This window comes from Chenopodium album, chromosome 4 (assembly GCF_948465745.1).
Source record: "Chenopodium album chromosome 4, dcCheAlbu1.1, whole genome shotgun sequence".
NCBI classification, from domain to species: Eukaryota; Viridiplantae; Streptophyta; class Magnoliopsida; order Caryophyllales; family Amaranthaceae; genus Chenopodium; species Chenopodium album.
Window position 1 is genome coordinate 80,050,410 of NC_137837.1, and position 64,462 is coordinate 80,114,871.

The 64,462-nt window shown below is 34.6% G+C and overlaps 6 protein-coding genes across 6 annotated transcripts; 4 read left to right on the plus strand and 2 right to left on the minus strand.

The window, feature by feature from the left end:
- Positions 1 to 11,549: 11,549 nt before the first annotated feature.
- Positions 11,550 to 13,192, minus strand: LOC145628334 (protein FAR1-RELATED SEQUENCE 5-like). The gene is made up of 2 exons (XM_081680615.1): positions 12,889 to 13,192; positions 11,550 to 12,178 (listed from the first exon to the last, which is right to left on the minus strand). The coding sequence occupies exons 1-2, from the start codon at positions 13,190 to 13,192 to the stop codon at positions 11,550 to 11,552; spliced, it is 933 nt and encodes a 310-aa protein (XP_081536741.1).
- Positions 13,193 to 17,538: 4,346 nt separating this feature from the next.
- On the plus strand, positions 17,539 to 21,548 carry LOC145627491 (putative galactinol--sucrose galactosyltransferase 1). Its single transcript, XM_081679882.1, has 13 exons — positions 17,539 to 17,791; positions 17,875 to 18,110; positions 18,222 to 18,312; positions 18,463 to 18,511; positions 18,637 to 18,728; positions 18,834 to 18,941; positions 19,073 to 19,198; positions 19,297 to 19,719; positions 19,812 to 19,953; positions 20,048 to 20,115; positions 20,221 to 20,355; positions 20,476 to 20,693; positions 20,801 to 21,548. The coding sequence occupies exons 1-13, from the start codon at positions 17,592 to 17,594 to the stop codon at positions 21,175 to 21,177; spliced, it is 2,265 nt and encodes a 754-aa protein (XP_081536008.1). The 5' UTR covers positions 17,539 to 17,591; the 3' UTR covers positions 21,178 to 21,548.
- A 2,074-nt stretch (positions 21,549 to 23,622) lies between these two features.
- LOC145629513 (putative amino acid permease 7) lies at positions 23,623 to 26,355 on the plus strand. The gene is made up of 7 exons (XM_081682133.1): positions 23,623 to 23,777; positions 23,871 to 24,104; positions 24,194 to 24,287; positions 24,577 to 24,791; positions 24,910 to 25,043; positions 25,142 to 25,369; positions 25,765 to 26,355. The coding sequence occupies exons 1-7, from the start codon at positions 23,687 to 23,689 to the stop codon at positions 26,167 to 26,169; spliced, it is 1,401 nt and encodes a 466-aa protein (XP_081538259.1). The 5' UTR covers positions 23,623 to 23,686; the 3' UTR covers positions 26,170 to 26,355.
- Positions 26,356 to 26,620: 265 nt separating this feature from the next.
- LOC145629514 (putative amino acid permease 7) lies at positions 26,621 to 29,368 on the plus strand. Its single transcript, XM_081682134.1, has 6 exons — positions 26,621 to 27,061; positions 27,223 to 27,553; positions 27,640 to 27,854; positions 27,967 to 28,100; positions 28,224 to 28,445; positions 28,528 to 29,368. The coding sequence occupies exons 1-6, from the start codon at positions 26,980 to 26,982 to the stop codon at positions 28,927 to 28,929; spliced, it is 1,386 nt and encodes a 461-aa protein (XP_081538260.1). The 5' UTR covers positions 26,621 to 26,979; the 3' UTR covers positions 28,930 to 29,368.
- Positions 29,369 to 30,411: 1,043 nt separating this feature from the next.
- LOC145629516 (transcription factor MYB80-like) lies at positions 30,412 to 31,731 on the plus strand. Its single transcript, XM_081682136.1, has 3 exons — positions 30,412 to 30,544; positions 30,672 to 30,801; positions 30,882 to 31,731. Exons 1-3 carry the CDS (start codon positions 30,412 to 30,414, stop codon positions 31,567 to 31,569), a joined length of 951 nt encoding a protein of 316 aa, XP_081538262.1. The 3' UTR covers positions 31,570 to 31,731.
- Positions 31,639 to 53,817, minus strand: LOC145629515 (proteasome activator subunit 4-like). Its single transcript, XM_081682135.1, has 35 exons — positions 53,401 to 53,817; positions 53,224 to 53,326; positions 53,032 to 53,144; positions 52,841 to 52,963; positions 52,611 to 52,712; positions 52,343 to 52,508; positions 50,480 to 50,596; positions 50,306 to 50,373; positions 50,115 to 50,216; positions 49,812 to 50,028; positions 49,471 to 49,704; positions 49,239 to 49,366; positions 47,309 to 47,426; positions 47,003 to 47,218; positions 46,763 to 46,918; positions 46,571 to 46,647; positions 46,252 to 46,457; positions 45,441 to 45,654; positions 45,007 to 45,086; positions 43,990 to 44,107; positions 43,726 to 43,896; positions 42,738 to 42,906; positions 42,548 to 42,591; positions 42,402 to 42,444; positions 42,159 to 42,304; positions 41,775 to 41,869; positions 39,169 to 40,058; positions 37,836 to 38,114; positions 37,562 to 37,657; positions 36,889 to 37,067; positions 36,723 to 36,804; positions 35,285 to 35,409; positions 34,641 to 34,730; positions 31,943 to 32,096; positions 31,639 to 31,798 (listed from the first exon to the last, which is right to left on the minus strand). Exons 1-35 carry the CDS (start codon positions 53,559 to 53,561, stop codon positions 31,757 to 31,759), a joined length of 5,424 nt encoding a protein of 1,807 aa, XP_081538261.1. The 5' UTR covers positions 53,562 to 53,817; the 3' UTR covers positions 31,639 to 31,756.
- Between the last annotated feature and the right edge of the window lie 10,645 nt (positions 53,818 to 64,462).

Consider the following 64,462-nt stretch of genomic DNA (forward strand, 5'->3'; position numbering starts at 1 on the left):
TGTACAGATTTTAGATAACGCTATATCCATCGCGAAACGACAGGAGGATGGGGCCTGTCGCGCAGCGATTGACCCTATCGCGCCGCGATGGAAGCAGTTTTACTCCAAACCAAATTCGATCCTTTTCTGATCATTTCAGAACTTTTTTCTCTATAAATAGGGTTGTATTTCCTCGTTTTCAATAATCAACAATCATCTAATTTTAATTCTCTTCTATCTCATAAGCGATAGCTTGTTCTTTCTCCCTCTTTTTAGCCTAGCCTTTATACAAACACAATACCGCATTCACTTTTATGCATGCCATCATTAGATTCATATAACAAAATATACTTTTATGACATCATTATTTTCAAGTCGCATCACTTCAATATACTTTTATGATATCATTATATTCAAATGACATCATTATTGTCAAGTAATATCACTTCAATATACTTTTGTGACATCATTCTATTCCAAAATTACAAAATAGAAACATAACTCATTCTTGGTACTTTATAGACATCTTTATAGGTAAGTTATGGTTTCAAATCACCTTATATGACCCCGGGAGTCACTCACGTGTTCAGTTCAATTTTTTGAAAAAGTCAAAACAATGACCTTAATTCGTTAATTATAGCCTTCAATTTTGGACAATTTTTCATTTTTTATACCCGCAATTGCCGAGATGCTTCCCATGGACCCTAATACACCCCAGGAGTCCATTTGGGTGGGTAAAACCATCCAATATACCTTCAAACAGTCAATTTACCCGTTTACAAATTGCACCGATGTAATACCCGAGTATATTGTTATTTCATAAAACATAAAAATTAGAATTTTTATATATTTTAATTATATCTTTTTTTTTAATTTATTTTATCTATATATTAAACCTCATATTATCTTGATCTGACTCTCTTATGAGCTATTAGATATTTATTTTCATAAACCCTACATGATATTTATAATCTATATACTAAGAGCCGTAGACTTTTCCAATAGCTAATGCGTTATACTCCGTATTTGATAATCAAACCCAATTTGTTTCTTTCTTGTCAGCTTTTATTTCATTCTCTACTATCCGTCACCTTAATTATTGATTTTAATGATGATTTGTATCGTGTGATCAATAGAGAAGCTGCAGACGAATTGTAACTCGATCTATTTCTTGCCTTGACTACATGTAGTTCGATTGTAATAAGTTGTAGGTAATCACACTAAATTTTAGATATGTTTGTATTATTATGTGTGATATGATTTATTAATGGTACTCCTTGTATATATGATTAATTATTATGATATTGTATGATTTGATTTGATTTGAATATCATATTACTTTTGTTGTATATAATTGATTGTACAATTATTTTTCTAGGGTTTTTAATGTTGTTGTTATAGGGAGTATTGTTTTATCGGGGTTTTAGGGTTGTTAATGCAGAGTATTATTTTTGGGTTGTGAGTTAATTATTTTTGGGTACTAGTTTTATTTCCCTAAGAGTTGAGATGTTTTTTAATTGAATTGTTAAATTATTTGGGAACTCATGCCATTGTGGAGTTACTATTATTAATTTGTGAATGGTTATTTGATCGATGTGTGAGATCAAAAGGTTGAGAATTATATTTTATTCTTGGTCTGAGGCTCACCGTTGTATACCTTAGCACTTGGCATGTTGGTAAGCGGATGATAATCATGAGTTAAGAATGAGGTACAATCTTTATTATTTATTTTTATATGGTCCCCTACAGTGGGAATTGACCCGTATGTGGTCCACGTTTGAGGTGTTTTTCTGGTTATTGAGAGTATTCAAGTTTTTATACTTGTTGGTTTGTTATTTAAATACCCATGTCCAAGGTTAGGTATAAAACAAAGAGCGTAGCACACTTTTGGTTATGAGTTAATTGAGTGAAGGTTTGTATTATTATTCGAGGTTGAGTTGATAAAGGTTATGTTCAGAGTACAATGTGTAATGTAGTTTTGAACTACATTGTTTAGTTGAGCTAGTAATATTAATTATTCAATTATACTTTATATTTTGATAAGTGGTGATTACTCAGTTTTTTGCTGACGTGTGTGTGTTACTTTGTTGTGTTATTTGTGTTTGCGGTCATGTCTTTTTCCTATGGTGGCCCTGCGACGAATTCCAAAATAGAGAATGTGCCTAAGTGCGAGAAGTTTTAGTGCCTCAGTCACAGTAGCCAATTGGTTCTTAAGATCATTGACTTCTTCTTGAGTTGCCATTATCTTCTTAGCCTTCCTCTTTTGACGAATCGGTTTATCAAAAAGCGAGATTTCAATAAAGAGGTTGTCCTTGATTAATCGCCCTTCTCTCCTCGACCAAGTACTGTGGGAAAGGAATTTGGGGATATTCGTTATTAATTATTTGACTCAAACTTTATTCAACATGCGATTGATGGAGGAAGTGAAGAAAGATGGAAGAATGTGAAGAAAGATTTAGATGGAGGGATATGAAGAATTAGAAATAGAATGTACCCCCCAACTCAAATGACGGAAAAACCGACCCATGCATGGACCTACGACATGGTCATGATGATGTATACTCAAAGTGTGTGCTAAGACTAGTGAGTGTAGGTGACATGTTAAGACTCGTGTCATGACCATGTGGCTAGACTATGCGACCAAGACTCGATTAATGACTCAACAAGGTGTCATTAACAGCGGGAATTAACCGAATTAAATAGAAAACTGATTAATTAGACATTAGGTGATGACTCGACAAATAATCCGAACTGTCGGCCAAGCGACAGGACTGGCGTCACAATATGGTGATCAAAGAAATCTTTAAATGTGCCATTAACATACTCCGTACCATTATCACATTGAAAAGTCTTGATACTACGATTAAATTGTGTGTGGACAAGACTATGAAAGGTTTTGAACAAGTGTTTTACTTGAGATTTCTTTGCAATTGGAAAAGTCCACAAGAATTTACTGTAATCATCAAGAAATAATACGTAATAACAATGGCCAGAAGAACTCAAAATTGGCGAAGTCCAAAGATCACTATGAATTATATCAAAAGGGGAAGCAGTGTGTGACATAGAATCATAAAACGGTAATTTAGAATGTTTCCCAAGGGGACATGAGGAACAAAAACTCTTACAAGCCTTATTACAATCAATAAAATTTTTGCTACTAAGAGACCTAAGAACTACATCACCGGGATGGCCTAGGCGATTATGCCAAAGGTCGGAAGAAATAGCAGAAAAAGCAGAATTATTGACTGGAGGAGTGGCTTGAATATTGGAGAAGAGAGGATAAAGGTCACCGGTACTGTCACATCTCACTATTCTGGCTCCCGTCTGTAAATCATTAACAGAAAAACCATCGGGATCAAATTCAATGGAAACTTTATTATCTTTAGTGAATTTACGGACATATATTAAATTCTTGATTAATTTAGGAGCATGTAAAACATCATTTAGGTGAAAAGGGGGATAAGGGTAAGGTAAAATAGTACTACCGTGACCAACAATCGGAATTAGATGTCCACTACCCACAATGATGTTATTATTTTTAATGCTCGAATTGAAATAAGAAGAGAAAATACCTCGGTCCGCAGTCATGTGAGAAGTAGCACCAGTGTCTAGATAGTAATTCCCATTCGACTGAGAAGATGAAAGAGAATGCATCGCTGCTTCTATGTCAGTAGGTGTGTAGGTACTGTATGGAGAGGTTGCACCGTACGGAACTACTGCACTGTATGCCTGTGGTCTCGAACCCAGAATACCCGGCCCAGTTGGGCGAGGACCATGTTGAGATGCAGCTGCATTTTTCGGAGCTCAAGATGAGGATGGATAGGGGCATGGTGGAGGATTGGGCCACTGAGCCATCCATGGAGCCCAGGCGGCCCAAGGTTGCTGCTCCCAATTAAATGGCACAAGCCCACCTTGTTGTTGTTGGGCCCTTTGTCCATTGTAATTGCGGCTCTTCCCAGAGGATTTGGAATTGGACTTCTTTGTCTTTTTTCCCTTGGAGTTTGAACGAGAAGAAGCAGAGGGGCCAGAGTCCGAGCCATGGTGGCTGCCGGAGCTCGCAACGAGAGCAGATTGGGAGGCAGAGTTGCTCTCTTTTGCTAAGTGATTTTTGATAGTTCGCTCCGCAAGTTTGAGTCGCGATCGACAACTCTCAAATGAAGGCAATGGTTCTTGATTGTGAATAATGTCCACCGTACCGGCATAGGCCTCAGGTAGGCCGGCCGTGAGCTTCAGAACCAGTCTGCTATTGGAGATAGGAGCATCAACATCGGTAAGATGATCGGCCAATGTTTTGATGTGATTGCAATAACTATCAATAGACGAGAAATTCCCGAAATCGAGTTCAGCAAGTTCTTCTTCAAGATAGGTAGCCCGAGAGGCCTTGTCATCCTGAAACATGGATTCGAGACGAGCCCATGCGCCTTGAGCCGTGTCGTCTTTGAGCAGTATAGCAGTACGGTTATTCAGTTTTTCTTTTGTTTAAAAATGGTTAAGAAAAATATATATTAATGATCTTTAAATACTATAATGGAAAAAAAAAAGTTAATACATGCATTTCTTAATTGTAGATAGTAATGATTATAGTATTTCTTATTTCCAGCCAAAAAAACAAAATACACGGAGTATGCATTAGTGAGTACATGTATATCTTGATTTTTTTATGCCAATTTTTTTTAATAACAAACTATTAGTACTTGAAAATTCTTGATGACCATAAATTGTTGATCCGAGGGTCACAATTCCTTATCATAAGACACCTTTTCACGCACACATGATCTTAAGTGTACATTTAGTTCATTAGTTAATAAACTTAAACTAAGTGATTTGTTTTTACCATGTTCAAACAATATAGTAACGGTGTATGTATTTTTTTTTTTTTTTTTTTTTTGAAACGAGGCTCGAAGGCACTTAGCTTTCATTCATAGGGAGATCGTTCTCCAAAATAGGAACAATACAACTCGGAAAATCCGAAAACCAAACACGACTACTAGTATGTATTTGGTTTGTCTTAATCCATTTTATTTTATAAAAAATAAGTTCATATTCAATAATATAATAAAATATTTCAAACGACATAATTTCTAAATCTTATGCAATTAAGGCAAGTATATTGATAGTTTATTAAAAAAGTAAGGGTTGTGAGAGAGTTTAAGGTTTAGGGTTTAGGGTTTGGGTTTAGGGTTTAGGGTTAGAGTTTAGGGTATATGGTTGTTAGGGTTAGAGTTTACTCCATTTTATTTTAGAAACAATAAGTTCGTATACAATAATATAAATTAATAGTTCAAACGACTTAAGTTTTGACTATTATGCAATTAAGACTCCACAAGTAAATTGATAGTTTATTCAAAAAGTACAGGTTGTGAGAGAGTTTAGAGTTTAGGGTTAAGGTTTAAGGTTTATGGTTGTGAGGGTTAAAGTTAAGGGTTTATGGTTTAGAGTTGTTAAGAGGTGTAGGGTTTAGGGTTAGAGTGTCAGGTTTACGGTTTAGGGTTGTTAAGAGGTGTATGGTTTAGGGTTAGAGTTTCATGTTTACGGTTTAGGGTTGTTAAGAGGGTTTAGGCCCTTTGTCAACTTCATTAATTAAAACATGACATCAATGACTCGCGGACTCTCTTGTTTATTTGTATAGACGATAACCTTGCAAGAATTATTCATTTGTTGTAACTAATAAGAAATATTAGTGCATAGCTTATTATATTATTGAGTATATGTCATTGTGATGATGTTGAATTTCTCTCTACATAGCTAGTTATAAATTATACGTAATTGAACGGATGGACTAAGGCCCTGTTCATATTTACTGAATTGAGCAGAAATGAACTGATTGGAGCTGAACTGAACTGAGCTGAAATGAATATTTTATGAGAGAAGGAAATTAGGAGCTGAACTAAGATGAAATGAATATTTTATGAGAGAAGGGAATTAGGAGCTGAGTTGAACTGATTGGAGCTGAAGTGAAATGAACTGAATTGAGCTGAAATGATATTTTATGAGAGGAGGAAATTAGGAGCTCAACTGAACCGAAGTGAATGGAGCTGAACTGAATTGAACTGAACTGAAATTAAGCTGAAGTGAACAGGCCCTTATTTAGCTTTTGAATAAGTGAATTAACGTATATGTTATGTGTAATTGTAAAGTACATAAACGTTTTTTTTTAATTTCTTTTTTTTATTTTTTTTGTAAAATTTTATACTTGTTAACTATTTTTTTATGTTGATAATCCTGTATTAGTTGAAAAATAAACTTTTTAATAATTTTAGATATTAAATCATCATCAAATACGTAAAAAAACAACAATCACAATAATTAAAATGGATAATGACCATTTTATATATTAAAAAAAATATTCAGTGATTGATTTATGTTGTTTATTAATTTCATTCTTTATATGTGCACCCAAAAAATAGTTATATTTTTATTCATTATTCAATTTTAGATATTTTGCAAAAAAATCCTTTACCTTAATTATGGTTTATCTTCATTCAAAAAAAAATATTATGGTTTATCAATTGTAATATTTTTATTGACAGTATGGTTTATCAGTTACGTTTAAAAAAGTTATGGAGTTAAAAAAAAAAAAACTGAGCATTTAAGATATTTTTTCATTTTATTATACTGTAATCTTTTCATTATTTAGTTTTAGATATTTTGAAAAGAAAAAGAAATCCATTACTTTAAAAGTTACAGCTAGGTACAGATGTTTTTTTACATTTAAGAATATGGGAAAAAATGAAAACTCTTAGTATTCTCCTCCATTGGTAACCAACAAAGATCAATTCCAAGACAATTCATAAATAATGAAAATAATTTAAGAGCAACTTTTGAACTGGACACCCCCGTCTAACAAAAAATCTAAGTGTAAGGTTGTTGCTTCCGGGGGAAAGGTGGGTATCTTTGAAGAGAAGGTTATCTTTGGAGAGAAGGTGGGTACTTCCAAGGGAAAGGATGGTGAACGCACTATTGTCCGCGAGATCGTCAACATAGACTAAGTGTATTTAGATAATATAATGAAGTCTTTGGTTATTTTGTTTTTTAAATATCATCCTAAGTTTTGGTGTTAGTAGTTTAAGTAATTCGTATGTAGTACTTGAAAGGATGTCGGCTGAGTATCTTATTATCTTTGGAATGTAATCAAATGGTTTCTAATATATGCTTATTATCAATTATATTATGGTTATTATTTTTACCAGAAAGTAATCACGTTTAAAAAATAAAGAATTGAATTTTATTTATTTTTTGGTCAAAGTACAAAGGTTGGAAATCAAGCAAATTATGATATCTAATCGCTTGATCTCATTCCATAAAATATGTCATATATTTATATGATATATATCATGCCCATCTTAGCTAGAATAATTATCTTAGCTAGAATAATAGTATGCAAAACATATTACTTTAAGTAATTTAACGTTAATCTTATATATTTATGATACTTAACATAAGTTAAATTAACCAAATATTAAGTCGTAGATCTTGCTCCTATCAAGACCACAAAGTAGACTATGATTTTTGACTTGATATTTCCTAAATTATTAGATTTATATGACGAAAAGTCTCTTTAATTATGTTAACTTATTATTTATTATTATTTTTTTCAAACAAACTAACTGTTAGAACATTACTTTATAAGTGTATATATTTTCAAGCTTTGTATTCTTATCTTAGGATTTGCGATTAGTTAGGTAGGCTTTAGTGAAAGAATTATATTCCGTGAGTATTGTATTCCATGCTTAGCCAATATATACAATGTACATCCTTAACATAAGGCACTAATTAAGCTACTAAATAGGAAATATCTAAGTACAAAAGATCCTAGGCTATAAACAAGGAAACTAATATATTTACAAGGATAAAGATATATTCAAAATAATATAGCTTAACATTTAGCTTAGTCAATGTTTATCCCACTGATCAAGGGATACAATTAGGAGGTACTTTGCCTAACTACCTACAATAATGCTTTGTGTATAGATTCTTGTTTTGAGAATACAATCCTTACGAAATTGATTTCCTTCACTAACTAGCTAATTATCAATTGTATTTTAGTTTTGCCTAAATAAATAAAGCAAAAAAAAAAAAAAAAAAAAAAAAAAAAAAAAAAAACCCATATTAATCATGTTGGTATCTGTAGGGAATAATTTCAACCCTTTAAAATCCCACTAGCTTGAACCCCACTGTGATCATACACTAAAGTACGGTGGCGTCCAAAAGGGAAGAAGATAGAGCAAAAGAGTCGCCAACAAGTTTTTAAGGAACTTGTAAATCGTTCACGAGGTGAAGGTTACACCCCTTAACGATCCAAGAGATCGTCAACTCCATAAGGTCATGAACCAAAATAGGGTTCGGGGATGATGGTACAAATCCAACCTAAAAGAGATTGAACCTGCCCTAATAATAGGCCTCTACTTTATTCTGCTCGTATTCATGTGCGCTTTCTGACTAACATGCAATCATTAGGATTAACCCTAAACATGTTTAATCTATGTTGGTTGAATTTAATGCACAAATAAACTATTATTGGCGATCACTTGAAATATAATCATAATTAACCTAACAAGATTATTAAATATCTTATTAAGCGTGGTTGCAAATATCAATTCCCTTTAACATGCAATAAAGGTGATCAAGCAATAAATAATAAGCATCAAGCAACATAATAATGAATAATCATGAAGAATAATAATAATCATATCATAATAATAATCATAATCATCATAAATAAAATAACCATCATCAAAATAATAATAAATTATAACAATTATAATCATAATCATGTTCATGTTAATATTAAAGCATAATAAAAATAGCAAGATCCTAGGCATGATACTAACAAGATTAATAACAAACCCTAGCATGTCACTAAGCAATAAAAATCAAATCTTTAGCCCTAACATGATACTAACATGAATTAATATTAGAAAGAACATAGGAAGCATCGCAACAATCATATTTAATATATTTGATATTATAATCTTTTCCCTAAACATGATACTAGGAATATCATAATAACAATATAAACATGATTTCTACATCATAATATCAATTAATCAATTAAAGTACTTACTTTGATGTCTCGTATCTCTTTCTAATAACAAAATACACACGTTAGTAACTTCAAGGAAAATAATAAACAAACAATTAAATTAAATAATTGAAAAAGAGATTTGGGACCAAACCCTCATAAATTAAACCTTTCACGTCTAAGGCGAAGACAACTTAGAATATGGCTAGGTGTTTCTAGATCTTGCGAATGCGGAATTTTGTATGTGAAAACAAAGTTTAGAAAAGAGAGAGAATAATCAAGAAAATCTTGATGAGATTTGGTGAATGAAGAGAGTTGATGAAAGCTAATTAAAACTAATTGTTGATGAGAATTCGTGAATGAAAACGGAGTTTTTGATACGATATTTATAGAGAAAATCATCCAAAAAAGATAATTTAACAAAACAGAGTCTGAAGATCGAAAATCAACCTTGGCGCCAGCCCTGGCTAATTGGCGCCAGGACCAGTGGCTAGCGCCAGGCGCCAATGGTTAGCGTCTGGCGCCAAGCCTAGTTCCAGGCGCCAAGGCCTGGGGTTGGACGCCAAACTGATTTTTAACGCGTTTTCGAAAATCCGATAAATTTCCCGTACTGGAAGATAAAATAATATAATTTCAGTCGAAAATGCTATTTGATCTCGATTAAAACTCTGAAGAGTCCTAATTGAATTAGGAATGAAAAGAACCTTTTAGAATGTTCTAGAAGACTAAAACCATTCCTAATTGCATTAGGAATGATAAATTATATTAGGCCCTCCCCTAGATCATTGGGCCGTACTTAAAACTCAAACCGGGCCCAGTTTAGTAAATTGGCCATAACTTCCTCAATATTCATCGGAATTGGGCTTATAATATATCGTTGGAAAGGTCTTTGGAAGCCCCATCCAACTACACCACTATTGGACCCATATCATGGACCAACCAAACTGGATTGACTGTTTTCTTAAAATAAAGTTTTCAAAAACAGGGAGAAGAGAAAAGAAATAAAACTTTCCGCAACACTAGACCTTTCCACACTTTCGTTTCATTCGATTATGATTCGACGTGAAAGGCACTCATCACCGGGTTTGGTTTTGGGGAGACACAAATGGGTGTCTACAGTATCTTAATTATGACTCTCTGTTTTTTTTTTTTTTTTTTTTGAAAAAATATTTAAATTAGAATTCTCTTAGTATTCTAGGAAATTACTTTACATTAATCACCTTGGTATCTTTTGACTCTTTGATATGTTTAAATTGGAAATCTTTTAATATTCTAAGAAATTACCAAAGTTCCTTCAATGTATTTGTTCCAATGTTCATTACAAAAAAAAAAAAAAAAAAAAAAAAAAAAAAAAAAAAAAACCTAATTATAATAAAAATAAAAATTAATCACGTTCAATTCAATGTACACAATTAAAATACTTTGTGCCAATCTTCAAGAAATTACCAAGGTTCAATGTATAACACTTTAATAGTTACAACTTTCAATAATCCCATAATAATTTTTTTTTAAAAAAAACAACAACTATCAACATTCAATACTAGCATCTACCAATACATCAACCGTCCAAATACTTTGTACTCCCAAAATTTTTTTTAATAATTGAAGGGATTGTAGGTACTCCCAGTACTTCATATGTAACAAAATAATATGAAAGGAAAATAAGTTAGAAATATAATAAAAAATTATTTTTAAAAATTGAATTACAATTTCATTGTCAATGTATTGTTTGATTAACCTTTGGAAATTATAGGGATTAAATGTGCTAGAACTTGGTGGTTGAAATGGCAACCTTTGACCATGCATCTACAAAAGAATAAATTAAGGCAAATTAATATCAATAAATCATTACTCATTACCAAAAGTTTATTATATTGTAAAGATACTTACTGAAATAACCGGAAATGGGGGATATGGGGGATTATACATGGCATTATGAAACATCCCAAAAGGTTGACTAAACTGCATTATATAAAAAAAAATCCATCAAAACTTTGTATAATATAAGAGAAAATTCTTAGGGTTTATAGATAAAAACTATAGTAGATAGAAAAGCATACCGGGGTGTAACCTTGAAAACCATGAGGAGCATCAGAAACATTTGTTGAATTCTTTGTTCTTTTTGTATTACGATCTTGGTCATTAGCATAGCCTTTCCGCTTTGTTGGTTTTCTACCCTTACCCCTTTTATCAATTGGATCGGTCACAGGGTCAATATCTTCATTGTTCTCAACCATTTCAACATCTTGAGTTTGAGTAACGACAACACTCTTAGGGACTCGTCTACCATATACTTTGCCAATATTGGTCAAATTTTGGGACATGAGTCCATGCTCATCCTCCGTGATGGATTGTGACTTCACACTTAATTCTGAAAGATCCCCTAACACCTCATTATAAAACATGTCATTTACCATTGCAACCGTTGAAATGGGTTCAAATGTGTTTTGCAATTTTTCATACCTCTTCATCTCCTCTGGTTTTTCTTCAACAAAGAATAATATGGAACCGGAATCTTGAGATGCTCCCTAGGAAAGTCTTTTCTCCATCAATCCAAAATGTATCGTTCGGGTACATAATCACATTCCTCTTCATGAAATACACGTAGTGAGTGACTACACATAATCCCTTTAAATTCAAAATTCTTGCAATCACATCTTACTTCTAATGTTTCCTTATCCATAGTGACTTGAAAAACAGTGCGTTTTGTTCGACCATACCACTTCCTCCTCACTATGATATCATATACACATTGTTTCTCATCATCAAAGATTTTAGTAGCATTGTTGTAAGTCATGTCTTTCACTCCTTGTTGAAATTCAAAGAATTTTTTTGATGTGTATAGTTTTTGAAACACATGTTCAAATGTACGGTCGGCTAAACAATGTAGTGGTGAATCACTAGAGATAAATGTCTCTTTATCCTCTTCTTTTACTCTTTTAGCTAGTGCAAATCCAAATTGCTCAACAAATTGCTTAAGAGTAGTGTTGATGTTGAGAAATCCCTTGAAAAAGAAGTTCATTCCCTCACTCCTTTGAGTACTAGACATGCCAACCCAAAATGTATCCTTGAAGTATATTGGTACCCATCGATGTCTTAAATCATACATGTCCTTACACCAATTATATTTCTCAAGCTTAAATATTTTGACCCAATCTTGCCACGCTTCTTCAAACTCTGTAATGGTAAGTGAATCATGAAGAGCATTTTTTAACCCTTTACAAACTTCATCTCATTTGGGATGATTATTGAGATGTTTCTTTGCATTCCTCATTACATGCCATAAACACCATCTATGTCGAGTATTTGGGAAAACCTCGGCCACGACATTACCTACAAAATTAACACAATTAATTTTAAAAAAAATACGCGGGTATAATATTTACCTACAAAGTTAACGTTGTAATATAATACGTTAAGTAAAAAAAAAAAAAATTACGCTGCTATAAATATCTTATGTCTCATACTATGACTATACACAACATAACAAATTATAATATGATACGTAACAGCAAAAAATTGACATTCATTATCTATTTAACTCAAAAAGATACGCAAAAGCAAAAATTTGACACTCATTATCTATTTTTTATTTAATTTTTTTTATATATATGATATGTCTTGAATTTTTTTTCTTAATACGTAAAACAATACTTGATACAGATATGTTCAACTTGTGGTTAGTACTTGTAGTTATCTTCTTCTTCCTTTTTTTTTTTAATTTTTTTAATGAAGCATTTATATAATTTCTAAAATAAGTTAATATGATTAAGCTTTTATCCTACATTCATACAATTTTAATAATGATGCTTAACAATCCAAAAAAAAAAAAAAAGCCAAAGAACTTACAAATTATTATGGAAGTATAATTTTATAGAAATACTAACCCATTGCTTGACATTGATCTGTTAGGATGCCCTTAGGAGCTTTTCCGGACATGCATGTCATCCATGCATTAAACAACCACACAAAGTTATCAGTCGCTTCTCCGGCCAACAATGCACAACCAAAAAGGATAGATTGACCATGATTATTGACTCCAATGAATGGAGCAAATGACATCTTATACCTATTTGAGACATAAGTAGTATCAAATGATACAACATCTCCAAAATCTTTGTATGCCGCTCTACTCCTACCATCCGCCCAAAAGACATTTCTCAACGAGCCACTGTCATCGGTGTCATACATGTAAAAAAAATTTGAATTACTTGATATCATTTTGGAGAAATGTCTCCTCATCGCAATAAAGTCTCCATGTTGTAAACTTAGTCTTCTTGTCTTACTTATCAAATTACGACAACTCTCTCATCAAAAGGAACATTGTTATGACCACCATACTTCACAACAAATGAATTATAGTTCTTGGCAATAGGAACACCCGCCGTATCATTTTCCAAAATCGTTCTCTTATTTTGCTCACTAATAAATTTATAATTTCTCATAAATTTGGAATTATTTGGATTACATGGATGATTATGCTCCAAAAGAACTTTAGTTAACTTCCATAAACCATCGGAACAAAGTGATGCATTTACCTTGAATTGACATCCCGTAGCAGTAGATTTAGTTGCTCGTTGAGGACTGTTTGCCTTTGATTTAAACTTGCCCTCTTTTGAACAAACTAACCTTAATCTCTTACAATCACTATAGTCTTGTATATGTCGATTTCATTCAATGACACAATCAAGAGTCACAATATCCGAATTTTCTATTTTCTCAGAGCTTCTAATTCTTATTTGAAATCCAACAAAATGCCCATATTCATGACAATGATTAATAATTTTATCGGCAGATTCAAACACCATCCCAACATATGGAGGAATGATATCTTTTTCTTCATCACACAAATCTTCATGCATCACATTGTCCAAATTATCACCATTTTGTTCTCTTTCATCGTCATCAAAATTAGAATGTATGTCTTCTCCATTGTCAAAGTTTAGATCAAACTCATCATTGGAATCATCACATTCATCTTCTACATTAAACACGATTTCATTTTCATCTTGTCTATTTGAGTATTCAATATTTAAGTCAAAGTCTTTTGGAGGTTCCATCTACATTAAAAAAAAGAAAAACTATTAGCTTCATTCATTGTATTAACAAACATACTTTTGTTTTGAAGCATTATAAAAGACAGACTACTAATATATAATTTGTCTATTTCATTTTAAAAAAAAAAAATTGTTTTGAAGCATTATAAAACACAGACTACTCCGTACTACGAGTGAAATATAATTCATCTACTTCATTAAAAATAAAAAAATTGAGACCTTCATTTAAAAAAAACGAATACTTAAAAAAAAAAAAAAAAAAAAAAAAAAAAAAAAAAAAAAAAAAACTATCAAACTAATTAATGAAAAAAACAAATTCTCATAAAAAACCACAAAAGTAAAATTTTTATCCTGACAAAGTAATCTAGACACACATAGTAATGTGAGATAACGCTATTGAGGAAATATAATGCTATTTTTTTTTTCTTTTTTTTTGAATAGCTAATGGTAATATAAATCATATCATTCACAATCCAACTAATTAACAACTTAAATATTTCAAAATAAAAACTACTCAATTTAAATATAAAAAAATAAATACAACAAACTACTAATCAAATTATAAATGGACACATACCTTTTTATGATAGTTCCCAATTAATCCCACTTGAGAAATGTCAGACATAAATTTATTTTAATTTGTAACTTAAGCAAAAAAGAAAAAAAAAAGGAATGTTGCAGGTGAAAAATGTAAAAGAAGAGTAACTAATATGGAGTATTTGTGTTTATTCAAATTTGAAATGTTTAATAGAAAAGGGTGGGAAGGAATCTATTGTGTTTTCTAGATTAAGGTGTATGGGAAATTGTTAACTGATTATTAATTAGCATAGGGCTTAACACTTCATATAATCTTAAAATTAAAAAAAAAATAAAAATCCAACAAAGCAAAATTATGGTGACAACTAAGCTTCCACATCACAAGGTTGCTAACCCTTAGGGTCACTCTATCATTGTCCGTTATTTTATTACTTTCTCTCTCTATTTTTTTACAAACCCCATGTAAATTTATCTTTCTAATATACTTTTACTTCTTTTTACTTAACTTCCTTAATACCCGCGTAATCAACCTAAATGGGTCGTTATTTTTGGGAGGGAGGGAGTAAATTTTGTGTAAAAAAATGTTGTATGGCAGACAACATTATTGCTCTTTAGTCTTTACTCATTCCCACGGTCCCATTAAGCTGGTCCGTAAATTTCTTATGTCGAATTTTTATACATTAAAAATTATAAACAAGCTTTATTTTAATTAATTTTATTGAAAATTATAATACTCTCACGTCTGAGTATACAAATAATAATTAAATAGAAATGAATCTGATTGATAGTTTTGATTCTCGAGTCCCCCGTACTATCAGATTCTTTTTTGGTCAAACTTAGTGCAACTAGGAGTATTTTTTTAATACTCACTACTCATAACCGTGAATTGTTTTAAAATATTCTTAAACCTAAAGATATGCCATGTTTGGTAATTGACTTTTTAATGGGTTTTTGGTTAACTTTTGGCTGTTTTAGATGGTCAAACAGCTAAAAAATGTGTTTGGTAATTGGCTTTTTAGTCAGCGAAAAAGCTGACTTTTAAGCCAAAATGAAAAAGCTGCTTTGAGTAGTTTTTTTGTTGGATTTTGGCTTGTTGGCCCATAAATTATCTAATAAACAGCCAACAACCAACAATTAATTTACCAAACACTTTTATAAACAGCCAGCTTAAACCAATTTCAAAAGCCATTATAAACAGCCAAACATTCCAGCTGGTCAAACAAACCAAGTGAACCAGCCAACAGCCAACAACCATTTGCCAAACAAGGCCATTACTAAACCTAAAGATGTATATTGTACTTGAAACAAAGTGACCAAAATTTATTGACTGGATCTAGATTGAAGCAACCAAAAATGGATGTAAAAAGGAAAAATAATATGGGTGAGAGTTGCTCTTATGAGGACTATTAATTAAGCTTTAATCAACTACCCTGGTTAAACACTACACTAACTAATTGAATAGGGTTATGCAAATTAGTTTGGATGAACGCGTGGTGTTGAAAAGGGTAACAACCAAAATGAAGATGAGATGCACAAGGTAGAGTAAAGATATAGTTTTAAGTAAAAACAATGAATTGACAAATAAGGTAGTAGAAGACAGTGAGCGTGTACAAATGGTTGATGGCAAGTAAAGATAATATGATCCCCCAAGATAATGATTTATGCTTAGAAAAGACAAAAGGGATTGAGAGGTAGATATTTTCTTGGTATTTAACATATGATGTTTTCTTAATTTTATTTGCCTATTTTGGCTTCTGGCCTCTTGTTGTGGCTTAATTTCTTAAATTATTTGGCTTCTTGCCTCTTATGGTGGCTTAATTTCTTAAATGTTTTGGCTTCTTGCCTCTTATTTTTGCTTAATTTGTTAAATATTGTTGGAACTCAATGTATATCACTTGTGAGTGTCTCACATTGGAGAAAGAGGAGAGGTGGTTCCACTTTATAAGGTAGAGGAGTAACTCCTACTGTTGCCAATTGGTTTTAGTATGGAAGCTCCAAAGCCTTGTTTGTGGACCAAACTCTCCTCTTTATTTTGGTTGCCCAGACCCATTTCATATTATTTTGAAATTTAACATGGTATCAGAGCCCAGGTTCATTCCCAAAGAAGATTTATATTGTACCTTCTGGTGTGCTCTAATTCTAAGAACACTCACAAGTGAGGGGGAGTGTTGGAACCCAATGTGTATCACTTGTGAGTGTCCCACATTGAAGAAAGAGAAGAGGTGGTTCCACTTTATAAGGTAGAGGAGTAACTCCTACTATTGCCAATTGGTTTTAGTATGAAAGCTCCAAAGCCTTGTTTGTGGACCAAACTCTCCTCCTCTTTATTTGGATTGCCCAGACCCATTTCATATTGTTTTGAAATTTAACATGGTATCAGAGCCCAGGTTCATTCCCAAAGAAGTTTTATATTGTACCTTCTGGTGTGCTCTAATTCTAAGGAGAGTGTTGGAACCCAATGTGTATTACTTCTGGTGTGCTCTAATTCTAAGGAGAGTGTTGGAACCCAATGTGTATTACTTGTGAGTGTCCCACATTGAAGAAAGAGGAGAGGTAGTTCCACTTTATAAGGCTCCAAAGCCTTGTTTGTGGACCAAACTCTCCTCCTCTTTATTTGAGTTGTCCAGGCCCATTTCATATTGTCTCGAAATTTAACAAATATTTTATTAGAATGAAAATTCAATTTTATTTATAGTTTTAATTCCACAATCTAGCATTTTTTCTACTTTTGGCTTTTGATTTTCTCTAATAAAAAAGCTACACTAGCTAGCTATAAAAACCATTTCTCCATTAGCACTTTAGAAGTAGTGTACTTTTCTTCCAAAAAAGAAAAAAAGAGTTTGGATTGGAGTTGAATTCCCGCCATATTGTTTTTTATTAAAAAAAAAAAAATCTGAATTGTGTATTTGTAGAATTATGATGATATATGGAATCCCTTGGTTAAAGTGAGTATAAAAAGAGAGGAAGTGGTCTCGAAAACATAATCAAGATCGAAGATGACGATTGGAGCTGGTATCAATGTTACGGCTGATAATAAGCTGGTGGTGTTCGGGAACGAGGTGCTCTCCAATCTTGATCACAACATATTTTTAACACATCATCACTCTGCCGGAGATTCTTCTTCTGCCGGAGCTTTCATCGGCGTTGCTTCCAATTCTCCAGGAAGCCGTCATGTCTTCCCCGTCGGCAACCTCCGGTTTGTTTTCTCCATCTCTATTTATAATTATTGATGAAAAGTTTGTTGATTTCGTAATCTAATTGGAGATTTTATTTTCCCAGGGGGTTGCGGTTTATGTGCGTATTCAGATTCAAATTGTGGTGGATGACTCAGAGAATGGGTAATTGTGGAAGAAACATTCCTTTTGAAACTCAATTCTTGATGCTCGAAGCCAACAACAACTCTGCTCCAAATGCTGCCACAACCTACGTTGTGTTTTTGCCCATCATTGAACATAATTTTAGAGCTGTGCTCCAAGAGAACGCCCAAGACGAGCTCCAAATATGCCTTGAAAGTGGTATACTAGTATATATATATATGTCAAACTTAAATATTACTCCTTTGTGTCCAAAAAGTATTAGTTTTACATATCATGATCATAATTCATAACTAACTGTTGGCATTCCAGGATGCCCTCAAGTTCAAAATTTTGATGGGACTCATTTGCTCTATGTGGCTGCTGGTTCCGACCCTTTTGATGTCGTCTCCAATGCCGTCAAGTAAGCTTCAAACATCCTTCTCATTAGCTTTCTACTAATAATTTAGGAAATTCTACACTTCTGGTTTGTTTTCATCTTCCTTTGGTGTTATTTTGATTGATCATGTATGTTGCTGTCATATGCTTTATGTAAATACTCATTCTTCTGCAGGAGTGTAGAGAAGCATCTTCAGACATTCTGTCATCGCGAAAGAAAAAAGGTACTTGTGAGAGGTTCTACTAAGAAACCATTACCTGATTTAATTATAAACTTGTGTATTTAAGTATAAACTTGTGTACATCTTGTTGTTGTTCTAATTAACTTCTTTGATGTAAAATGGTTCAGATGCCAGATATTCTCAACTGGTTTGGCTGGTGTACTTGGGATGCATTTTATACCAATGTTACCTCACAAGGAGTCAAGGAAGGATTACAAAGGTATTAACTATTTTACACTCCCTAGCTAAGTGCCTATGACATGATTTGCTTGACTGGAATTGTAGATCTGTCAACTGATTGTATTCCTCAATTCTTTATATTTAGTTTTGAAAAGGGTGGAGTTTCTCCAAAGTTTATTATTATTGATGATGGATGGCAATCGGTAGCCATGGATTCCGATAGTGTTCCATGTGAAGAAGATAATTGTGCCAAGTGAGTGTTCATTCTTTCTTTTATTCTTATTTTTGTACCTATTGTATTGTGTCCTTGCTTGTCAGTTGGGCACTTTGGTCTGACTGCAACTTGTTGCTTTTTAACATGTACATTTTCCTTCTTCTTTGCAGTTTTGCTAATAGGCTGACTAACATAAAGGAGAATCACAAATTTCAGAAGAGTGGTAAAGAAGGATCTAGAGTGGAGGATGGCTTCCTTGACATTATAACTGAAATTAAAGAAGATCATGAGATTAAGTATGTACAATTTCTATTTCACATCCTATCTACTCTGTATTTTTTATAAGAATCCCTTATTCAGTTCTAAAATTCATTGAGTTTGTGCTGCTTTATAGGTATGTTTATGTGTGGCATGCAATAACAGGGTACTGGGGAGGTGTTAAACCCGATGTTGCTGATATGGAACATTACGAATCCAAGTTAGTCTACCCAAAAACATCCCCGGGTGTTCAATCTAATGAGCATGTGGATTATCGGGATAATTCCTTGGTAACCATGATGAAAAATGGACTTGGGCTTATGAATCCTGAAAAGGTTTTCAGCTTCTATGATGAGCTTCACTCATACCTTGCCTCAGCTGGTATTGATGGGGTGAAGGTTGACGTCCAAAGTGTCCTTGAAACACTTGGTGCTGGGCATGGTGGAAGAGTCAGTCTATCTAGAAAATATCACAGGGCCTTAGAGACTTCAATTACCAAGAATTTCCCCGATAATGGAATAATATCTTGCATGAGCCACAACACTGATGGCTTATACAGGTACTCATCGTAGTCTTTACTTTCATCTTCTTTAAGGTCCTTTCGTCTTTCTTCTTTAGGATTCATTTTTATTTAGTTCATTGCTGTTTCAGTGCCAAGCGGGCCGCAATTATTAGAGCATCTGATGATTTCTGGCCTAGAGATCCAGCGTCACATACCATCCACATTGCTTCAGTTGCATACAATACAGTTTTCCTTGGGGAGTTTATGCAGCCAGACTGGGATATGTTTCATGTAAGTTCATGCAGTGTGATTCTTTTTCCCCTATTCTTTCTGTTATCCTCAATTTTTGTTGGATTGAACTTGAAATTGCAATTTTCCATGGCAGAGCTTGCACCCTATGGCTGAATACCATGGAGCAGCTCGTGCAGTCGGTGGTTGTGCAATCTATGTTAGGTATGTTATTGCTTTTTGAATTAATTGAATAGCAATCACTCTTTTTTATCAGTCTAGATTTTTTCCATATGACTATATTTATAATTTCCTGGTTGATTTATCCAGTGACAAACCTGGACACCATGATTTTGATTTACTGAGAAAGCTTGTACTTCCTGATGGCTCTATATTGAGGGCCAAACTGCCTGGGAGACCCACCAGGGATAGCTTGTTCACTGATCCTACTAGAGACGGTAAAAGGTACTCCGTAATATTTATTTGCTGCCACCTTGAGGCAAATCCTAACATATTAAATGTATGTGATCCTGTTTTCTTCTCATTGTTCTGTTGTCTGTATTTTAATGACTTTTTCCTGTGAAGTCTTTTGAAAATATGGAACATGAATGATTACACTGGGGTGATTGGGGCTTTCAACTGCCAAGGAGCTGGTTGGTGTAAGGATGGAAAGACAAATGTAATCCATGACGAACAACCTGATGCAGTTACTGATGTCATTAGAGCTCGTGATGTAAATTATCTTAATAAGATTGTTGATGCTGGATGGAATGGAGATTGTGTTGTATATAGTCATCTTAGAGGTATGCTTTTTATAGAAATCAGTTTCATGGTTTACCTTGAGAGTTGTACAAGTCAATTAATTGGTGAGATGGCTTATGCAATTCTACTTGAAATAATTTTATTGCAGGAGAGGTTGTATATCTTCCTGAAAATGCATCACTTCCTGTCACATTGAAGGCCAAAGAATATGAAGTTTTCACAGTGGTTCCTGCAAAGCAGTTGTCAAATGGTGTCATTTTTGCCCCAATTGGTCTGACTAAAATGTTTAACTCTGGAGGTGCAGTTAAGGCCTTACAATATGAGGCAGAAGGCAGCGCTGTTATTAGCCTGAAAGCTCGCGGTTGTGGTACATTTGGGGCATATTCCTCAGTCCCACCAAAAAAGCTTTGCGTAGATGATGAAGAAATAGATTTTAATTACGAGAAGGCCTCTGGGTTACTGACCTTAACATTAAGAACTCCAGAAAAGGAATTGTACCCCTGGAATATCAGCATTGAATTGTAAACAAAAAAATTTAATAATTGTTGTACTCAGCATTACATACATGACGGGAGATCTTTATGTTGCTCCTGGGAAATCAGTTTTCCATGAAAAAAGATTGAATGACTAGATCTCAGCTAAAAATTTGTTAAGGATGCTGCTAGATTTATGCAATGGACGATGAAAATCTTCAAGGACAGCATCAGATTAGTTTGTAATGTCAGGTTCGATAAGTTGCAACATCTGCTAGTTAGGAAATTGGTATGAAGCAAACCCTATAGATCAAAGGGTCAATTCAAGAAATCATTGTACATGGAATTTGGCTGAGTTATTATATGAGTAACTTGTTCTTAATCTTTCCAATTCTGACATGTCTATCTAAACCTTGCATTAAAAAAGTGTGTGTTGCATCTTAATAGCTAGAAGGATATTTTGCAGTCTGTTCCCTGGAATTGAATACAAATACTAAACTGAGGGTATGTTTCCGTTAATACTTGGTATAAATAAGAATAAACATATTGTGTTATTACTGTCACTCACTCATAGTTAAATTGTTGTTAACGTATACTGGTGTACACAAAGTTTGAAATTATTATAAAAATAAACTAGAATTTTCCCCTCTTATATTACTCAAATAAGTTGTCAAAATAAATTTAGCCAAATTAGGAGCAACACACCGTATATGCAGAGAAGATTAAATAAAAAGCACTGGAAAGTAAAAGACAAGGGAGCATGCATAAAAGGGGTGCGTTAGATGCCACGTATTCAGGGTTAAATGACACGGAGACCTGCGATATGCATGTTTGTATATACCACTTGTCAGTTGTCACTTACAAAAGGCTGCCTATTATATACGAAGTATTCATTATATCATAAAATAAATAAATAAATAAATATATATTCAAGGGTTGCTGCATTAGCTTTTAGCTGTAACTTACATGCATCAAGCCACCAATTCACAACACAATTATAACTTGGTAGTATTTAGTTACCTGTGAGAGTTTGTTTGTTACAACTTACAAGAAAGAAAGCAAAAGTAGAATGGAAATGGCAGCAAGTGATGAACAAAGGATGATACCAATTAGTAGTTATGATGAAGACAAGACTGAATCATTTGGGTGGTTAAGAAGAGTGGTTGGTGCGACGGCAGCAGCGGTGGTGGTAGGAGGTCCACTGTTGGTGGTAATGGGGATAACAATGGCAGTAACACTGAGTCTGACAGCGATTGGGTTCCCAATCATGGTTATATGTAGTCCTCTATTGATAATACCAACTTTCATTTTGGTCACTTGTATTGCAGGCTTTTCTCTTGCAGCTGTCATGGCTTTGGCTGGCATATCTACCTTAAATTGGGTGTTTCGCTCCATCCGCCATCGCCTTTACATACATGGTAACGGTGCTGGGAAAGCAGAAGATACTATGATGACAGAGGAGGACGACGACGCGGCTGTTGCAGCTGCACAGTATCTGCAGCAAAAACAGCAGCGGAAGGACGACGAGGAGGATGAAGAGGAGGAAACAGTTGGCAACAAGGATGGAGATAAAGATAGTGAAGAAGGTATTTTGGAGAAACCGAAAGAGGATGTCACCCCTGACGAATACGATGCAACTCCTCCTACGGCTGCTACTGATGCTGATGCTACAGAAAAGAAACAACAAGCGCAAAAGGTTAAGAAGACGAAAACCCCTAAAAAGAAGTAAGGGGAATCAAGGGATAGATTATATGTCACTTACATTTTGGTAATATGGTTAATTGGAATATCGAGTTTTTGTTTTCTTCAATTGGATTATCAGTTTTTGTTTTCTTTCTTGTCAATAGTTTATTTACTTTAATCAACAATCTTCACTTATGTTTTGCTTTCAAGTTTTGATAATGCAAATAAATAACTGGTTGAATTTTTTTCTAATTTTGTTTAGGTGAATGAAGTCACTAATTTTGTAGTGTATTTTGATGCTTATGTTATGCGGAAAGTCCAAAATAACAATTTATACGTGTGCATTCCTATTCCAACAATTAGCAAAATGTCATTCAAATAATGAAACAAGACAATTTGTGGACTCTGTCACAGTACCCTTGCTCCTTTATGTTTAAATTTTAATCTATAACCAAGTATTTAAACAGAATAATGTAGTAAAAATATTCCCTTGTACAGCCAAGTATAATTATGATATTGCATGTTGTTAGAGTATGTAAATTTATAAACTCCGTTTGGCTTATATTTGGTAGGTTGAGCAGCTGAGAACCCATTTCAGTGAATTTTCAACACTATTCTGTATATATGCTTTAACGTTTTAAAATTGGAGGCCAAGGCAGACAGCAGTAAAAGTTGAGTAATACGTACGTAGTATATGTACGCAGACAGGACCAATAATTGTTAATTGTTACGAGTACATGCTCAAATATGGACCTTACGTGCAGTGGGATCGGAGATTGAGACTTATCACCAACCACACTCCCAAGTTGCAATCCCATTCCCCATACTAGTTGTTATATTTGTATGATTAATAATAATAAGAATAACTCATTCATCAGATGGCAAAAAGCACTTCTCTAGAGATATCTTCCACTTCCACCTTCATCACTTCCTCTTTTGATTGTGATGATGATGCTCCAAAGAGAGCCGGTAATAATCTTACAATCCCATCCCACTCTTATTTCTATCTCTTCCTTCAGTAATGTCTATCTCTTAAGTCTGCAATTATCCCCAACTTAACAGGAACTCTGTGGACGAGCATTGCTCATATAATAACGGCTGTTATCGGATCTGGTGTTCTTTCCTTGGCATGGAGTACCTCCCAACTAGGATGGATTGTTGGCCCGCTTTCTTTGCTCTGCTTCGCATTCGTTACTTACGTATCTGCATCACTCCTATCTGACTGTTACAGGTCTCCCAACCCTGTTACTGGTGTCCGCAACTCATCCTACATGGATGCTGTTTCAATCATACTTGGTATCCAAATATTATACCCTACCTCATCCAAACCTTTTTTACCAAAAAAATAAAATAGATGCATTGATCGTCTTAAAGTGACTGTACAGGAAGGAAACAGCTATGGTTCTGTGGTTTTCTACAGTATCTAAGCTTGTATGGTGCCGCTGTTGCGTACGTAATCACTACTTCAATCAGCATCAGGTATACAAATCAACACTCCTTAATTACTTTCCTAATTTTAACATATAATCTTTTCATGCTTAGGGACGACCTTTTCTTTTTTACTCTTAGATCAATTTCCTTGGTCAGAAGCAAGGGGAATAGAGCTATGAATCATTGAAAAAGGATGTTTTACATTTATTAGCTTAATTAATTTTTAGTTCATATTTTTTCTTGAATGAGTCTAATTAAGCAAGCTAGTCTATCCTCTTTTTATATTTATACTACACTCTGAGTCTCTAATCCACTTGAATTAAATCCAATGATACAGAGCAATTCAAAAATCAAACTGCTACCACAAACAAGGACACCAAGCATCTTGCTCTTATGGAGATGGCATTTACATGCTGCTGTTTGGATGTGTTCAGACCATAATGTCTCAGATACCTGATTTCCACAACATGAAATGGCTTTCTATTTTGGCTGCCATCATGTCATTTGCCTACTCAACCATTGGATTAGCCCTCGGCTTTGCTACCGTGATTGGTAATCGATCCCATATATTTCATTCATTTTTTAATTCAGCAGTGCATGGCTGGCTTTCCTACCCAGAGTCTCAGAGACATTGCAAAATTTTTCTCATATTAATTCATGGAAAGTGCAGGAAATAGAGAAATTAAGGGAAGTATTAGTGGAGTTCCAGCTAGTTCTACTCTGAAGAAATTGAGCTTATCATTTCAAGCAATTGGAGACATTGCTTTTGCCTACCCCTATGCAATCATTGTTCTAGAAATTCAGGTTGATTTGTACCTGATAAGTGACTACAAAATACAAATGAAGGAATATATGTTTTTTTACTAATTAATGAGATGTACTACTGTGGGTTGGGAGTGTAGGACACATTGAAGTCCCCTCCACCGGAAAATCAAACAATGAAGAAGGCCTCAATGGCAGCTGTCTTGATCACCACCTTCTTTTACCTCTCTTGTGGATGCTTTGGTTATGCAGCCTTCGGGAATGATACACCTGGGAATATATTGACAGGGTTTGGATTCTACGAACCTTATTGGCTCATTGACTTTGCCAACGCCTGTATAGTTGTTCATCTTGTCGGAGGATATCAGGTACTTTTTATTGAAATTCTGTATATCAGCTATACATATGACATAACACTAACACTTTGTTTGGATAGGAAGAAATGGAAGGAAAAGAAGAGAAGAGAAATGGAGGGGGACAAAATCTCTTGTTTGGGTAAAAGATTGGGGGAAGGAAAGGGAAGGAGAGAGAGGGATCCATTTTCCCTCTCTCTATAATAACCATAATCTCTCCAAAATTGGAGAGATTTGGAGGAAAAATGGAGCTCACCTCCCCCTCCCTTTCTTTTCCCTTCCCTTCCTCCATTTTCCCTCCCCTTCTTTTCCTTCTTTCTTTGCTATCCAAACAAAGCGTAAATGTGATAGAATTATGGCAATGATCAAGAACTCTAAAGAGAGATTCAGTTGTCTGTGGTATGTTGTAGGTTTATAGTCAACCAGTATTTGCATTTGTGGAGAGAGGGCTTGCTAAAAAGTTTCCCAATAGCGGGTTTGTGAATGATTTCCATTCAGTGAAGCTGCCGCTGTTGGCCACTGATCTTCAAGTGAGCCTACTCAGACTGTGTTTCAGAACAGCTTATGTTGCATCGACAGTAGGGATAGCAATGATATTCCCGTTCTTCAACCAGGTTTTGGGGTTGCTGGGGGCCATAGGTTTTTGGCCCTTGGCCATATATTTCCCAGTAGAAATGTACATTGTCCAGAAAAAGATGAATGTTTGGACAACAAAGGGTATCTTGCTCCGAACATTTAGTGTTATTTGCTTACTGGTTAGTGTAGTTGCATTAGTTGGATCAGTGGAAGGGCTTGTGAGTGCCAAATTAGAATGAAGACAATGGTTCTATTCTCATCTATCTATCTATCCGTTAACCCGATCTCCATAATTTAAACACTATTAACACAAAGAATAGATTGTTGTTCATTTGATTATCATAGGGATGTACTAACTTGTTCATCTTTTCTTTTCCCTTATTTATCATTGTGATAACTTTGAGCGAGTATACTTCATAGACGATGTCATTAATTTAATCTGTATTTATGTATCATTAATGGTATAGATCGCAACTTGTATTAACTAAATGTCATTGATTTACATGTTTCATTTTTGTCGCGATTTGTAAAAGACAAAAGGTTTACGGAGTACCAAAAAAAATACGAAATACTCTGTATAAAGGCAACAGAGAATATTCTTAAAGTGTGTATGGTGGAAGAAAGGTTAATTAGCAGTCTTAAACGACAGACATTTGTGGTCTAATGAATGGCTGGAATCATAATGGACAAGTAATATATTCCCAAAAAAACTGGAATACTTGACTTGCTTTCTACAAGTGTTGTGAGTACTAAATAATAAGATTAAGTTATAAAATAGCTAACGTAACTCATTGAAACAAAAATAATACACGTAACTAAAATCTAATTTCTATCATTGGAGAGAGGCATTTTTTGATACAAGTTTATGAGTTGTTGCGTTTCCTGCTTTCACTAGAATTCTCCGAAAAAAAAAAAAAAAAAGGGTAATACGGAGTACTATATTTTGTTTCAAATTTTCATCACTCTAAACACAAGTAATAGCAATTGATCCGAAGGCCTATTCTATAATTCATTTACATTCAATTGTATTCCCAACAAAATCTGATCGAATGGGAGAAGATGGAGATAGTAAAAACACCCCTTTATTACTCCAACCATCATCGGAAACACGACATCCCCACAAGAGGACTGGTAATTACTTTACGTTGAACAATTTGCATATATATATATATCAATTTTTATTATCGTTGAACAATTTGCATATATATATCAATTTTTATTATCGTTGAACAATTTGCATATATATATATTTCATCAAGTGATCATTTAAAAAAAAAATAATAAAATTGCAGGGACTTTATGGTCTGCAGTAGCACACATAATAACAGGAGTGATCGGGTCAGGAGTACTATCTTTGGCATGGAGTATGAGTCAGTTGGGTTGGATAGCAGGTCCCATTGCAATGCTGGTCTTCGCTTTCATTACACTCCTTTCTGCATTTCTCCTGTGTAACTGTTACAGGTCTCCTGACCCTGAACACGGCCCTGTCCGAAACCCGTCTTACCTTGAAGCTGTTTACTCTAATTTGGGAGAAACCAGGGCCTGGCTATGCGGCTTCTTTGTTCATATTAACTTATATGGGATTGGAATTGCTTATACTATCAGTTCTGCTATCAGCATCAGGTACTTGTTACCATTAGCATACATACTGTTTCAGCTTTTCTGTTTCTCAAGTATCATCTTACACCTGTCTTCATCTTAATTGGCAGAGCAATACAGGAATCAAACTGTTATCACAAGCATGGGCATCAGGCACCCTGCAATTTTGGGGATGCCTACTACATGTTAATCTTTGGCTTTCTACAGATTTTTATGTCCCAGATACCAAATATGCATGACATTAAATGGCTTTCATTAGTTTCTGCTATCATGTCTTTCTTCTATTCCCTCATTGTACTCGGACTTGGAACCGCTCGTGTTATTGGTACGTACATTATCAGACTACCACACAACTTTGTACATGCTAGCTTAGTTTTCTTGAAATACTGTGAAGAGTTCTTCGTACTTTAGTAATTTGGAACTGTTAATTGCTCCAGAAAATGGTGTGATTAAGGGGAGCATACAAGGAATACCCACTGCAACTGTCATGGAAAAAGTATGGCTGGTTGCACAAGGAGTAGGTGATATAGCATTTGCCTACCCATACTCCTTGATTCTTATTGAGATTCAGGTGTGCTACTTTGCCTTTTTTTTTTTTTCTTTTCCTGAAATCTGTTTGATATGTGAGGTATAAGAAGTATAATCCAAGGCTTGAACAAAAGTTTAACTCTTTTGGATCTGATTTAAACTGAAGGATACTCTGAAGTCTCCCCCATCAGAAAATGAGACCATGAAGAAGGCTTCTACAATATCTGTTGCATTGACCACCTTCTTTTATCTCCTTTGTGGAGGATTTGGTTATGCTGCTTTCGGAGTTGGTACTCCCGGAAATCTTATGACAGGATTCTATGAGCCATACTGGCTGATTGACATTGCTAATGCTTGCATTGTTCTTCACCTTGTTGGAGGATATCAGGTATATTACATTCCAAGTTTTTAAATTACCTAATTAAATTTATCAGATATTGATCATACAATTGCATTTTCTGCCTACGTAGGTATTCAGCCAGCCACTCTTTGCAGCTGTTGATAGATGGTTTACTCGGAAGTTCCCTGACAATGCATTTGTCCACCATTCACACAGATTGAAGCTTCCACTTTTGCCATCTCTAAGAGTGAACCTTTACAGGCTGTGTATTCGAACAGCTTATGTTGCATCCACTACCATCTTAGCAATAGCATTCCCTTATTTCAACCAAGTCTTGGGGATCCTTGGAGCTCTCATCTTTTGGCCTCTGTCAATATATTTCCCTGTCGAAATGTACTTGAAGCAGAGAAATATTGAAGCATGGACAGGATGGTGGATTGCTCTAAGAACTTTCTCATATGTTTGCTTAGTGGTTACAATATTTGCTCTATCGGGATCTATTGGTGGTCTTGTAAATGCAAAATTAAGTTAAGAGTTACCTTAGTAGTGATCAGTGAAAGGAAACACTAGAAGATTTGCTTTAAGATCTTATGAAGGTGATTCTTACAGGTAGTGAATTGAAGTGGTAAAATAAGCTCTATTTATTTTGGAGTAAAGAGTTTTACAGGAAATCTCATATCCAAACTTTTCTCTATTTGGATTGTACGGGATGAAAAAAAAGGAAAACTCAGGGAGATATATTTACTTTCCAATTAGGGGAAACCATTTTCCTCCAAATTAGAAGGGATGCTGTCAAAAAAGATAGCAGAGGAAGACGGAGAGTAGCAGCTAGGTACATTCCTTCTGGCACACCAACTAGACAGAGCTGTTGATATGGCGGTAGTCCAGAAGACTCCAGAGTTTTCCATACCAAATAAAGGATTATCAATTTTTAATCGCATTTTCTATAGGAAAATAATTTTTAGGTGAAAGTATATTCTGTCCAAACAAACGGAGGCTTAGTTTTTCATCTACGGCTTTAAGTAAGAATGTAATGAGCATTTGTTATGCAAAAGGTAGGACTGCTATTCACTTCAGACCATGAAACACTTGTACTCCTAAGCAACAAGTAATAGGGCATTCTGTTTGTAAGACAAATAAACCTCTAATAGACATTAGGTGCAGGACAATCAAGTTGACACAATAAGTTAAGCTGAGCTTTGCCTAATGGAACCTAGTTATACATATACATGACGTTTTTTTTTTTATTTTTTATGTTCATGTTTATGGGACAGTAAGCATTTTAGGGGCAATGTGATATACGCATAAAACTCGCAGCAATATAATCGTAGCAAACAAAAAAAGTATTACTGTAATCTGAAGGAGGCAGGAAATAGGAAATAGCATTATGTAATGATTGGCAGCCCAAGATTACCCGCCAAGTATATAGGGAGAAAACTGACAAAATAACCGCGGCACGTGTGGACGAGGAAGCAAGAGAAAGAGAGAAAGTATGATGGGAGATCTGAAAGCCAACTAACACACTCGTGCAAGAATGAATCCCAGAAATCCATAAAATCCCAGAATCAGAAAAATGAAGGAGAGAGAAAGAAAGAGAGAGAGAAAGAGAAAGAAACAAGGGTGTTGTGTTGTGTGATGTGTGTGTTGACCAGGTGTCTTGTGGGTGAGCTACCAGCCTCTCCTCTCACACACTCTCAATGGCGTTGAATTCTTTAATCAACTCATGCACCTTTCCTGCTCTCTTTTCTTCACCTCCTCCCTTCATTTTTCTTATTACTCTCTCTTCTCCTACACCCTATATAGTACTATTTCTTAATTTCCTTTTTCTTATTAACATTAACACTTCTTAATCTTTTCTCGCTATTATACCAATTCTTCTACTCTGTTTTCTTTTTAGGTTTCCTTAATTCTTATTACTCACTGCTATTATCACTAATTCAGCTCCCAAACTAGCTACCCCTCCAAGCTTCCCCTGTTTCTTCAATATAACCCACCATTATTTAACACATCAACCATGGGTAGAATTCCTTGTTGCGAGAAGGAAAACGTAAAGCGAGGCCAATGGACTCCTGAAGAAGACAACAAACTCTCTTCTTACATCGCCCAACATGGCACCCGTAATTGGCGTCTTATTCCTAAGAATGCTGGTTAGATTCTCTATCTTTCCTCTGCTTTTTTTTTTTTTTTTTTTATTTAATAAACCAAACCCTGGATAGCACTTGCAATCATTGTTATCGAGTTCTCATTAAACATTGCCAATCCATACATACATAGGTCTCCAAAGATGCGGAAAGAGTTGTAGGCTGAGATGGACAAACTACCTAAGACCTGACCTTAAGCATGGCCAGTTCTCCCAAGCAGAAGAAGAAACCATAATGAAGCTTCATGCTGTTGTGGGCAACAGGTACCAACACAAACCACATCCTAAAGGTCCTTTTTCCCACACCATTGCAATAATCTCTTACAGAAATTTTTAATTTTCAGATGGTCACTCATTGCTGCTCAACTTCCTGGTCGCACTGATAATGATGTCAAGAACCATTGGAACACCAAGCTAAAGAAGAAGCTAACAGGCATGGGAATTGATCCAGTTACGCACAAGTCTTTCTCTCACCTAATGGCTGAGATTGCAACCACACTAGGACCCCCACAGGTTGCCAATCTAACTGAGGCAGCCCTTGGGTGTTTCAAGGATGAAATGCTCCATCTCCTCACCAAGAAGCGAATTGACTTCCAGCTGCAACCTACCAGTTCACAAGGAAATATGAATGCCACGTATGGTATGAGTACTAAGCCCGACGCCAAGGAAGATACCGTAGAGAAGATCAAACTTGGATTATCAAGGGCAATACAGCAGCCAGACATGATAATCTCAAACAAGCCTTGGGAAACAACTGTAGGAGCAACACAAACTCATGTCAATGGGGGCTGTAATGCATTTACCGCTTTTCAGTATGGTCAATCTGCTTTCATTGCTGAAGAAGATGGATCACCATGGAACCAAAGCATGTGTTCCACAGCAGGAGACCAACTAGGGCACTTGAAACTCGAAGATGAAAATGGAGAAGAGTCTGAAGGTGGAAAAGAGATTAGAAATGGATCCAGCATATTTAGTACCGACAGTATCTTGTGGGATTTACCATCCGATGACCTAATGAACCCCATGGTCTAGACTTTTTCAAACAGTAAAGGGGAAAAAAGAAAGAAAAGAGGGGGGGAGGGGGGTATTGCATAGCCAGTCTTTTAGAAATAATGTATTTCATTAACCTTGAACCTGATACTACAAATGTAAATAAGCTACATTTATGAACGCATAAATATAATTTACCCATCTATAGCCTAATTCTGTGAGTGAAAATTCAAGCAAAATACGATGATGAAGATGATGTATCAGCAAGAACCTGCAATGTGGTGAACAGTAGATGTAAGCTTGCGGTTAGGGAAAGATACAATAATATTAAACAATATCATTTTTTGAGGGTATTGAACAATGTCTGTTGAAAGGTCTAGTCAGTAGAAATTTAATAACTACAAAACTCAGATACCTCTAGTTGTTCTTCAGTAAATTGATCTTTTTGAAAATTCCATGTGTCTGCATGAGTCCTTCGAAACTCTGCAACAGCTTTAGTAACAGTTGATCTCACAGGTGACAGTTCACCAACAAAGCGAGCCAATAAGGTAACATGCTCAGGCAACCAACTGAAACAAAAGAATAAATTTAACAACCATGGTTTGTTCAAGTCAAAAGACCACAGAAATGCAGCCAAAATCAAGCTCTTACAACTGCAACTTAAATAGAGGCAGATGCATACATTAAATCACCAGACACCTAAGTCAACCAATCCCTACATTTCAGCGAATTGACCTATTTTGTACTTTTGCTGACATATAAATGTAAAATAAATTTTGTAAGGGCATTTTACCGTAATTAGTCTGCACACTCAAAATTTTACCATAATGTAGTGCAACTCAGAATTAGACCCAATTATGACGTCATTATATCACTTTAACCCATGGTTAAAGCCCTTAACCATGATGTCATTATATCCCTAAACCATTTTCTTTTTTGGGGGGGCTGGTTAAAGCCCTTAACCATGGTCAAACACGGGTTAAAGGGTTATAATGACGTCATAGTTGGGTTTAATGGGGGTTTCGTAGTAATCGCAACATCTTAAAAAAATTTGCGGTAGTAATTCACAACTTTTTTAATTTGCGGTAGTAATTTACAAAGTGGTATTAACTTGCGGTAGTAATTGACAAATTATCCTTTATTTAATATACAAAAAAGGATTAAAAATCACCAAAATATACACAGTAAGACAAAAATCACCAAAATACAGTAAGACAAAAATTTACTAACCTAACTTTCTACAGATTAATATATTTTCTCTGTTTCAAACTCTTCAGACTTTTCAAACTCGGGCCGAGGCATTTACCTAACTGTATGTATAACTTTTTTTTTTTTTTTTGAAACCAACTGCATGTATAACTTAGATAAGCGGAATTGTTGCCTTACTGTATGTATAAATTCGATGATGTCTCAATCTACCATGCTCAACAGTGAAGTCGTAATTTCCAAACAAAATTGAATAACTAAAATATAACTGTATCTTTCATCCCTTCCCAATTGTCTCGTAATTATGGTATCAAACTAATTGCTGAAAAGGATTATATATCTACTTCCCCCCCCCCCCCCCCCCCCCCACTTCTCTCTATTTTTAAGTCGTTCTGGTTTGACTTTTGCACTATACATAAACACCAATCTGACCAACAATTATGCTTAATATATACGATCACACGTAGTCATGTTGGTACTTGATAGAATCGTCTTATTGTATAGTTTATGAATAACAGCATTTTAGAAATAATACTTATTGATAATTTAAGATATCGTTGGTCAAATTGCATTGGCAAATGTACCGGTCAAATTGCATTGGCAAATGTACCGGTCAAATTAGGACATTTAAAAAAACAGAGGGTTTATATTGTGTGTAGTATCGTCCTCTAAGTAAACTGATCTCAAAATATATACGTACAATAATTACTTCCTCCGTTTTATGTGGTTGCATCAGTTGCAAAACACAGAATCTTAGATAATTTTTGGAGATGAGAGGGATAGAGAAAAAATAAAGAAGATGACTCATGTGATATAAAAGAGATAAGAAAGAATTTATTAAATAAAAAAGAAAGTGATGCATCTAATTTGAAACTTCCTTATTTAGAAAGTGATAAATCTAAAAAGAAACAGAGGAAGTATCATCTGTTGTTTCATTGACTCTACTCTAATTCTAAAATCCTTAATTCTGCATCCGATTAATCTAGTAACAGAAAATGCTAAGATACCCCCACCTTTCTTCACCCACAAACCCTAAAAAAAAATTGAAAAAAAAAAAACGATTTACTTTCAGTCAAACTAAACATCAAAGGCAGCATCATTATGCCTTCATGGGTTTATGAGCAGTTGGCAAATCTGAAAATTTGTCCAGTAAAACTATGTAAAGTTGAAATAGTGCCTACAGTGTAATGCACCAAAACTAGGCAAAATAGAGCAGAAGGACTTGAAATAACATGAACCACCAAAGAAGCGAAAAAGTCAGCCATGAGATTTACTATTTGCAAACCAAATTTTCTTAAATACAACACAGAAAAGGATGATTTGTGTTAGGAATAGATCAATATGATCTCAACGTACTGTGTTTCTTTCTCGGTGACTAATAGATCATTTCGTTTTATTTTTCCCCGACTTATAAACAATTAAGCACCAACCGAGTTCTAAATCATCTATAAATTTGCATTACCAATGGAAAACTTTCAACTTATTTCAATCATCGATTTGTTGTATGACCAACGAGAATGTGAAAAACCTTATTACTTATTTTTTCTTTCACTTCAATTGACTCATATTGTTTGCCATAAAGGTTCATTTATAGTAAGCATCGATGATAACAAGTTGGATCCTAGTATTTTCAAGATAAATTATCAAGAGAAACAAAACAAATGGAATTGGAACCCTTAATAAAAATGACTTCCAACAGGAGAGAGCTTAAAGAGAGAAAATATCCCTTCAAAGGAATAAAGAACCGAATCAAAAGAAAATTTACAAGCAACATAAAGCATTTAAACTTCAGTACCCCTCTTTTAGACAGAAAAATGGCAACTAGACATCTCCAAAATTATGGCAGCAGATTATAAAATTTGGCAGCAAAATTTGAAATATTCTAAATTAGGAACTTCCATATTTACCTTGGCATATCATATGGAACAGATAAGACACCAGCTGCCAGCGCAAGCACAGCACCATGAACAGCAGCAACAGAATAGCCATCTCTTCGACTGTTTCACAAAGAGATAATAGGTTAAAAGTGCATTTACATAACAGATTCAACAGAAAATGCACTGACACCTGAAAGAATTGGTGCATCAGATGCGCCATTTAGTATTCATAGGCAGTTCCGAAACATTTAATCATATCAAGACTTGACCACACCAATATAAGATAGAATAGAAGAAAAACAATGACAAAATTCACAAATTATGTAATCGCTAGCAGAATTTTCTACAGTGACCAATTAGATAGGGGAAGTTTTTAAAGAGACCATCATCGGCTGCTCCTTATGAACTCAACATCCAAAGCAAGAAGAAACGAAGCTAGAAGACCATCTAAACAATTACACATTATGAACAATCACCGACCGAGGTTATGATGAAAACAAGATGATGCAAAGGATATAATTTTCATTCAAGAGCTGAATCTCATCAGTTACCACAGACCACCTTAATCCTCTCAATACAATGAAAACATGCACAACCTAAGTAGAATGAGTGAAATACACAACAAAAATTCACAGAAGATAAATTTCAAATCAAAGGCTTATCAAAGATCCAACCTTTGTTTTCTCTTCTTGAGAATAAGAGTTGCCTCTGTATATGCCCTTTCGCGGAAGTCACCAGCAAGAACTTCATTTCCGCCCTTCATTAGCCCAGCCAAAACTGCTGCCGCATGCTCTCGTACCTGAAACCAATTAATTATCAGGAGAAAAATAAAACACAATATATCATGCCTGCAAAGTGCCTTGACTGCCACACAAATTGAAAATGAATACATCCCAAGAGTTGTACAATTCCTCATGTTACGCGATTCCAGATGTTGGTTATTTACTCATTTATGTTAAAACATTCCAGCTATGAACTACGTACAATAGCTGGAATAAGCATGATAAAATTCTGGATAACAGAGATACAAAGAATGAGATGCAGCAGTGAACATTAGAGAGACTAAATTAGATGTAAAGCAATCAAAGAATAGAAGAGGTTATACGAGTTAACCTAGTAACCCATCCTTTGCATGTTATACATGGTGGCCATGTGAGCCACAAGCATACAAAACTTGAAGGAAAACAAGCATCAAGTATGCTGTAGATAGCTTGAAAGGAAACAATTATACATAATCACTCTAACAAACTTGCAAAAATTTCGGTCTTTAAGAATATGAACGAAAGAAATTCAAGTGTCCAATGTAGCTTGAGGAGAACCCTTCAATAATTCTCTTAAAATGTCACAAACTTGCAACTGGTGATAATTGTTTGATTCCCCCATGTGTTTCCATGTCTATACTTCTTTTCATGATCTCATCTCTCATATTATTCCTTCAATCCGTCCACAGTTTACTAAAAAAACACATCTTAACCAGGCACCACCAGCATAAATTGCTTGTGTTATACAGAATTTGCTAAGTTTGGAACCTAAAAAAAGGCAATATATCATATAAAATCTCATGAAAAACTTTTGTATACACCCGGTTTACACTAATATTAGTGTACATCGAGCAGTATAAGGGTAACTTTTAGCTAATTTTAAGGTAACTTTTTGCCTTTTTTTGGGTAACTTTAAACATAATACAATTTTTATATAAATAGACAACAAGAAAAGTTTTATAAAGGTAATTTAATTACATTCAATAACTAATAATTGATTTTTAGTCATTTAAAATGTGATTCTTTACTAATAAAGCGTATTAATTTTTATTTGTATTGAGTTACTTTAATGCATATTGGGGTAACTTTTATTCATTTCAGGGATAACTTTTGATCACTTTAGACTATCTTTATAATGGATGTACAATAATTATTGTATACCCGATTTTTTTAAGAGTTTGTGGAATCTCATAATGTCAAGACAACCCCAACACATCACTGCTTCAGAAACATCTGTCTGCTGATTCTATTCTTGTTCTTGGTGCACTAATTGAGCATGAGCATGTTTAAAATTAAAATCCACCGGGAAAAGAATATATTGTAATTTATAAGAACAAAGGAAGGAACTTGCCTCCACTTGGCTATCAATGAGTAACTTCTCAACAGTTCTCCAAATCTGTAGCTTTTCATCATGTGAAAGGACAAAACTGTGCCTGTTATGAGTAACACGGATGAAAATTGACCATATAAATAATAATGATCAGAAAAACTCATGCATGACATTGCCTCAACATTACCTATACATAAATGTTCGAAGATATGTCAATGTAGCAGATCTGATCCGCCAGTTAGAATCATTAGCTGACTTAAGGATAACAGCAACAGCCTTTTGGAGATGTGGTTCTCTAAATACACTCCATTTTAACAACGAGAAAGCAGCCTTCGCCAATGTTGATAAATCTTTATTTGATGTATCCTTCAAAATCCAAAAATAAACCTTTATTGACATGCTCAAATCATCAAATTTCACAGGACTCTATAAATCAGACTTCACCTAATCTCTACTACATAGTTTGATGTGTAAAGATACAGATTAGTGACATAAAGGTTCTTCGACCCTTTCCTCTTTCCCGTAAGACAAAAAGGCAATGAGATAGCTAGTTACAATATAAGAGCTTTATTCATACATTAATACAGATGTGAGAAACCTAGAAAAGATAAAAGAGGATATAGCAAGTCAGCAATCACAGAATAGATTGTGACAATTATCCTATGACTAATGCAAGAACATTTTAACCAGATTTTTGACATTTTTCATCTTTTTAAATACTAGCTATACTGCCAGCGAGATTACCACTAAACTAATGAGACATTTACAGGACCAACTGGAACAGAAAAGGAAGACCATCAGCAGATAAGTCTAAACATACAGGAAGGAAAGGAAGACAAGCAAGAAATCACTTTGCACACCTGTAATGAGATTACGGGATAAAGAATGCCGACAATTGTCTCCATCAAATACAATGATCTACCTGACTTCAGCGAAGAAATAACAAAATGGAATAACTGCACATTTTGAAATCAATGGTTAGAGGATTGACCATCTTAAGTATAGAAACATCAGTCAATCATTTCATGACACAGTTGGCAAAGGTAAACCCAGCCTTTTCCAAAACAGAGGCTGTTACCCAACAAAGCCAAGTAATCAAAATGAGAAATACAGCAACGAAGTTCCAATCATTACCGTTTCCATCCATTTGACATCTTCATCTGAATCATTTGTAATCCCATTTTCTGGAACTACTACTTCTTTAGAATCCATATGGTCAGAATGAGTTGTTTTCTGGATTCTAATGGCACGTTCAGTAGCCTGATCTGATAAGAGCTGATTCCAACTACCACCAAATAAATCATCTTCCATACCACTGCTTCCCCTTTGGGCAGAACCATAACTAGCAAACAATTTGTGGAGCTGAACATTTGAGCATAACACACAAAGGGTAACACCAACAGCTTCCCTCACCTGTACCATTTAAAGTATAGTCTTTATATTCAGAACGGACAAAAAAGAGACAAACCCTCACATGCAGTCATAGGATTTAAGCAGCCAACATGACAGCAATCAGTTAAAAGCTCTATGACAGAGAGAATGATTTATTTTTTTTTGGCATATGGTAAAACAAGAAAAAGAAAAAATGAACATTACAACTCCTCACTTCACCACAAACATATGATGTGTCGCAAAAGCAAAAGCCTACAATGACAAAGACCAACAGATTAATTCCTGAATGGTAACAAACTTAAACATTGCTATAGCAATCAGCCAATCACCACAACGTCAACAGTAGGAGTTGAAACTTAACACGAACAATACCCTATCACTGTCTACTGTCAGAAATACAGTTGACATTGACAAGCTTGAAAGCAGCAACAACAATCGAAAACAGAAATACACATCTCTAATAGAGGAAATGAAAGTAGTGAATAAAATCTTCACACAGACAGAAACAATGAAGCTACGTGATCTACAACACATAGATGGACCGCAGATACTTCATATCTGCAGACAGTATTCATAACATTGGTGACAGAGGTTATCAGGACAAATGTGATCCAAGCACAAATCCACATAGAGAATGGGGTCAGTTTCTGCCAATAAAAAATGGAGATCTATCCTTACTGATATCAGGATTTTTGGGAGTCATCCTTACAAATTTTACCACTTGCTTCCAATAAAGAAATTATCAGCTTTGTTTTCCCTCAATATTTTCTGCCTCAGCCATTGATAAATTATGATATGAAAAATAAAGACATGTCACAAAGACCCTTCCTTTGAGATCTAGAATAATCAGCATTAAACTTCTATCAAGTACCAAAGATGCCAATGAAGAAGCAGCTAGATATAATCTATTTAATTAAACAAAAAAAGGAATAATCCTAGTATATATGGACTTTTAAAGCTCAGCTCTTGGCAAAGCTGATAAGAGAAACATCCTTCAGACTCAACAGCATATGAAAATGTGTAATTATCCTGAGAGAACTATTTTAAAAGAAAAAACAACTAATGGATGACTTACTTGTGCAGATGAATGACTCATATTGATCAGCAACTCCTTCAGCAGTCTGTTATGAAGCAGTAGTTCTGTTTCTGGCATTTTTGGAGGTGACACTTCTATCAACACAGCTGCTAGAAAAGCATAGCGTTTCGCAATAATAGTAGTAGTCACAGTCTGGGGCAAAGGCGTAAGCAGGCAATCCATGATTTTCTGCCTTAGAAGAGGAACCCGTGTACCGTTCTTTCCCTTCCCAGTCACAGCATAGCGTATGCAAGATGCCCACTCAGGCACAGATTCCACAGACGGTGCCATAATGATATCCTGTAGTTTAGCCATTATCCAATCGTCCCATGCTTCAAGGAGACCATTTACATCAGAATGCAAAATTCCAGCAAAAGCCTCAGCAGCAACGCATTGTTTAGATCTCTCCTTAGAGCTCCCAAATTCATTTAACGCACTTTTCAGAGCTTGTAACACAGGGGTTCCACATTCTTGAATCAACCGCTTAAATATTCGAGCAAAGTTTGAATAGAAAGTATCACTTCCTAACAAAGAAATCCAACTAGGAGTCCGAGGCCAAGAAGCAGTGAAGTCAAAATAAAAAAAGGTAATTGATTTGTCAGCTACACTCTGAAAGGAAGAGTTCCCATGATTTCCCCTAGAAGTGGTTTCACCATCACTAATTATATGAACATGGGAAAGGCTGTTGAAGGTCTCATTAAAAAATCCCTCTTCCTGAAATATTTCAACCAAAGTTCTTTCAACAGAAGATTGGGTAATCCCTTCAACCTTTTCTGAGGAAGACTTAGCTGACATTCTATGGGGTGATTCTTTCAATAATATATTGAGAGCAGAGATTGCAAGAATTCTAGTTTGAGGAAGTTGACTTTTTAAATTCTTCAAAAAATGCCCTGAAAAGGAAATGAAAAAACATATTTGGCATGGGTGATGAAATCATAAAGCATAGAACAAATTAATTAAGATGATATAAAAAGAGAATTAGTTCTTTAAATACCATTAATAAACAAGTCAGGATATGGATAATTTAAGGCCTTATAGCTTGGGTTCATATGATGTCATTTATGATCCCAAGTGTAAGAACAAGAACATCTCCTCCAATTCCTATAGAAAAATTACATCAACCACTAAGGATCTAAGAAGCCAAGTCTTTTAATATAGTTCATCAAGACCCCACTTGATCCTAAATACTAAGCACCTAAGGAGCAATTACTATAAAAATATTACATCAACCACTAAGGATCTAAGAAGCTAAATCTTTGAAATTGGTTCATCAAGATCCCACTTGGTCCTTACAATATCCAAATTCCATACCTATGTCCAAAATTCAGAGATTGTGCTAAATTTATGGGCATTGACAAAATCAGACACTTGGATATGGATAGCCTACAGCTGTACCCAAAAGGCTGAAACCAATAAATTGGCAATGAATACAATTAATTATAATGTCATATATGAATCCTAAGCTTCAAAAGAGACTTCTTCTGGATGCTCTAAGATCTCTGTTGATCCTGAAAGCCTTCTTCCTAATTTCGGGCACACCTTTTCTTTCAAAATACTATACTATATCTCCATTGTATCACTTATAGGGTAATCTCTAACTTGGAATCCATATCTTTTCTCTAACGTCATTAATGGTCACAGCGACAATTGAGGATTTCCATGTGCACTTGTAATACTTCCTTTTAACTTCTTACTCCCTCCGTCCCCAAAAGTTCGGCCCTTATGGCCAAAATTTAGTCCCAAAATGATCATCCCATTTGCATTAAAATATCATCCAATTTGGATCAACATTTGTGCAAAATTAGCTTCCCCATATACATTTTGCTTTTCCATGTACTTGTATTACTTTCTCTCTCTACTTTTTCCCAAACCCCATGTAAATTTTCACGGAAAGAGTATTAAAATTTTCATTCCCATTCAGATACCTTCAAATGACTTCACCCTGAGCAAGAGTTATATTATGTGTCATCTAGGTGTTTATGTTTATTAGCAATGGAGTCAAAAATCCTTATCATTTTTTGAATTTTAAATTATAATAAAGGGCTAAAGTATAATGGCTCATTTAACTATTCAAACTTTTAATCACTGCAGATTAGCACAACCATTACATACAGAATACAGAGTGAATTCAAAACAATCTCTCTAATATTGGAAGGTTAAGGCTTTACATCCAACCCCACTTATCCTACCCAAGATGGGAGCTTCTAACACTATAAGGGCATTCATATTAATATTTTGTTGTAGTCATCAATCTCATCATCATCATCTATGTTTTTTTTTTTTTTATTGTCATTAATTAGGCAATAAATTTAATAAAACAAGTTATAAAAGTTTCTCTGGATTAAATTTTCAATTGTGACAAAATTTCCAGTCAAGTTATTGTATATCAGCATATTTATAACTTCAAAGCCACAGGCAGTGCCATTATTTCACAAACAATAGCTAATACATTCTATTTTTGATGGCTGTGGCTAGTTCATTTCTAAAAATAGTTGATAAACAGTAGGTTACAACTCAAATTTGAATAAGCAACCAAATATAAATATGCATTTTCTAGTACTAGCCTTACATATATAGCAGGATGCTTGAACTTAAAGCTCACTCACCAGCAGTTTCGCTTAAAAATGTTGTAGAAGAATGTGGATCGTTCCTAGATGCCATTGCCACTAATAACAAAACTCTGTTAGCCATCAGATTGTACCTGAAAGGTATAAACAAAATAAAAATTACAAAAAAAATCTCAAATCAATATCAGGATCATGAATAATAGTCCGATCAAAATTATACTTTAATAACCAGAAAAAGTAACGTGTCAACCAAGAAAATTCTTGCTAATTACAGAAAAGAGCAGGTTGAAGGAAAAAAAAAAAGGTTTCCATATAGCGTTACCAAAAAACTAATTACAATACAGTTTAAATCCTTAGCTTCACAATTAAGAATTACAGATTTCAAATTATAGCACACATCAGAATCGTGAAATAACAATTTACCTCCAATGCAAACCATTTGTATCAAAACTCATTGAACCTATCTGAGAAATTAAGTCTGCAAAAATTTGCCCATCTGACTGGCTATCTGATGTCTTGAAAATATTTCTAGGTACTCCAGCAAAAAGAATATTGAATTTTACAAAAAGCTGTTATCAATCAGGAGAAGCTCAATAAGGAAAGGCTGCAATTTAAACACATACATGCAAGGCCAAACACAGAGTAATTAAGTTTGCATGACATTACCTCAGTGATTGCCTTTTGAGCTTTAAGGGATTCGTGATGCGCACTAAACAAGAAAATCAGATGAATAAGACGAAGGCAGAGTAATAATGCTCCCAAAAAAAAGGGAGAGTACAAAGCAACACACAAACTAACATATGCCAAAATACCTCTTCAAAATGCCGAGAATGAAAAAAGTAAAAGCCTTTCCATCCTGAATATATACCAGAGGAAATTATACGAGAACATTAAAGATATTTTCACAACAAACATTGGCAAGTGGCCCAAGTGAAAAAGCCAATAAAATATTTGAGCCGTTGTAAAAATATCTTATACATTAAAAAAATATTCTTGAATTACCACTGTCAGATGCTTGAGAATTGTTTGATTGGATAGAATGGTGCAAGACCCAAGAACAGTGTATTCAGGTGAACTGGGGTTTGATAAATTCTCAGTCAAGACAAGCATGCACCTTGAGATCATAGATGGCCATCTCTTCAACATCTTTAAGAGGCTCTTTCCAGCAAGTCTGATTAGCAATTGAATACAAACAAATAAAATCAAAACCTGGGTGATTAAAAAAAGAGGGAAATAAGCGATGAACAAGAATTTCTTCTTTATATTTGAAGGGGAGGGAGGAGGGAAATCGTTCATAAGGTACAATAAAGCTATAAAATATTCAACTGAAAGAAAAGGTGGATTTTTTTAACAGTTACAGTTCAAGAGGAAAATCTTAGAGCAAAGAGCACTAGATAAGTATCCACAAGTGACCATGATATCTCTATAAATTCTACTATAGGTTACGAAAGTGGTAGTCCCATTACCTAGTCAGTCCAAAGAGTCGCTGATCTAGCATATGTTGTCTAGTATATTGCTCTCCAAATTGCCAAAACTTAAAAAAAAAATTCGAACTAAATACATTGCCTAGCAGCCTGTACTGAAATGTTTCTCCTCTTTCAGAAAATTATAAAGCAGCACACAAAACTTCAATTCAATGGCAACAATACTTCATTATAACGAAGTTAGAGACCCTCCAATGGATAGATCTGGTGGGGTAGATCAGTAGATGGAGGAACACGGATCTAAACAACAGATGAGTGAAGCATAAAGGAGGGGAAAGGAGGCGCAAACTATACCTAATGGTTATGATCATTCTAAAATAACCAAGATCTCAACATCCTAAGGGTGCAGGCACTCACCCACAGCTCCTCAATCCAAGTAAATTTATGGAAAGTGTCACATAGTCAAGTTTCAATAGTCATACTAATCCAATATTAAGCTAAAAATATATCATACATGTGATTGAGATAAAAAAAAAAAAAAAGGAAAAAAAAACATGGGAACTCACGAGCGAACAGTTTCATATCTATGCAAAGCTAATTTTAGAAGATCATCCATGAGAAGAATTGCATGACTTGATGGAGAGAAATTTCCACTGGTACGATACAAATGAAAAGAGGACTGAGATGCTCTCCATGTGTTATGCATGTATGCCTTGTCAGCAAGAGCCCAGAGTGGCCTGGATTGAAATATTCAACAGCAATTAGAGATAAGAAACTGGAGACTGTGATGCATTGAATGGAGCAAGAAAAAAGAAAAAAAGAAAAACTACCTTCTTTTTCCATTAGAATGAGAAGATGTTAGAAAGTTTATTGAAGGTTCTACAATGGCAGCAGATTCCAATTTCCAAGCATGCCTGTGATTCGCCCATTCATCATATTCAAGACTTCCTATAACAACAGAGTAAACAAAATAACCAAAAGTTGTCAAAATAATGCAAACATAATTTTCTTTTCAACTTAAAGAATAATTTCAGTCAAATCAGTTTGTTTGAATACAATTTCAAGAAATTTTCAGACTTTGCAATCCGTTACTCCATACAATTATAAAACATAAGGAAAATATGGAAGCTAGTGCCCCTGGCTATTTAGTGGTGTACTCAGATGGAGAGGAATTACTGTACTTTTAGTAAAAAGCGTATATTGTTAAAAGCAATTATATCACTCTTCTGCATTCCAAATTTTGTTAAGATCTACTTTTTGCACAGAGATCAAGGACAGTAAGTAGTGATTAAAAAAGAAGGTGAGTGGTGCAGGTTCAAATTTTATATAATAAGTTGAGAGGAAAAACTTAAATAACAAAAAAATGTAAACTTAATTGTGGAACAAAAAAAGTATATGAGCTCCGATAAAAGCAACAGTCGTCTTTCATTTTTTTTATATTACTAAGAAAAATTGTGTAGGGGAGGGGGTATGAGAGAGATTCAAAGGGGTTTTGGGTCATGGAATCTTTGGTTCTAACCATACAGTTTTAATAGAATTGAGGATTGACACCCACTTGGTCTATAATATTATAATTGTTTATTTAATATTTTAAACCAGTGCTAATAATAATAATAATAATAATAATAACAATAACAATAACAATAACAATAACAATAACAATAACAATAATAATAACAACAGATATAAAGAAGAATTATAGGAAAATTTCAACAATTATGACATTTCAATCAAATTTGGCAGAAATACAATCGATCAAGAACATAAAGTTTTAATAAATTCAGTTTAGTGCAGAATAATTTAGTTGAAAACAGTATCTATATCATTTAGCATATCAGAAATCTTACCAAAATTTACTAAAGCATCCATAATACGGATAATGAGAATTAGTAATATGCTATCATCTGGCTTTTCCTCCAACAAGTATCTGGCCAACACCACCCAAGCAATTTAGCACAATAAAATAACAAAACAATTATGAAAAAGTACATATTTTTGTCTTTCCAAGTTCATTTGTATGTTCCACATACATTGTTAACCTATAGAAAAGATTGCAAACATGTAGTTCATATAATTCATTTATTATGAACATATAATTCTTTTTTACTCCAGAAAAAATGTAAATATAGTTCAAAAGTTATCAACATATCATATATGTACACAATTTTGAACTATATATTCATCTGAGACTGGGATGCGCATCATGATCCTGGATCCATGATGAGGAAGAGGGAAACCCATAAAGTGAATACTCAAAATAAATGATAGTTTAGGTAATTACCGACAAGCTGCATGTATGACCTCAGCTGCCCTCACTCGCATCTCAGTGCTGCCAACTTTAGCACCTGCGGCACCTGCCAGGAAGAATAAACTTTGAACTGTATCTTCAGCATCAGCAGGTGTGACAGGATCAAAATCCGGCAAGCAAGACAGTATGCCTTGCAATGAAGAATCAATCCGCAGAAGAGTCACCTTGAGATGGTCTTTCTCAATTCCTACACAATGCAACATACTAGTCAAATATCTCTTTCAGAAATTAGATAAGAAGTCACAATATAAATCTCTGAGGATGACCCATGATTTAAGTCATAAGAAAAAGAAATCAAGTAGAATATTTTGAACTTAAATAAACAGGACATCTGGTGAAAGCAAACAAAAATTGCTATAGTAGAAAGTAAAAGTAGGAAGACAACACTGTGACCCCAACTCTGAAGCTATCAGTGCAAATTCTGGAGAACTATAACTTTTATAAGTACACCTCATTTGGAAACTAAATACATGGTTAAATCATATACTTCCTCCGTTTTTCTTTTATTGCACCATAAGGACTTTTACACTATTCACTTAATCTACTTTGACCATCTTTTGTGATTTATCTATTAGGAAAAACATAGTCATGTGAGATCTAGTAAGATTCGTCTTGAAATCTACTTTTTAAATATTAATTTTTTTATAATTTTTACAAAAGTATAATTAAAGATATTAATAGCCAAAGTAATGCACTGGCAAGCGTAAAACCCCTTACGGTGCAATAAAAAAAGAACGGAGGAAGTATATCGAATTTCATACGACAGAAGTAAGAAGTCAATCACCTGCATCAGTATGAACTTTATCTTGGCATATTGTAACTAGTGTGTCTAGTGCTGATTGAAAATGAAGAGATAGAAGCTCATTTGCATATAAAATTTCCTCCTCTACTGGAACATGCCATTTCGGGTAGATGAGTTTGTCACTTAAACAATCTTTTGTGCTGATCCAATTCTCCATGAGGGGAGAATCAGGATGTTGCCATATACACCTACAGAACCAATCTGTGTTAAATAAACTACCTCAAAATTAAAGGATAAGAATCAGCTAATTCTTTGTGAACGTGCATTTGAATGTGAATGTCCAGAGCCATAAAGGGAACACCTGTATTGGTCAATTGGATAATAAAGCACCAAGCTTCCAAGGAGAGACCGGAGCACATGGTCACCAGCTCCATTGACCTGTCTCACACGAAAAAAACAAACCCGCCAAATTTAATATGGGACTCTGAGAAATATAATTAGACTGTATCAATATACAGCCCAATAACACTCAAAGAAACCGCCAATACAAAACCTTCCAAGATGGTGATTCAAACGCTAAGTCGATAGCTTCTTTAAATTGATCCCTGCAGCATAAAAGATGGGGGCCCCCGTAACTAATACAAACAGACAAGACTTTCAACTGATAGTCAATTGCAGTTTCAAGAGCTGGAGAAATTGAAGGTTTTGCCTGGAAGATTAAGCTTGAGTTTAGCCAAAAGAGATCCGAATATAAACTAGAATTAAAAATTGGAGAATATGCAAAGACCAAGACCTTGCATATGATAGATGGATCTAAAGGACTTCCTATGAATCCCGTTCTAGGCGTCCCTTTCATAGATGATATAACTGCTGATAGCATAGGTATAACAAGATGAAGAACAGCCTCTTCTGGATTTGAGTGCACACAAGCACAGCAAAGAAGTCCAACCTCAGCAACAGCTCCAGGGAGTACATTGGTTTGTACAAACTTGGAAATTTTCTTCAAAGCCTGTATAATAAAAATCAATTGGAATAGAGTCCCCTTTAGCATCTTAAAGGAAGTAAAAGCCTGAAGGATTATCAGTTAAGAGTCTAAGACCTGAGTGAAAAGTGATTTTGACAGTCTTCCGAGCAAGATTTCCAACATGCAGAAGTAATAAGGACCGTCTTCAACAAGAAAAGTACCAGAGGTAGCCATGGTACTAAGTCCTTCATTCCTGGCACCACCCAAACAACAAATGATTCCAGCTGCATGTAAACAATAATGGACAAACATGCACACATGCTGAAAACCAATTAAGTAAGTTAGCTATTCATAGTATTCCAATTTTCCATGAACTCCTATTTAATCATTCTTGGAATTCTTAATTTCAGGATTTCTAGCGTTTCACTTAAAAAGGCGGTTGGCCCTGATGAAACCTAAGAAGGCGGTTGGCCCTGATGGGGTACCGATAGAGGTGTGGAGGTGTTTGGGTAAGATTGGTATTGATTGGTTAACAAACCTTTTCAACAAGATTTGGACGGCTACAAGGATCCCACAAGATTGGAGGAAGAGCACCTTGGTCCCGGTTTATAAAAACAAAGGAGACGCTCAAGATTGTTCTAACTATCGAGGAATTAAGCTTATGAGCCATACTATGAAGTTGTGGGAAAGGGTGATTGAACAAAGGTTGAGGGCATGCACAAGCATTTCAGATAACCAATTTGGTTTTATGCCTGGGAGATCTACTATGGAGGCAATCCATTTGATAAGACAAATGATGGAGTTTTATAGGGTAAAGAAGAAAGATCTTCATATGGTCTTTATTGATTTAGAGAAGGCATATGACAAGGTGCCAAGAGAGATACTTTGGTGGGCAATGTTGAAGAAAGGTATCCCACGAAGGTATGTAGACCTAGTTAAGGATATGTATCGGGATGTGTCAACAAATGTGAGGACATGCGGAGGGTTGACAAAAGATTTCCCTATTACAATCGGATTGCATCAAGGGTCTGCATTAAGCCCTTTTCTTTTTGCAACGGTTCTAGACGAATTAACTAGACCAATTCAAGATGAGGTTCCATGGTGTATGCTGTTCGCAGATGATATCGTTTTGGTGGATGAGACTAAGGATGGGGTTAATGTCAAGTTGGAGCAATGGAGGCAAAGGTTGGAATCTAGAGGGTTTAAGCTAAGTCGGAGTAAGACTGAATATTTGGTATGTCGTTTTGGCACTCAGAGGGGGACAAGCAATGAAGTGGTGAGTTTGGATGGAAAGGATTTGACCATGAGTGAATGTTTTAAGTACCTAGGGTCGATCATCCAGAAGAATGGTGACATTGATCAAGACGTGACCCACAGGATTAAGTCAGGGTGGCTTAAATGGAGAGCGGCCACGGGAGTGCTATGCGACCGCAGCATTCCCTTAAAGTTGAAGGGAAAATTCTACAGGACTGCCATAAGACCAGTGTTGCTCTATGGTACAGAATGTTGGGCTTCTAAGAAAGAGCATATTAAAAAGATGGAGGTTACGGAAATGCGCATGTTAAGGTGGATGTGTGGAAACACTTTAAGAGATAGAATCAGAAATGAGGTTATTCGCAAGAAAGTAGGTGTGGCGGGCATTGTAGATAAATTAAGGGAAAATCGTCTGCGTTGGTTTGGACATGTAAGACGGAGACCCGAGGGTGCACCGGTGCAAAGAGTGGAAGAGTGGGACCATGGAGGGATTAAACGAGGAAGAGGGAGACCAAAGATGACTTGGTTGGAAGGAGTGAGGAAGGATATGAAGTGCATGGATTTACGTGAGGATGAAGTTTTGGATCGTAAGGGATGGAGGAGAAAGATTTATGTTGATGACTACACGGAATAATCAAATTTGGTTCATGTTAGCCGACCCCACTTTTGGGATTAAGGCTTTGATTGATTGATTGATTGATAGCGTTTCACTTAAAACTCTGTCTCCCATATAACTTGACCTTCCACCAAATGCAATATTCCAAAAGGATGTTATCAATGGTGAGAAATAATTACTGCTATGAACTCTTACGTGACAGAACTTGGCTCCAGATGTAAAAGTAAAGAGAACAGGCGACATAGAAATTCATCAAGCCACTCCGAGAAGCGGATGGCAGAAATCGGCGACGAGTCATCAGTACTATCTTCTATAACAGCCATCTGCCAGAATTCAACACAGACGTAAAACAATCGAATATAATCAAGTAAACCAACCAGATATAAGTATATATTAAGTTAGTGAATTCTACTGACACACTCCTTACATTTGAAAATATGGAACCAATTAGTTGCATGCTTGCTAAAGTTTTTGGAGGATCGTTGGCATCCATGCCCAGCAGTGCATTGGATAATGAGATGACCAAAAGATCGACATATGAGTAGGAATCATCAGAATCAGCAGGTCTTTCTACTGAAGATGAAATAGATGTGAAGAACAAAGGCCGGCCAATATATGCTACAGACGTGACAGCTGTTTTCAACTGGTGGGTGGCTGTCATCTACAAAAAAGATAAACGAATCTCAATTGCCACTTCTAAGGTTAGCTTTTCACATGAAAGTATCATATCTTATATTGTGGTGGAAGATGTGTGGTAAGTCTACTAACCGTCTCCAAAGCCATATGAAACCGAGAGGCTACAAAGGGAAGGACCATAGAGGGTTCTACATAAGACAATATTGAAGTTGCTGCAGCAACTGTTTCAGATAAATGTTCATTTTTGCTGTATTGGCCACGGTCAATCAGCTTTAACACAGTGCTGACAAAAGAGATCCTCTCCGATTTTCCCAAATATAGCTCTGTTCGTCTGCGACCATTAGATATCCTGCATGAAGAATCTTATAAGTGATAAGATCTAATAACAGAACCCTTGCTGACATGGAAGACATCATTCAAGAATGAATTCCTTACTTTTGCTCATGCTGTAAGCGCTTCTGAAACATAATTACCAGATACAGCAAAAATCGCTCCAACGAATAGGTCCAGCGACCACCATTAGAAGGATGATAATATCTAAAACAGCAAAATTAGTGTACAACACATTATTGCTATTAAGATTCTAGACATGGAAAAAACTTAGAGAAAAGCATGAGACTACGCACTGCTCCAAGAGATTAATAAGCTTGTCAAAATGCTCTTGAGCTGAACTCCCAGGTCTAAGTAAATACACCTGCATCAATAAAGAAGTACAGCACACCATGTATGATCAATATAAAAGACATTGAAATAACTTCTAAGGTTGAACAAACTTAAGAATGAAGTACACTTGATCTTACAATAGATTTTGCAATGGCCTTAGATGGAGTGGATGTCTTGTTGGAAAACAAGAACCTTGTATTTCTTGGAACATTAACAGAGTATGGGTACGAACTAGCACCATTAGCCACAGGAACCTGAAATTACCAAAGACATCATTCTTTTCAAGCATGGTAATGAAACAGAAAAACCAGAGGTGAAGTAATTTGGACAAAATAGTTTCCCAGATTTCCGAGATCACAAAAAGAAAAAGATATGTGGATATGCCACAAGGACCATCTCATGCCTATGTTACATAGAATCCACATAATCTAATTATTTGATTAAATTCCCTAGTTAATGCTGCAAGAATTTTGGAATGCATAAAAACAAGATTTGCTGGAGTGACCCAGAGTCCCAGATCATAAAGTGTTGTTCATGATAATAAGAGCTAACCAGTAAGTATGGAGTACCTATAACTAGGTGTGTTTCAGTACAACATATTTTTATATTTATGCAAGTATTCTCTTTCTCGTGGTTGAATGTGGTCAATTTGCTATCAGACTTTCATGCACCTATAAAACTTACAGAAGCAAATTCTAAAACTTAAGCAAATGCAAATCCTATCACTAGGTGCCCCGGCTGACTACGACTACCCAACCTCCCAAATCATTTGAATGAACTGCATGGAACTAAAACCTTCAACCTCATAGTTGGTCTGAAATTAATCAAGAATCGAGCTCCATAGCATTAAGCATATGATTACATAAAGGATGCATATTTACTTCACTTAAAGGGGGTGTATTAGCTTCATGGTTTGTCATGCTGTCAAGAGCAGAATATGCCAGCTGACTTATCAAAAGGCAATGTTAAGTCCCAAACCAAAACCTTCAAAAAATTGACTGAGTTGATCCTAATCACACCCTAAACAATCTACTAAGAAAAAAAGGAGTGCAAAGTTGGCAAGTCTATACCCTGGGGAGTTTGGATGTAAGTCGTGAGTTCATGACCAAAGTTCAGCCAAAAAAAGCAGAAACAAGATAGAGAGCTCAAAGGTGTAGAGTTGTGATTAATGCTAAGGTAAGGAAATAAAAGGGATCAAGAAATCACATAGACTTAGGGCCTGTTCTCTTACGTTGAAATTTAGTTCAATTTAGTTCAGTTCAGTTTAGCTCCGCTCCTAATTTCCTTCTCTTATAAAATATTCAGCTCAGCTCAGCGAGAACAGGCCCTTAATAAACATAAAAAATAAAAATAAAAAATAGTTGAAAGGTCAGGGATCTTGAGACAGGGACACTCTCTTGACAGCTTTCTCCAATATTATACAATTATAATGGCAGATTGTCATCTGGAATACCAGGGTTTTCAGCAAATTTGAAACGCTTTTATGGTATCAAGAAGGCACAACAGCAGTCCAACTACAGCTCTACAGTCTACAGCTTATCTCAACAAACATTGGCCAGCTGTTAATTGCTGCCAATAAAATGAAGGCTGGTCCACAATCACTTCTAGTAAAGTAGTAAGCGAACTATAATTTCAGTATTAATGATTTAATTAGAGTGAATGAATAATGTCATTGATTACTTATAACGGTTTCCTCATTGGTGAGAAGAGAAAATTTGTATTCACAATTAGATCTCCTTCTTTTTATTCAAAAGTGGGTGGAAAAGTTCCTTAGTTTGTCGGAATGGGATTTTCCTGCATGAAACCTACATATAGTGATTGTCTCATAAGCAACTGATATTCACTAATTCAATTTACAAAACTCCTGTTCCTACATATAGAGATTGTCTCATAAGCATCTGATATTCACATTCTTTTTTCACAATTGAAATATATCTTTATCTAGAAAAGAAATTGGTGCGTGCAAGAATATTATAACCATTAGGGACCCAAAATCTCACCTCAAACATATTCAAATACTTAGCAAAAAGTACAGGCAATAAAGGCTCCCATGTAAGTGCGTCATAGTTCTTTATAACACGAGCAAGTACAGCAGCCCATTGACTGTTCCAAAATTGGCAATTTGGAATAGAATTCCATACTTGTATGCATTTCCCAATCCAATCCCTGCCGTTGGCATGCAAAAAAGAGGGAATTATAAATCCAAGACAGAAGAATTTAATAATTACCCACAGATAATAGAAAATTCCTAAGCATCCAAATTCTTACAAAGAGAAGAAATCCTGGTTGTCCAAATTAGTAGGAAGAAAAAGTTTGATGAAGCCAGAACCTTCAAATGCTGAATTATGCCATGGATTTTCCAAAAGGGAGCTACAAGCATGTTTAGATTATGATAGTCAGATGATAGTAGAAAAGATACACAAAAAAAAAGGTCCAACAAATGAATTAGATAATATTATCACGTAAAAAAAAAAAAAAAAAAGTTAGATAATATTTACCCAAACTCAGACCATGTCTGGAAAGCAGAATTAGGGGGAAAGAACCTCCTACAAGCTCGGACAAGAGCAGTGAGTGTCTCAAAGTGTCTCTGTTTGATTCTCCATCCTTCTGGGCCAGTATTTCTGTAGAGAAGATATTACGCATGAAATAATAAAATGGAAAAATATAAAGCGGAGAAAAGAAATAATACCTGGAGAAATGGGTACGGAGCAAGATGTCATAAAGAGGGCGCCAGTGAAGAGTGAGAGATAACTTGTTTCTAAACTTGTTAATGATTCTAACAAGTAAATTGCCCCATCTAACCTAAGGAAGGCAATTAGAAGAATACTGTAATTAATGAGTGGGAAACCCAGATTGAAATAACGAAGAGGATGATAGATACCTGGACGTAGAGTTTGCCGGAAGAAGCATAGAAAATATCCAGTCCAAGTTGAACAAGAGAACCAACATCCTCGAGGGACACGTCACTTTTAGCCTTGATGAAACTGGAATACAAAATAAATCGATGAAGATGATTCTGGAAAACAAAAAAGAAGAGAAGAGAAGAGAAGGTACACACAGGTCTAGCACAGAAATCCATTTGAGAGTGGAGTAGACGGAATCTGGATCTTGAGGAAGAAAGCAGAGTTTGAGGGAATTCACGACTCCGGAGAAAGCCTCCTTCTCTTTCCAACATTCTTCAAGGATTGGACCAGGAAGCCATGCATTGTAGAGATGCATTTCCAGGATCAAATCAAATCAAATCAAATTACTATCCCCCTTTCTCCAAATCACAATTCTATTTCTTCTTATTAATATACCTAATTAATTACCTTAACTGGTCACCGGGAGTATCGGTCTTTCTTTATTTCTTATACGGAGTACTCCGTATTTTCATTTGCATCAGCATCCACTAGGATATGCAGCCTATCAACCAGGATAATCTGCTTTTTTTTTTTTTAATTTACTAGTATAAATTATAAACTCAACTGCCTTTCTCACACATGCCTGATTCCATTTTGATACCTTAATAAGGTGGGAAAACTAGACTTCTACTATCTGCCTCCTCCTTTTTATGCCCCTATCCTTTTCTTTTTTTTTTTTTTTTGTCTTCCTCCCTTTTTCAATTTTTTTTTTTCAAACCATATTTTCCACTTTAATTACTACAGTAGTACTTTCTTTTCCATACATGTTACATCTTACATTCACCTTTTAAAAAAAAAAAAAAAAAAAAAAAACAGGTTACATTCACTTGTTGTCTAAGAAATGGACTTTTTGGATATCACATGTTCTCCTTTTCTCTCCAACTCTACTTATTTTTGGTCTTACACGGTTACACCTTTGTTTCTTTCATCTTCTTTTATTTAGGCTTTATTTGGCAAATGGTTGTTGGCTGGTTCACTTGGCTTGTTTGACCAACTGGAATGTTTGGCTGTTTATAATGGCTTTTGAAATTGGTTGTTTAAGCTGGCCGTTTATAAAAGTGTTTGGTAAATTAATTGTTGGTTGTTGGTTGTTTATTAGATAATTTGTGGGTCAACAAACCAAAAGCCAACCAAAAAGCTACTCAAAGCAGCTTTTTCATTTTGGCTAAAAGCTAGCTTTTTCGCTAACTAAAAAGCCAATTACCAAACACATTTTTTGGCTGTTTGACCACCTAAAAAAACCAAAAGCTAACCAAAAAGCCATTAAAAAGTCAATTACCAAACATGGCCTTAGTATGGAGTAACCACTTTTCTATAGGCTTGAAATTACATATTCACAATTAATTTGCCTTTTTTTTTTTTTTTTTTTTTTTTTTTTTTTTTTTTTTTTTTGTTGTTGTTGACAGGCTCACAAAGTGGCTTATATAAATTATTAACTATGATAAATTAAAACAATAGTTTGTAACATTGTATTTTTGATCCCAAACTCCATATCTCTGTCTAAGCACTAATGATACATGTGCATGTCACCTTGACCAATTATACTTCATTTAGTGAAAAGGTCAAAATTAAAATATCTTTTAATGTGTGAACATCACAAATTTTGAATATTATTTAGTTAAAAAATTTGAACCATCACAACGCATCACTCCATACTTTTAAATATTTAGTAAAAAAAAACTAAACAATCGCGAATTTTGATGTAACACCCTAGAAATTCCTTTCCTTTAAAATACCTATCTTACTCTTTAAAATACGATTTAGGAATATCTAAGACATTACCGTCACCGTGAAAATGGCTAAGACAATTATTAAAGACACACAACAAAAGACACAAATCAAAAATCGTTCAAAACAAGTCAACCAAACGAAAATAAAGTTAAAACCAAAGTCAAATGAAAATCAAATAAAATCAACCTACAACCTGGAACCATTAAACGCCCTTATTAAAACCAAACCAAATCCAAAACTTGACATTAGTTCGCATATAAATAATATCATAATTAATTAAAACATAAAAACACATCATAAACTAGTGGAACTAGCATGATTCGCTCTTCACTCATGCCCCGTCATGAATATGCTTCAATACCTAAAAAAACTTATCTCTACTTGTTTCCATTACTTTTCATTAAAAATGGGTCATCAAAGGGCCAAGATAAAGACACATGGCCAAAACTGTAACACCCTAGAAATTCTTTTTCTTTAAAATACCTATTTTGCTCTTTTTAAAATATGAGATAGGAAATTCTAAGAATTACCACCACCGTGAATACGGCTAGGGCAATTATCAAATACACACAGCGGAAGACTAAATTCAAAATCATTCAAAAATAAGTCAACTTAAGAAACCAACCAAACGGAAGTAAAGTTAAAACAAAAGTAAAACGAAGTCAAATAAAATCAACCTACAACTTGGAACCATTAAAGGCCCTTATTTAAAACCAAACCAAATCCAGATCTTTGCGTTAGTCCACACATATAAATAATACCATAAATAATTAAAACATAAAACACATCGTAACTAATGGAAACTAGCATGATTCGCTCTTCACTCATGCCCCGTCATGAATATGCTTCAATACCTGAAAAGTTTATCTTTACTTGTCCCCACTACTCTCCATTAAAAATGGGTCATCATAGGGCCAAGATAAAGACATGGCCAAACACATAAACACACACAATCAGCAAAGCTGAGTACATAAGCGTAAATAACATTCAACAAGACTTTTCAACTAGACCACTAAATAATTTATTTAGCGTTGATCACGCATCGAACGGGTTTCCAACTCTACCTCCCCCAAATAAATTGAGGTTAACTGGCACGGGAGCTAACCTTGCCAGCACAAAACCACACATAGGTGGCGGAATTCCAGTGCATAAAAATAATAAAAAGGAATGTACAGCGTCCTGTACTCCATTAGAAGTTATGATCAAATATAAAGTCACATAACTCTTCCCCATATGTTCATACTCAAGGTAAATACGTTCCGAGAGTTTTGGTGCGTAATCTCTTTCACTTTACGTTGTTTACAGATTATTAGACTTGGTGATGACTCTCAAAGCATAATAATTCAATCAACAACAATTATTCAATCAAACAAATATACCAAATTTAATTCTTGAATATTTAGTGACCACATAATATTTAATGCTGAACCCTTTTAAATTCTACCTCAGTGTCAAAGACACCTTAAACGCATAAAGCGCCAAAAATCATATCCCTCGGTGCTAAAAACACCTTAAGTGCACAAAGGCACCAACATACAATTTATTCCTCGTGTACATAAACACTTATATAGCTCCTTTCTCATGCTTAAAGCATCAATAAAAAAAATATATAAACCATAATAAAATTCTTTTTCAATATTCCAAGCCAAATTAAACATGTAGTTTAATTAAACATGCATTCTAACATGCCATAAATAAAAGTGTAGTCCATATAATCATGCTAAAAATATATTTTTCCAATCTATAATCCATCACAAATAAATCATGCTTCGCAATTCAATCACCAACATCAATAATCCACGATTTCAAACATAAATCTTAGCATGATACTACTTGTAATTAATTTAAATCAAGTCTAGCATGATACTACGTCACCAAAATATGCTAAGTACGTGAACGTATCTTGAGTACGATCTTAAAATCGCCACGACTAACAAAAATCGCTTACTTCAAAGTCTCCAACACATAAAAATCATATATAGTAGAGTATTAAAATCCATTCTAAATAAATTTCCAGCAATATATACTATTATAAAACCCCTCATAACTCAATTAAAATAAGCTGAAATTATATTTAAAACGTCATACTTGAGTCTCAATTAATGGGAAATTGAAATTTCTTAAGGAAACTTAGTTTTAAATACTCTACTAAAAAGTCCAGCACTTTATTTTAATTAAAACTTGCTGTAATTAAACCTTAAAACACTTTAATCAAAGGTCTAAACCATAATACATCAAGATCCTTCAATTATTCATAAATCAAGAACCTAGGGTTTAAAAAATTGGGGTTTTTTAATTAAAAACATAATCTAAAAATTAATCAACATAATACTTATATCAAACATCAAAATTGAATCCCAAAACTCATACTTAACAATTAGATTTAAGCATAGACTAGTTTTAAACAATAAAGATTTTTTTTTTTTTTGGGAACCGCAAGTGGCAGCAGCAGCCACCACGGCACGGCTGGGCTGCTGCCGCACCCTGCCTGTGCCGCCGCGGCTGCTGGCCGTGCGCCAGTGGTGCGCGGTGGTGGCCGGTGGTGAGGTGGTGGTCCGGTCGTGCAAAAAGGGGAAATGGAAGAGGGAAAGAAAAAGAAAGAAAAATAAAGAGAAAAGGAAGAGAAGTTACCTTGGGTTTTTTCCACTCTGGGCAAAGTCTAATTTGCCTCAAGTGTTGAATATTTATACCCCTCCTCTAAAAACCCTTCTCTCTAAAGTTTTCTTTTTTAATCTTTCTTAATACCCTCTCTATTAAAACTTGTTAGAAAATCATACTTTCCTAAAATAAGCCCCATTTTTATAAAATAATTAATTAGATAAACTTTCTTTTTATAAAATATATTCAAACTTACATCGAATAAATAATTAAAATATCATGATTAAAACATTAAAATTATTTAAATACCTTTACAAAATACATATTTTAAATAGAATACGTATAAAAATATGGGGTATTACAAAAACACACAAACACACACAATCAGCAAAGCTGAGTACATAAGCGTAATTAAACATACTAACATGCTTTCACCTATCAATACACACTTACCTCAATGCACCTGTTTACAAACACAGACAACAACCAACAAGACTCTTCAACTAGACACTAAATAATTTATTTAGCATTGATCACGCATCGAACGGGTTTCCAACTCTACCTCCCCCAAATTAATTGAGGTTACTGACACGGGAGCTAACCGTGCAAGCATCAAAACCACACATAGGTGGCGAAATTCCTGCGCATAATAATAAATAAAAGGAATGTACAGCGTTCGGTACTCCAATAGAAGTTATGGTTAAATACAAAACCCTATAACTCCCCCCATATGTTTATACTCAAGGTATATACGTTCCAAGAGTTTTGGTGCGTAATCCCTTTCACTTTACGTTATTTACCGATTGTTACACTTGGTGATGACTCTCAAACCATAATCATCCAATCAACAATAATTATTTAATCCACCAAATATACCAATTTAATTCTTGAATAATTAGTGACCACATAATATTTAATGTTGTAACACCCCTAATTTACTAGCTAATAATAAACAATAAATTAAAGGAAAATAAATAAACTTTGAATAAATTGCGGAAGCATACACCTAAATCAGAGGTATTACCGCCACACTCAACAACCTGTCAAGTGTTAAGGCTTACAAAAATCCCAATAATTACAACCCAATAAATCTAGGTGAGCTATTTATACAACTTTACAAACTCGTTATCGCATACTAATCGATCACTTGAGCTCCTTTAGCTACGATCACTTGATCAAGCCTGCTTATACAAACTTGACTGCTCACCATTAAGGACAAATTTCAAAATAGATTGTCGCAGGGCCACCATAAGAAAAAGACATGGCCGCAACACACAAACAACGCAACAAAACAACACACACACGTCAACAGAAAAGCTGAGTAATCATCACATATCAGAGTACAAATAATAATATAAAATAAGCAACATTACTAGCTCATCAATTAATCAATGTAGTTTAAAACTACATTACACAATGTACTCTGAAAATAACCTTTATCAAATCAACCTCGAATAATAATACGAACCTTTACTCAACTCTCTATCCCATAAGTGTGTCATGCTCATTGTTCTATACCTAGCCTTGGACATGGGTAATTCGAATAAATAAACCAACAAGTATAAAAACTTGAATACTCTCAATAACCAGAAAATGCCTTGAACCAGACCACATACGGGCTAAGTCCCACTGTAGGGACCATAGAAAAATAAATAAATAATAAAGATTGTACCTCATTCTTAACTTGTGATCATTATCTCATTACCAACATGGCAAGCACTAAGGTCTATAACACCGAGCCTCAAGCCAATAACAAAATAATAGTTCTCAACCTTTGATCTCACACATCGATCAAATAATCAATCACAAACTAATACATAGTATCTCAATAATAATGGCACATGTTCCCAAATAACATAATAATTCAATTCAAAAACATCTCAACTTTTAGGGAAATAAAGCTAGTTCCCAAAATTAATCAAATCTTAACCCAAAAATAATACTCTGCATTAACAACCTAAAACATAGATAAAACAATACTCCCTATGGAAACAACATTAGAACCCTAGAATAAAACATAACCAATCATAAACAATAAAAGTAATACAATACTCATATCCAATCAAATCATATAATACCACTAATCAATCATATACATATACAAACTTGATCACACGAATTACAATTATAAAATTTACACATAATAATAATACAGAGTACAATCAATAAACAAATTATAACCAAACAATTCTAATAATTTAATACAATCATATTATAATCAAGCAACTACAAAAGATCAATAGTGTGATTACCTTTCATTCGAATCCAGTGCTCTCCGAACCGTGCGGTAGCTGCAGCCAAAAGAAGAGATATCACAAAGGAGATCAGACAACACCTGATGTAACACCCCCCAATTTACTAATTAATAATAAACAATAAATAAAGGAAAAACAAACAACCTTTAAATAAAATTTGCGGAAGCATACACCTAAATCAGAGGTATTACCGCCACACTTGACAACCTGTCAAGTGTTAAGGCTTACAAAATCCCAATAATTACAACCCAACAAATCTAGGTGAGCTATTTATACAACTTTATAAACTCGTTGTAACAAACTAATCGAAACACTTGAGCTCCTTTAGCTACGATCACTTGATCAACCTGTTTAAACAATTTTTTCTGCTCACCTTTAAGGACAAATTCCAAAATAGATCGTCGCAGGGCCACCATAAGAAAAAGACATGGCCGCAAACACAAGTAGCACAACAAAAATACACACACGTCAGCAAAAAGCTGAGTAATCACCACATATCAAAATATAGAGTATAGCAAAATAATCAACATTACTAGCTCAATTAAACAATGTAGTTCAAACTACATTACACATTGTACTCTGAGAAAAGTAACCACTGATCAACTCAACCTCGAATAATAATTCGAACCTTTACTCAATATATCCCATAAGTGTGCCATGCTCATTGTTCTATACCTAGCCTTGGACATGGGTAATTCGAATTAAACCAACAAGTATAAAAACTTGAATACTCCCAATAACTAGAAAATACCTTAAACCAGACCACATACGGGCCAATTCCCACTGTGGGGGACCATAGAAAAATAAATAATAAAGATTGTACCTCATTCTTAACTCATGATCATTATCTCCTTACCAACATGCCAAGGACTAAGGTCTATAACGCCGAGCCTCAAACCAAGAACAAATTAAAATAATAATTTCTCAACCTTTTGATCTCATACTTGATCAAATAATCATTCACAACTAATAATGTATATCTCAACAATGGCACAGATTCCCAAATAACATAACAATTCGATTAATAAATATCTCAACTCTTAGGGTAATAATACTAGCACCCAAAATAATCAAATCTCGACCCAAAAATAATACTCTGCATTAACAACCCTAAAACCTCGATAAAACAATACTCCAAATAGAGACAACATTAAAACCCTAGAAATTATCAATCGTAAACAATTAAATCACATAATACCACATACTAATTAATCATATACATATATAAATCATGATCATATATAATTCACAAATTATAAAATTTAAACATAACAATACAAAGTACAATAATTAATACTAACAATTTCTAACCAAACAAATCACAAAATTAATTGAGATCGTGTGATTACCTTCGACAAAGTACAACGGAATGACAATATTCAAGGCAAATTATATCAAGTGACATTGCAATTTGTGTAGCTTTCTATTGATCTCACCATAATGATATAAATTATTATCATCATCATATTAAACATTAGATATGATGATGAGAATAAAAAGAAAAAAAAAAAACAAATCTTGGTTAGTTTGGTTTGTTTCACGCACAGGCACAGCCAAAGGAACGGCTCTTTTTTTTTTTTTTATTATTATAAAATAATAATGTAGGGTTAAAGGATATAAATACTATCAAATAAGATAAGAAAATAAAATTTAAAGTATACAACTCTAATTTTATAATTTGTAAAATCATAAAATATACGGGTATTACACCTGACTCGTTCCGTACTTTACTTACGAGCTCGTGTAAGATAGATTCATTTGAGTTCAAGTAGTACAGGATCGAAGACTAAAACAATGAGACGCAATAGAGAACCACGCAAATTGCACAGTGTGATGATCAAAAGATTTAAATCAATTAGTTGCACGCCAATAATAGAAACCCATGTCCAACAATTTTGTATCAAGAGTATATAATAGAAGGCTTGATGATAAAATTTGGGTGAAATCATACATCATGATGATAATCAATATAATATAGGTTGAGGTTTTGCTTCATAAGAAAATCAAGGTTCTGATTGTTCCAAAAGAAAAAGTGACCAGCAAACGACGAAAGAAATAAATGTAGTAAAAACAAATAAAATAATTAGGGTTTATTAATATTTATAGGTGTTAATAAAAGAGTCATATTTATAATTAGGGTTTGTTAATATTTATAGGGTTTTAAAACTTTTCGAACTCTAAATTAATAATATGGGATTAGGAAAGTTATTTAATAAATAAAAATAAATTATATAAAATTATAAAATATTCGGGTATTACAAATGTTGAACCCTTTTTAAATCTACCTCAGTGTCAAAGACACCTTAAACGCATAAAGCGCCACAAATCCTATCCCTCGGTGTTAAAAACACCTTAAATGCACTAAGGCACCAACATACAATTTATTCCTCGTGTACACAGACACCTATATAGCTCATTTCCCATGCTTTTAGCATCAATAAAAATTATATGAACCATAATAAAATTCCTTTTTAATATCCCAAGCCAAATTAAACATATAGTTTAATTAAACATGCATTCTATCATGCCATAAATAAAAGTGTAGTCCATATACCCAAGCCAAAATATAATCCATTATCCATCACAAATAAATCATGCTTCACAATTCAATCATCAACATCAATACTCCACAATTCCAAACATTAATATTAGCATGATACTACTTGTAATTTAATTTGCCAAACCTAGCATGCCACTCCATCACCCATAAATATGCTAAGTACGCGAACGTACGTACCTTGAATACGATCTTAAAATCGCCACGACTAATAGAAATTGCTTACTTCAAAGTCTTGTATAATTTAAAATCATAGAAGAGTATTAAAATCCATTCCACACAAATTTTCAACAATATATACTATTATTATAAAACCCCCCATAATTTAATTAAAATAAGCTGAAATTATATTTAAAACATCATACTTTAATCCCAATTAATGGGTAATTGAAATTTCTTAAAGAAACTTTATTTTAAATGCACTACTAAAAATTCCAGCACTTTATTTTAAGTTTTTTTTTAGATTTTAACACCTGCTAAAAACCCGAAAATGGTTTTTAACACCTCAAAAAAAAAAGGGTATTAACACCATACAAAATTTTTAAAAATTGGTATTACCACCACTTAACAGTTTCCGTTAAAAAATTCTGTTAAATGTGGTCCACAGTGACACGTGTCACTATTTTATTTGTTTAAAAAAATTAAAAAATTAAAAACCTAAAACTACCCCAGCCCCACCCACCGCGCCACCACCGCTGTCCCCAAACCCACCCCCTGCCGGCGTCCCAGAGAATCGCCCGGCGCCGGCGACCCCACCCCCCTTTCCTCCACTTACGCACCCCACCCCTTCCTTTTCCCCATTTTTGTTTCTCGACCCACAACCCCGAAACCACCCTAAATAGGTTTTAGGGTTTCGTTTGGGGTGGTAGGGAATCGATTAAGGGAGGGGGAAAGGAGAGGGAGGGCGTTTCCGGGGGAGGAGGAAGGGGAGGAGGGGCGTTTTCCGGGGGAGGGGGCGTTTAGGGTGGTTTCAGGGTGGTGGGTCGGGAAACGAAAATGGGGAAGAGGTAGGGGTGGGGTGCATCGGTGGAGGGAAGGGGGGTGGGGTGGGGTCGCCGGCGCCAGGCGATTCTCTGGGACGCCGGCAGTGAGTGGGTTGGGGGACGATGCTGGTGACGCGGTGGTGGGGCTGGGGTAATTTTAGGTTTTTTTAATTTTTTTAAAAAATTTTATTTTTTGTTTTAAATTTTTTTATTATTTTGGCCAATAATAAAGCGACACGTGTCTGTATGGCCCTACTTAACGGATTTGTAAACGGAATCAATTATGTGGTGGTAATACCCAATTTTTTGAAATTTGGGTGGTGTTAAAATCATTTTTTTTTAGAGGTGTTAAAAACCATTTTTCGGGTTTTTAGCAGGTGTTAAAATCTAAAATAACCTTATTTTAATTAAAACTTGTTGTAATTAAGCCATAAAACACTTTAATCAAAGATCTAAACCATAATACATCATAATCCTTCAATAATTCATAAATCAAGAACCAAGGGTTTCAAAATTTGGGGCTTTTTAATTAAAAACATAATCTGAAAATTAATTAACATACTACTCATAGTCAAACATCATAAATCAAATCCCAAAAATCATAATTAACAATAGATTCAAGATTAGTTTAGGATTAAAACAAAAGTTTATATATTTTTTTTACTAGGCAGAAATGAGTAGCAGCAGCCACCACTGCACGACTGGGCTGCTGTCCACCCTGCCTGTGTCGCCGCAGCCGTTGGCCGTGCGCCGGTGGTCTGCGGTGGTGGCCAGTGGTGAAGGCAGTGGCTGGCCGTGCAAGGGGAAAGGAAAAAAAGAAAGAAAAAGAAAAGAAAAATAAAGATAGAAAGGAGAAGTTACCTTGGGTTTTCTCCACTATGGGCAAAGTCTAATTTGCCTCAAGTGTTGAATATTTATACCCCTCCTCTAGAAACCCTTCTTCCTAAATTTTTTTTTTTTTTTTTTTTTTTTTTTTAATCTTTTCTAATCCCTTCCCTATTAAAACTTGTTAAAATCATACTTTCCTAAAACAAACCCCAACTTTTATAAAATAATTAATTAAATAAACTTTCCTTTTATAAAATATTTCCAA

What these genes read in the sequence shown, in the direction of transcription:
- LOC145628334 (XM_081680615.1), bottom strand. Translation starts at nt 13,192, where the DNA reads ATGTATGACACCGATGACAGTGGCTCGTTGAGAAATGTCTTTTGGGCG. An exon ending in AGATCAATGTCAAGCAATGG is followed by an intron (nt 12,179 to 12,888) that starts GTTAGTATTTCT and finishes TTACCATTACAG; the next exon opens with AGTTTGAAGAAGCGTGGCAA.
- LOC145627491 (XM_081679882.1), top strand. Translation starts at nt 17,592, where the DNA reads ATGACGATTGGAGCTGGTATCAATGTTACGGCTGATAATAAGCTGGTG. An exon ending in TTCCCCGTCGGCAACCTCCG is followed by an intron (nt 17,792 to 17,874) that starts GTTTGTTTTCTC and finishes TTATTTTCCCAG; the next exon opens with GGGGTTGCGGTTTATGTGCG. An exon ending in CCAAATATGCCTTGAAAGTG is followed by an intron (nt 18,111 to 18,221) that starts GTATACTAGTAT and finishes TTGGCATTCCAG; the next exon opens with GATGCCCTCAAGTTCAAAAT.
- LOC145629513 (XM_081682133.1), top strand. Translation starts at nt 23,687, where the DNA reads ATGGCAAAAAGCACTTCTCTAGAGATATCTTCCACTTCCACCTTCATC. An exon ending in ACTACTTCAATCAGCATCAG is followed by an intron (nt 24,288 to 24,576) that starts GTATACAAATCA and finishes CCAATGATACAG; the next exon opens with AGCAATTCAAAAATCAAACT. An exon ending in CGGCTTTGCTACCGTGATTG is followed by an intron (nt 24,792 to 24,909) that starts GTAATCGATCCC and finishes TGGAAAGTGCAG; the next exon opens with GAAATAGAGAAATTAAGGGA.
- LOC145629514 (XM_081682134.1), top strand. Translation starts at nt 26,980, where the DNA reads ATGGGAGAAGATGGAGATAGTAAAAACACCCCTTTATTACTCCAACCA. An exon ending in TGGAACCGCTCGTGTTATTG is followed by an intron (nt 27,855 to 27,966) that starts GTACGTACATTA and finishes TAATTGCTCCAG; the next exon opens with AAAATGGTGTGATTAAGGGG. An exon ending in TGATTCTTATTGAGATTCAG is followed by an intron (nt 28,101 to 28,223) that starts GTGTGCTACTTT and finishes TTTAAACTGAAG; the next exon opens with GATACTCTGAAGTCTCCCCC.
- LOC145629516 (XM_081682136.1), top strand. Translation starts at nt 30,412, where the DNA reads ATGGGTAGAATTCCTTGTTGCGAGAAGGAAAACGTAAAGCGAGGCCAA. An exon ending in TCTTATTCCTAAGAATGCTG is followed by an intron (nt 30,545 to 30,671) that starts GTTAGATTCTCT and finishes ATACATACATAG; the next exon opens with GTCTCCAAAGATGCGGAAAG. An exon ending in CATGCTGTTGTGGGCAACAG is followed by an intron (nt 30,802 to 30,881) that starts GTACCAACACAA and finishes TTTAATTTTCAG; the next exon opens with ATGGTCACTCATTGCTGCTC.
- LOC145629515 (XM_081682135.1), bottom strand. Translation starts at nt 53,561, where the DNA reads ATGCATCTCTACAATGCATGGCTTCCTGGTCCAATCCTTGAAGAATGT. An exon ending in TTCATATGGCTTTGGAGACG is followed by an intron (nt 49,705 to 49,811) that starts GTTAGTAGACTT and finishes TCTTTTTTGTAG; the next exon opens with ATGACAGCCACCCACCAGTT. An exon ending in ACAAATGGTTTGCATTGGAG is followed by an intron (nt 41,870 to 42,158) that starts GTAAATTGTTAT and finishes TATACCTTTCAG; the next exon opens with GTACAATCTGATGGCTAACA.